General features: G+C 34.5%; 4 protein-coding genes and 1 non-coding gene across 6 annotated transcripts; 3 read left to right on the top strand and 2 right to left on the bottom strand.

Moving 5' to 3' along the window:
• Positions 1-15,054: 15,054 nt before the first annotated feature.
• Positions 15,055-17,522, bottom strand: LOC107888728 (kelch repeat-containing protein At3g27220). Its single transcript, XM_016812916.2, has 7 exons — positions 17,188-17,522; positions 16,931-17,095; positions 16,606-16,835; positions 16,343-16,513; positions 16,144-16,249; positions 15,475-15,684; positions 15,055-15,386 (listed from the first exon to the last, which is right to left on the bottom strand). The coding sequence occupies exons 1-7, from the start codon at positions 17,419-17,421 to the stop codon at positions 15,222-15,224; spliced, it is 1,281 nt and encodes a 426-aa protein (XP_016668405.1). The 5' UTR covers positions 17,422-17,522; the 3' UTR covers positions 15,055-15,221.
• Positions 17,523-18,466: 944 nt separating this feature from the next.
• LOC107888727 (cytochrome c1-2, heme protein, mitochondrial) lies at positions 18,467-21,755 on the top strand. 2 transcript variants are annotated; one of them, XM_016812914.2, is made up of 8 exons: positions 18,467-18,616; positions 19,019-19,102; positions 19,641-19,849; positions 20,080-20,359; positions 20,445-20,516; positions 20,975-21,091; positions 21,221-21,286; positions 21,372-21,755. In XM_016812914.2, exons 1-8 carry the CDS (start codon positions 18,494-18,496, stop codon positions 21,486-21,488), a joined length of 1,068 nt encoding a protein of 355 aa, XP_016668403.1. In that variant the 5' UTR covers positions 18,467-18,493; the 3' UTR covers positions 21,489-21,755. The 2 variants fall into 2 exon arrangements, with proteins under 2 accessions (XP_016668403.1, XP_016668404.1); XM_016812915.2 differs by having other exon boundaries at positions 18,469-18,616; positions 19,032-19,102.
• Positions 21,756-25,393: 3,638 nt separating this feature from the next.
• LOC107889917 (uncharacterized) lies at positions 25,394-25,999 on the top strand. Its single transcript, XM_016814455.1, has one exon. It carries the CDS (start codon positions 25,394-25,396, stop codon positions 25,997-25,999), a length of 606 nt encoding a protein of 201 aa, XP_016669944.1.
• A 24,216-nt stretch (positions 26,000-50,215) lies between these two features.
• On the bottom strand, positions 50,216-51,017 carry LOC107889916 (uncharacterized). The gene is made up of 2 exons (XM_016814453.1): positions 50,813-51,017; positions 50,216-50,721 (listed from the first exon to the last, which is right to left on the bottom strand). Exons 1-2 carry the CDS (start codon positions 51,015-51,017, stop codon positions 50,216-50,218), a joined length of 711 nt encoding a protein of 236 aa, XP_016669942.1.
• Positions 51,018-59,264: 8,247 nt separating this feature from the next.
• Positions 59,265-59,370, top strand: LOC121206783 (small nucleolar RNA R71). The gene has a single exon (XR_005901955.1). It is a non-coding gene; the product is annotated as a small nucleolar RNA R71 (small nucleolar RNA).
• Positions 59,371-72,089: the final 12,719 nt, after the last annotated feature.

Below are 72,089 nucleotides of genomic sequence, written 5' to 3'. Positions count from 1 at the left end.
ATTGTAAAGAAATGTATATGAACTTATATATTAAAATTTCCCTGATGAACTTAGTAAAGGTCTTGTACATATTGATACGGATTGATTACCAATGATTACCGAAACCCAACATTTGTTACAGACTTAAAGATACATGTGACATAGGTTTAGCTCGAACGAGTAACCTGATGTGGTTGTAAAGGTTTAGCCCAGATGAGTAACCTCAAATGTGTATATATATTCAGCTAGAACGAGCACCTGGGGTATCAAGATACCTATGTATGATATGAGTTTGATGTATAAATGGTAGAATGTTGAATTGAACTTGAATTTTGATTTGGAGTAATGGCATGAATATATATATGATTTCAATATCCCTTAATAGATTGAGATTGAAAATGTGATATTCAAAATGACATGAATTGGTTTGATATATGATTGAGATTGCTATATGGTTTGAATTCATGTTAAGCTCACATTATTTTTGTTGTTGTGATTTGTCATGTTCAGATAATCTGTGTCAAGCTAGTAGCTTATTGTGTTTGAATTGAAAGTTAAGGTAAGATTTTATTTAAATACCTATGAACTTACTAAGCATTTAATATACTTATCCTGTTGTTTTCCCTTTTCTTATAGGTTACCAACTTTCAGAATGTCTTTAGCGGATCAAAGAGAAGCTCACTCTATCCTGTTTTCAAATTGGTATCTTTTCAATTGTTTTAGTCCAGTTTTGTGGCATGTAAATAGGTGTTGTGTATTCAATAATCTTAAATGTTGAACATGGATAGAAATCTATCTTATACATGAATTTGGCAATACTAATGCCTATTAGAAATGGCATATGTTAAGTCACAAGTTTAAGGTTTATAATGATATGTGAATTTGTATGTTTCAATAATCTTTGAGATAGGTAAATGGTTGACATTTTGGAAAATGGTTTGGTTTGTATGCCATGGTAGGTTTTATTAGTTGGTAGAAGGTTGAATGTAGTTATTTGCACTTGAATTTATAGGTGTATAGAATGGTTTGATGCATGTAAGAATGGTTAAATGTGCACAAAATGTTAGAATTTTGTGGAAGCTTTGGAATAGGTACCGAATGACCAAAATTTTACCAAAAACAGACTCCACGTCTCGACGAGCAATCTTCATCGTCACAATATCAGCAGATAGTGAGTCAGTCATGACGTTGAGTGGCCTGAGGTCATGATGTGACATACTATTAGACGACATCACTGGGTGGATGAAGTGACATTATGACGTTGACCTTGAATTTTTAAAACTTTACAATTTGGTCATATTTCATGTTCGAGTCAACAAAAGAGCTTTCGTAAGCTCGATTAAGACTCGAATTTAATTGTGGACCATAATATGAGTGTCACACCCCAAAATTGGGTCGAGAAGTTTTAAGGGTAAAATGGGGATTTTAGCTTTAGTGAGCTCGAGAATTTTGTTAGCATGTTATTCGAAAATGTACAGTCTATGGCATTTTGAAAATAAATCAATTTTTGAAAAGATACTGAAAAGACTAGTTTGGGCTTTCAGAATTTCGGGTAAAGCGTATTTTGTGAGTGTTTAGAATAAGTGCTTGTGACATGATTCAATACATTAATTAGGAATTCAGAAGTGGCCTCAATCCCTACTCCAAATTCTGAGTGTAAGCTTTCTCATACTCATGAATTTATATGTGAAAATATGTTATGAATTTATGGATTATAATGCGACATTATGATATGTGTAATAAGCTTATGATGGCTATAGTGAAAAAGTTAATTATGGGCATGATATATGTGTCATATGAAAATGAATATGTTGTGCTTATAATGTGATTATGTAGAGATAAAGTGCAGTGAACGGTAAGTAAATGTGTGTGTTAATAACGAATATTTTGGCCTTGTAAATCTTGAGACCATTGGATATAGTTGGCATGCCATAGGATTATGAGTACTCACATATAAGTATTATGTGATTTAGGCGTTGAGGCACTGAGACATGTTGAAGAGATAAAGGAATGTGAGCTAAGCCCCATTCAACAGGACATGTTAGGTGTGATGGAGAGTGTTAACTATATGCTTCACTTTTTTGGGATATGTTCGACTCTATAAGTTTTTGGTGTGTTGGAGATCCGTGTTTTCTAATGAGTGATAATAGAACCCACTTTTACGTTTCATATATGAAGTGCCAAATTATCTATAAATGTGTTTATGAATATTTTGATATATGCTTAAATGTTATGTGATTATATTTGTAATTTGATATATGCTTAAAAGTGAACATGATTACTATGTAAATAAACTAGTAAATAATGTACGAGTGAAGTATAATATGACACTAGAGTTGAAACTGTTGAGGTTGTGCTATATGGTTGTTTCGTTAATTTTTGATGATTTGTTTGCATGGTAGTTGTTCTAGGCATTCACTGAGCTTGCTAAACTCACCCACTCCTTTTAATCCATTACAGATTAGTAACGTTTCAGTGTGAGCAATATGATTCCTAGGGGTGATCCAAGCAAGTATTTTACGTTAATATGTAGGTGTTTATTATCCGTTTATGATTTGGAAAATAAAGGAAATATGGTATAATTATTTCATAAATGTTGCCATGACATTTTGGTTATTTTCATAGCTTATTAATTCTTAGGATTTATGGATACTATTCTTATTATATCACTTGGTTACTCATACATGTTTTCGATGATTAAACTGTTATTGTGGTCATTCTGATGTTTATTTGACGAGGTATTAGTTACATGTTGAATGGTTTATGATTGGGATGGATTATTAGCCTTATTATGATGAATCTTTGGTGTCTAGAGCAAAGGTATCGATATTCGGGTTTTAAAAATGATACCTCTATGATATTTCGTTGTGCAAGAAGTCAGTATTGTAATTTGGTATCAATACCTTATCTTGAATATCGATTCTCGAGGTAGAATAATTGATACTTTAATAAATGTATTGGTATTTTTTGGGATTTGATTTTTAGATGAGAAACAGAATGTTTTTTTGGTATTGATTTTTCAATCAATATCGATGCAATTTAAAGGAAATACTAATACCTATGTTTCAGTATCGATACCTACGTGATTGTTTTGGGAAATTTTGTTATGTGGTCCCTATGCATGTCTAATTATATTTATAAGACCATTTGATGTCTGTTAACATGTATTAATGATAATTAGGAGTCTATTTGACTTCAAACTCATGTAAATGCTAAAATGAATATGTTTATTTAAGAATGAGCTTATTTGTACTGTGTGTGATGTGAGAAGGTGGTGTTGCATCCTGATATTCGGGCTCGGCGACCGGGCCAGGTATAGGGTGTTACAATAACTGTGTTTATGATATGATTGAATGTTTGAATGATTTATTTATGGTGTATTTGACGATAGTTTCTCTGGCAATGAATGTAGCATTCTTTAGCTCGGATCCAATGATTAGGTCAGGCAAAGGGTGTTACATAACTTTAAGATATAGTTACTCTGCCCGAAAATAGAGAAAAGTTTTATTATCTGAATGTTAAATCTATTTTTTGGAATAACAGTTCTGTTAGTTTCTATTGAGAAGAGTTTTTTTGTTTTCACACTAAAAGTTAAGAAAATTATTTCTGGTTCTGTGTTTGATTCAAATCATTTGAGTCCACAGTCAAAGTAATTCGTGGAACAAGAATAGCTAATAAGGTCGTTCTGTTGAAAGCTAGGAATGACAAGGATCTGTTTAGCCAAAAATACATGTGCAATTTTGGTAAAGGGTTTATTGCTATAAATATCACAAATCAACTCATTTTTCAAAAGTTTTATTTTCAGCTGTGCAAGAAAACTGTTTTTGAACCAGATCTTTTCCAACATTGTAATGGCACAACAATTTGTCGGCCCTAAGGTAGGTATTGTCATGTGGATTTCACTGATGAGATTCTTTAAAAGAGATAACTATCCTGTGATAGCATATAATAATTTGTTAGCCTTGAGGTAGGTATTATCATGTAGGATTTATTAAAAAAGCTTTGTTTTTTTTATAGAGGACGATTAGTCATACATGTTACTCATTGAGGTTGTCCCAAGATGACTCATTCATGGTACATGTTATGATAGATGTTAAGTTGATGGTTATACACTCAAGATCATTCTAGTTAAGCAACTTCCCACGAAGCTCTAGTTAAGTTAGAATAATGGCCAAACGTAAAACGATTATTAGTACGTGTGAATACCTAAGGAATTAGGTTCACCTATTAATTGGATGGAAATTCATGCTCTTACTAGTTGATTAAGATTTTTGACCTGCCACCAATTGCGGTGGTAGTTTTAGTACATTTTGGCTATTAAAGGGGATTTCTTGTCCAGTTATTTTATATTTAATTATCACATTTTTAGCTTTCATAGTTAGATTTAATTATTTGCAAAATAAGCTTTTTTACACAATTATCAATGTTAGTTGACCTATTAGGCCAATTACGAGCCTTAGGTAGTTTTAATATGTTTAATTGAGTGTGTAATATGTATATTTATGAACCCAACAACCTTATGGATGACATCTGAGGGTAGTACAAGTTTCTCGGGACGCAACACATAAAAATGAACTTTAAAGCTCAAGACCATAGTGTCATGTCACGATACACCCTTGGTTGTGTCGCGACACAAAGCTACACGCGAGGAACAAGAATTGACAATGATAAATTCGTCCGTATAATTGATATTTTTAGAGTTTATGGTCTGTAGTAGACCTAATTAGGGTTTCTAAAAATCTCAATAAATAGTAGGGTTATTGATAATTAATAAGCAAGCCTTTAGGATCCGTAGTTAATAGATATAAGGTTTAGTTAGTTTTATTTTTAGTTTTTAGACCATTTAGTTTTATTTGTTCTTTTGACTTGGTTCGATTTGGAACTAATTTTTTTTATTAAATACTTCAGTAGTTTCTTTTATTGTTCGTTTGCAAACATCAAGATCAGTTTCACTGTCAAGAGATTTAGCAACTCCGAGCGCATTTGATTCATCCAATGAATCAATTTCTTTACCTTTCTCTTATTCAATTTAATTGTGTTCTTTGGCATGTTTAAATTAATTCTAAGAGTTAAGACATTTATATCCATGAAATGCTAATTCTCAAGAGAGATTAACAAATGAATGTGGGAATAGTTAACAAAAGAATACAGGTTCCTATAAGGAATTAGCTGGTTTAAATTATGCATGCTTAAACCTTAGGATTGACAACCCTAGGAAGTAATCTAGGTTAAACGAGGTCGGGAGATAAGTTTACTGAAAAAATCATAATTTTTTCCAGTGGAAATAATGAGGTTGAGAGATAAGTGTGTACATGTCAATTAGTTAATTAGTAGAGGCCTAAAGGTAATACTAGTTAATTAATAGCTAATTTCATCTCAACTCAAATTTTGAAGTTAATTATAAAGAGTTAATATTATGATTTAGTTGTTTTTCAATTTTCTGTTTATTCAATTTAGTTTAATTTATTTTATGATTTTTATCTATTTTATTATTCATCGTAATATAGTTTCTGATTATTACTATTTAGACTTGTTATTGTAGAAGTAAATTTCATGTTTAATTCGTCCTCTTTTGGGTAGGATCCTCACAATACTTCCTTGTGTTCCATTATATACATCTATATTACAATTTGACCTGTATACTTGCGAACACTTGTATACTTCCTTGTGTTCGCATGTTTGGTGGCGGTCAATATCCCCAATTCAATGGGTGTAGGAATTATCAATGGAATGACTTACAAATATTTTCTAGGTTTAATGTAAGATGCACTCATCATCTTAATGCATATTGTTTGTTGCAAAAAGTTTTTCAAAAATTTGTTTAATACAAAGATATTAATGAGTGGATGTTTTATTTTCAATTCGAAAATAATACATATTCCCTTAGTAAACATACTCACTGAGAAAAAACTGAACATAAATAAGTATAAGGAATGAAAAAGGAACCTCATGATTGTCCTAAGTTGTGAGAAACTCAAGACAGTTCTTGATAATAAATGCTCTCCAGCCAACCAAGTTGAGGCTAGAAATTGCTGGGAGAAGTCTGATGAGATAACTTGTTGCTACATGCTGGCAAGCATTATGAGCACCCTTTATAAGCAACTAGAGAGTTGTAAGACTATTAAAGCAATTCTAGACAAACTAGAGGACGTGTTCTGAGGCCAAGTTGCATTGGCTAGATAGTCAGCTATAACTAGTTTGATGAATGCCCAACAAAAACCCAATACTCATATGATTACCTTATAGGATATTTTTTCAAGGCCATGGATAATAAGCCCAATCTAGACCAAAACACGCAAATTGAAATGGTGTTCAAAAGCTTGTCCAAGGACTTTGCAAGCTTTAAGGCTGCTTATAACCTTGGAAACAAGAAACTGACACTTACACAATTCATGAAGGAATTACAATCCTATGAATTGATGTTAAATGACGATCAATCAGTCTAAAAAGCAGAAGCAAACTTAACAGTTGCGTCTTCCTCTAAGGGGAAGGGAAATCATGCTAAGAGGAACAAGGCTAAGTTCTCTTAGCCATTTAAAGTGGAAACGAAGAGAACTAAGAGGTTTAAAGAGTTATCTAAGTCTAAGTGTTTCTTCTACAATAAGAAAGGACACTTCAAAAAGAAATTACGTGGAAAGGAAATAGAAACTTTATCTTTTACTCTCATTTGTGCCTTCCCAACCAAGAAGAAAAAAGAAAGAAAAACTTTATTTTTCAAGTCCAATTTTGGTTCAAGAATTGCTAAGGTAATCAAGTCTTTTTCTTGAATTTTTTATAATCTTCAATTGATAGATGTGTAACAAGTTGCTATTAGAGAGAAATTGATGAATTGGGCTTGAATATGAAGAGATCGGTAGTTAGAAAGCTTGAATTATGTTAAGGATTAAGTTAGAATTAAGTTAAACTTGTTAGAAGATCTTGTGACATTACAAACTAAATTGAATAAATTGAAAACTGTTGATAAGTCGTAATTTATACATATTTTTATCTTATGCTTAGCACATTTATGGATGAATTATCATTAGATTTGTGGAATTCGATGCTCCTAATCCTTTAATTTCATGTTTTATACTTAAGTGAGCATAGGAGAGTAAAAAGAGTGAGAAACGGGCCAAAAACGGAGAAAATAGGTCAACATGGAAAATCAACACGGCCTGGACTTCCTTACATCGGTAGACCACACGCCCGTGTATTTTTAACAGACTCTAACACGGCCTAAGCCACCTCACACGGACATGTCACACTACCGTGTCCCTGTCGAGCCCAAGTCTAGTTCTATTCAAAAAAGGCCACTTTTGAGGGTTTGGAAGCATTCTAAAGCCTATATAAACACCCTAGAAGGGCACCTAGAAGAGACACGGAGTAGGAGGCAAGGAATTACTCGAAGAAAGCCGATTGATCCATCTCAGAAGTCGGATTCTCCTTCAAGACTGAAGATCTCCCTTCAATTTCCTTCAGGGGTTTTTGGGTTTTCTTTATGTTTTGTTATCATTATTCTTCCGAGATGTTTTTTTTACACATATGAACTAAATCCCCTAAATACCTAAAGGGAGTGAAACCTAAGATGGATCTTGTTATTATTTTCTGAATTATATGATAAATACTTGATTTTTTCTTAATTATGTGTTCTTAATTTTTGCTTTAATATTATAGGATACTGATTCAAGTATTGATGTGCTTATTTAGAGGAGCAAAAGTCCCTGTCTAAGAGTAGATCTAGCATAATTAAGCGGAGTTGATTGCACCCCTAGACATAGGGCGACATAAATTTGCCGGATTAGGGTCAAACCTAATAAGGGAATCCATAGATCAAGTTAATGCAACACTAGGGGTTTTAATTAGAAAGAGATTTCAATTAATCAACCTAAGGTTTGACATTTTTAGTCTCGAGAGAGATAATAATATAAATTAGGGATTTCTACGGATCGAGTCAAGTGAATAAATCGTCTAATTTAGAGTCAAATAACATGTGAAGTCTAGGTGGATTTTCCCTTGGGTATTGTCCAAATCAATCAGTTTTCCCAAAAGTATTTCCCCAATTTACTTCTTGTGCATTCTTAGTTTAGTTAATTAGTTTAGATAAAGCAAATCCCCTTATTTTTAGGCTAGATAATAAAAAGAAGGTTAATACTAGTACTTTTAGTTCCTGTGGGTTCGACATTCCGGTCTTGCTATAAGTTATACTACTGTTCGATAGGTGCGCTTGCCTTTATCGTGATAATAGTTAGTTTTCAAGTACGATCAATCATAAATATAAAACTTATCACGCAAATCAACTGCCATGAATTATGCTATAGATGAAAAGTGCAAGGCCCCTAATGAAAGAATATGAAACTGAATTTTGATCTGAGGTTAGATATTGAAAAATATGAATATTTCGAATATAATGAATAAAATGGAAAATATGTTGATTGTGTTTGAATGTAATTTGGATGTGAACTAATGTCAATTTATAGTTGAATTATCAAATGTAGCTAAAGATGACGTCGGGTCATCTAGAGAGAAAGAAAAGACAAGAGTCGTAGACGAGTGACAAAAATACGGTTTGTACTTTTATGATTTGAATTCAATATATGTATATACATGATATGTTAAAAATTGGTTGTTTGAGGTAAGTAACTTTCTTGTCTCATGATTCAGTTGACATATAATGATTTAGAATGTCGGGAATTGAATTGAGTTGAGCATAGCATAAACGACAATTATATGAACTATGCTATATGAATATGAAAATATATGTATTGATTCAATAGTTACCATATTAACTGTCTCAAGAAGAGTTAAGTATAGTTCGTTTGCCATAGGATTAGTATACGAGATATACTTTGGTTTATACAGATGAGGCGCGAAGCGCATATTATGCTTCAGACATTCGATGAGGTGCAGAGCACATTTTACTTTTGTTATACCGTGCAATTTATACTTCGAATGTTCCAATGAGACACTAGGTGCCAGATTGGTGTAATGGTTGGATGATCCGTCTATCCGATTAATAGGGATTATAAAACATGAACTTTTTAAATGATAGTTGTTATAAAATGTTAATGAAAATGGCATACCATGTATATATATGAAACATGACAAATGAAAGCATGTGGAAGATCATGTGAACCGGTTAACACGAGCCCTAAGGATCGATATGGATATGGAATGAATCAATAGATTCGGAAATGAAATTAGATTGTGACATGTTGTGACATATATGAGAATATGATATGATGATAGAATGTATAAGATTGTATATATGAATGTGATATGTTAAATGAAGTTTGATAAAAGTTGTGATACATGAGACATGATATATTAGATGATGATGTTGAAAGCTAAATTTTGTTTTGAATGTATCTCTTGACATGTTACTTTGATTATAATATTGACTTGAATAATGAAGTACTATTGAGATTTATTGCTCAATGTACGATTTGTTTATTCCATGCACAGGTTCACTTAGATCTCTAGATTCGAAGGAGTAAATCAACATCTAGACCGCAACTCCCAACTCAGCAATGTTTGTATAGTTTCTTTATGTTTTGAATATAAGGCATGTACCTAAGGTTGAGTCAGTTTTATATCGTGAATGGTCATTTTGGTACTTTGAATAGTAAATAATAAATTGAATATAAGAAAATGATGTAGTACTTAAGGGATAAATGAGTTTTAGATATGCAATTGAACATATATGTTAAGTTGTTGTGAACTTATGCTCAATGGTTTTGTAATTCTAATAGGTGACATCGTGACGGTGGACCTACAACATCGTGACATGAGCGTAAGTGGCATCGTGACCATAGATTTCCGATGTCGCAAAGTGAGTTTGCCAGAATATAATGTCGTAACGTTCCCCTATTCCATAATCACAATGATACCCACTGTTTTCCCCAAAGTTGTGACATCCACTACTAAGGTCATGAAAACAAGATCCTATTTTCAATGTCACGATATGATTCCCTCGCAATCGCGACGCCAACCTAATATATTTGAAAATTTTACATTTTAATCTTCCATTATCCTCGATTCATCATAAGAGCTTTCGTAAGTTCATTTAAAATTTGTATTTGATTAAATATCATATTGTAATTAAAAATTGATCATAGTGGCTTGAATAAATTGTTCATTTGATATACAAATGAAATCATAGTTACTCTAACAATGAATGTGATATCTTGCATCTCGGGTTTAGTGATCAGTTCGGGTGTAGGGTGTTACATATCTATAATGGATGGATGTCAAATAATCTCTGCATTATCAAACCAAAGATGTAAACACTACTTGAATCTGAATTAACCAATAAAAGACTTAAGACTTCTTACTCTAACGAGGTGTACCTTTGACATTTGAGACTTGGTTATGTTAACCAAGAAAGAATCGCTAGACTTGTGAAAGATGGCACCTTAATTTCGCTTAAGGAAGTTGATATTCTATAATTTGAATCTTACTTGGAGGGTAAAATGACTAAGCGATCTTTTAATGCAAAAAGAACAAGGGTTATAAAACCCTTAAAACTTGTGTACACTGATGTATGTAGCCCTATGAATGTCAGTGCGTGAGGTGGTTACGGTTATTACGTGACCTCTATAAATGATTATTCTAGATATGAGTATGTTTACCTACTGCACCGCAAAAGTGAAATCTTTGATAAATTCAAAGAATTCTGAGTGGAAGTGGAGAAACAACTAGGTTTACCTATAAAGACACTTCGGCCTAATAAGGATAGGGAATATTTATTAGATGAGTTCTTAGGTTACCTTTTAGAGAATGGGATATTATCCCAATTAACTAAGCCACAAACTCCATAAAAAATGTCATGGAAAAAAGAAGGATTAGACATAGTTCGATCGATGTTAAGTTATTTTTTAGTTGCCAAATTCCTTTTAGGGATACACTTTAAAAACGGCTTGCAACATTTTTAATGATGTACCAACTAATGCTGCACCTAAAACTCCATATGAATTGTGGAACGATAGGAAGCCAAGCCTAAAGCATTTTAGGATTTAGGGATGCCTAGCCTACGTATTGGATAAAGATGCGAGGAAGTTGGATTCACGGATAGAATCATGCATGTTTTTAAGATATCCTAAAAGAACAAAGGGTGTTTTGTTTATAACCCGAAAGAGTAAACAATCATAATACCTACTCATACTACCTTTTTTAAGAAGATTTACACAAATGAATTTAAAACTCAAAGTAAAAAGGTACTTGAGGAACTTTTGGAAATACAAAAAACCCTATAGTAACAGTTCCGGAACCAACTCTTAATAGTAGACCTACAAATGATCAGCAACATAGAGGGCTTCGCTGTAGTGAGAGTGTTTCTCGTAAGCCTGAGTTCTCCTAGTCTGATGGAAGTGCTTTAAACACTGAGGCTGTCGAGTAGGAAGATGATGACCCACTCACATTTGATGAAATGATGGAGGGTACTGATTCCAAAGCTTTGAGAAATAACTATGAAAGCTTAAATGGATTCTATGAAATCCAACTCAGTTTGGGAACTTGTAGACTTACCAGATGGGATAAAACCTATAGGGTGTAAGTCTAAAAAGAAAAGAAATGCGGATGGAAAAGTGGAAATCTATTATGAAGAAACCTTCTCTCTATGCTCAAGTTGATTTACATATTGTTATCCATTATGGCGACTCTCGATTACGTGATCTGGCAAATAGATGCCAACACAACATTCTTGAATGGCTATCTCGAAGAAAACATCTATATGATGCAACCCACTGGATATATAGCTAAAGGAAATGAGCATAAAGTTTGCAAACTACTTAGATCCATATATGAACTTAAACAAACATTCCACTCATGGAATCAAAGATTAGATCAAGCGATTAAAATTTTTAGATTTGAGCAAAACGTAGATGAACCTTATGTTTATAAACGTATTAGGGTGGAAAGGTCTCGTTCTATATGTCGATGACATTATACTTATTGGAAATGATGTAGGGACATTTTCATCGGTTAAACTATTGTTAACTCAATAGTTTAGCATGAAGGACTTAGGAGAAGCTAACTTTGTTCTAGGTTTGGAACATTATGTAGACAACTTATTGGAACGTTATGTCATGATCAACTTAAAGAAGGGAACTAATCTTTCGTATCAGACTTTCATCTTTCTTTAGAGAACTGTCCTAAGATAGCACAAGAAAGAGAATAAATAAGAAAGATTCCTTATGTTTAGGCAGTAGGAAGTCTTATATATATTATGTTATTCACACATTCAGATATCTATTTCGCGGTAGGGCTAATGAGTCAACATCAAGCGAATCCCAATCTAAGACATTGGCAAACAATTAAACATATACTCAAGTATTTACGGAGAACGAGGGATTATATGCTTGTGTATTTTTGAGGAAATCTTACTCTTATCGGCTATATTGATTCTAACTTCCAAAATTGTTGGGATTCGATGAAATCGACATCGAGCTATATCTTTGTCTTAGGTAGCGAGTCCATGGTAGAGATGAGAAAAATTCAATTCAACTCGAAAAAATAAAAAAAAAATCGAATTTCAAATTTTTCGAATAGAGTTAATCGAATTAATCGATTCAACTTGATTTTTTTAATTTTGAATTTGAACCAAGTTAAGTTTTCGAATTTGAATAAATTGAATATTAAACTACCCCCGGTTTCTGCCCCCACCAACTCTTCTCTTCAATTTTTTTTAACTTCCCCTCCCCTTTTACCCCAAAAATCAAATCCCCTACAAATTTTTTATCCCTCTTACCTCCAAAAATTTTTACTTTCCCTCCCCCTTTTCTCCCAAAAATCAAAATCCCCCATAAATATTTTATTTCTCCCCCTTTACTCTTAAAAATCAAAATCCTCTTATTCTTTTTTAATCAGTTGTTTTTATTTGTTTACTTCAATTTTTCTTTGTATGATCATTTTTAAAAAACTTTAAAGAAAAAGATTACATAAAAATAAAAAAATACTAAAATCGTTTTTTAATTTAACTCGAACAAATATATTCGATTCGATTCGAATTCCATCTCACTCGACTCGATTCGAGAAAATTTTAAATTGTTAGGATGATAAAATATGATTCGTCAACTCGATTAACTCAAAATTTTTTCGTTCGATTTGATTGAACACTCACCCCTAGTCCATGGTATGGAAAAGTGTCAAGTAAAGATGTACTGCTGACTCCATTCTGGAAGCCGAATATGTGACTACTCATGTTCCAAAATAATATTTATTTTGGGAAATAAAAAACAAATATTAAGTTGAATTAAATTAAATAGTAGATCAAAAGTCTAGAAAACATATATAATTGGACCCAATTAGACCTGATTATGGGTCGTGCCACCCGGCCCAGCCCGAAGGCCCGCCCAAAATGTGGGAGGGTTTAGGCAAAAATATAGGCCCGAAAAATGGGCTTGGACAAAAAAATAAGGCTCGTTTTAAAAACAGGCGGGCCTCGGGTAATGTATTTTTGCTCGGGCCCTGCCCAGCCCAAAATCACTAAAAGACAAAAAAGAATTTGATCTTTTTTTTGTTTTTAAATGTTATTTTCTTGTTGTTTTCTCCCTATTTTGCTACAATTTTACTATTATGTTGATACTATTTTATTGTTATTGTTTGGATATTGTATAAATCTTATTTTATTGTTAATTTTTTTATTATTTTAAAGGCATTTGTTAATTTTATTATTATTTTAGAGGCATTTGCTTGTTAAATTGTACTTATGTTAATGTTATTTAGGTCTATATATTTTTTAAAATTTATTTTCAATTTGTTGGGAAATATTTATTTTGATGTTTTCAGTATTTTTAATGTATTATATATATTTATTATATAAAAATAATATAAAAAATTAATATGGGCGGGCTGGGTCGGGCCTGGGTTTTAACATTTTTATTTGGTCAGGCTTAGGCAAAATTTTAGGCTCATTTTTTTTGTTGGGCTGGGCCCGAGCCTAATAAATAGGCTTGAATTTTTAATTGAGTCGACCCAAACCTAGCCCGACCCTGCCCATAAGCACCTCTAGACCCAATACAGGAGACCCCCAAACCTCCTCATGTTACATTAGAGGGATGACAATACTAATGTTATTATATAGGGTGTGCTGCCCTTCTCTCTCCTAATTGGACTAAAAGAGTGTTTTTTGTTAAATAAATATTATTTTTATTATTTTTATTCAATCAATATTCTTCAATCTCCCTTTATAAATAGACAGTTTTATAGAGGAAAATATACTTGATTCATATATTGTTATTTTACAAAAAAAAATAGAGGGAGTTTATTTCTAAACATAAATTCTATTTTTTAGAGTAACAAACTTTTCGGTTTAGAGAGAAAGAAATTACTTTCTCACATAAAGTCATAATTTATTTTTTTATTCTGTGTTTAATTTATGTTGCTCAAGCCCACACTAAACACAAATTAAGATACAAAAATAATAGAGTTCATTTGGTTAAAAGACGAGAATAATTTAAATCCATCTCTCTCTAAGTACAAATATTTTTCAAAAAAAATTATTACTATAAATATCATAAACCGACTTGGGTTTCAAAATTTTTAAACTTCTATTATAACTGAAAACAATTTTTTTAACTGAATTTTTCAACACATAAAAGCTTATGCCAAGCAACTCTCCTACTTATGCCTTAGCAACATCATAACAGTGGTTGCTTTAAAATTTAGCTAACCCAATTCCATCTAAGAAAGCACTATGCGTATAGAGGGTGTGCAATTGAAATTTTCTCAATTTTTAATGATTATTATAAACTTGGGTGGTATATAATATTTTGCTGTTGATAAGTGAAACTTTAGGGTTTACTTTGTAAGGAGAAAAGAAATTTGAAGGAAATGAAAAATTAAAAGGATTATATATATATTTACTCCAAATGTTGCTTGATAAAAAAGATATAAATTTTAAAAAAAATTACTATTCTTTCCATCCATTATTTAATAGAGATGAAAAATAAAAAAGAAATAAAACAAAATATTTAAAAAATGAATAATTTTAAATTAAAATAAATCTCATATTTCATTTTAAAATAATTAATTTTTATGCATTAAAATAAAAAATAATTATTTAAAATTTATTTTCTTTCCTTCCTCCCATCTCTCTACTTTTCCACTCAACCAATACTCATTTTTATAAACTTATTATTCAGAGTGTAATGTGGTACACAGGACCCTAACAAAATTTCTGATCTATTTAAAACAGCTATGACACGTAAGCTTTGTATTCCTTGAAAGAAACAGAGACGTAAATAATGTACAAACATGGTTAAGAATTAGATATTCAGTTTGGTTCTCCACAACTCTCCAATCACCTTCTTCGGTTGCGGATTATCTGGTCCTCTGTCTCGTTGTCCCGATGTAAAATACAAATATCCGTCCCAAAAACCGGCTAAGGTTGTCTTCACACGGTAAGGAAGCTTTCCGATCACCGACCAAGTCTGCAATTAGCAAATTCATTTAGCATGTTTCAGTTGCTTCCATTGCCTTAAAAAAAAGGTCTCTTTTTCAGACAAAGCACACACATACCAGTGAATCTAAATGAAACTGGAAAACTTCCCCAACGAGAATCATCCTTTTGGTCTCTGGATGTTTTTCTGTTGTGCCGCCTGTAATTATGATCGAATTGTTGACAACTACCCAAGAACATTCTATGTGGGAGTTTGGTTTTGGCAATGGAGGTAACACTTCCCATTTCTTCATTTCAGCATCTAGCATGTCAACATCTCCATATACAACCTAAAATAATGATGAAGCATTTCAGGTTATATAAGAAACCAGAGAATCCAACATGAAAAAACATGACAGGTTAAAAAACATGTCTGAATAATGATCATCATGGCTTGCAATGTACTTATCCATTAACTAGCAATACTTTACCTCATGTCTGAACTATGAGCCAAAAGAATGGATAAAAAATGGTCAAAATGTCATCACTACATCCAACAACTTATCCTTACAAAGCAGACTAAAGAACATGTCTGCATAATGATCATCATGGCTTGCAATGAACTTATCCATTAAGTAAACTTATCCTTTCAAGGCAGACTAAATTTATCCTTAAAGGATAAAAAATGGTTAAAATGCCATCACTACAGCTAACTAAACTTATCCTTACATGGCAGACTCAAGAACATGTCTGAATAATGATCATCATGGCTTGCAATGAACATATCCATTAACGAGCTATTTATATACCTCATGTCTACGAGAACATTTGAAGATAGGTGATCCAGGTTTCGCCATAAAATCTCCCTCTTGACCGCCGATTACAAACAGTCGATCGTTTATCGCAACACAAGCCCTGTCAAAACGATTAGTCACCGCGTAAATTAGTCAATCTTTATAGGCTAGAATCCTCAAGGTATTAACATTTCCAAAAGAACAATAACAATACCTATGCGGTCCTCCACGAGGAATCGGGATCTCGGTCCGCCACTCTTTGTCCAATGCCTTGCCATCTTTTACTGCTATACTCCAATGCTCCAATCCCGGTGTGTGGCGATTCTCTTTGCTGCCTCCCATCACATGGAGTCTGCCTTTCCATAACTGAGTTGCTGGAGCATACCTGAAAATTTTTCAATGTTGAAAAAAGTTAGTTCATTCGACATTTATCCAAGTTATGTGTGGTTCATACAATCACATACCGGTGTCACATACCTTGGGGCTGGCAAAGGAGGCAAGCTTTGCCATTCCCTTGTTTGAGTATCAAGAACATAAGTACGAGATGTCGGGGCCCGACATTGGGGACCATATTGACCTGACACTACATATATGTATCTCCCATCACTTGCTACTCCTAGATGTGAATTCGCCATGTCTTTTGGTGTATCGAACTTGGCACACCATGTATTGTCAGTGAAATTAAACACATCAACATGAGAGTGCACCTGTTGTTGAAAAATCAAATACACATCAATTACATTCATCAATTCAATCTAATCAACAATTTAAAACCAAAGGGTTCATAGAATGATAAACTTACATGGTCAAGGGTACCATATCCTGAAAGAACATAGAAAAGGTTGTTAATTTGTATAGCTGAACCATCAAGGCGTGGAACTGGTGCTGATGGCATTTGTTCCCAAGCCAAATCTGGTGCTGGTAAATCCGCAAATGTTGCTGATAAAAATCTCTTCTTTTTCCCAATCTAAAATTTTACAAAAAAAAAAACTATCACCAAAAGAAGAAATTTTTAAAGAGAGGGAAAGACAAAAAAAAAGAAGAAAAAAAACACAAAACCTTGTCGTCAACGTTTTGTTGTTGTTGAGAAACAAAGATACGAGGTTTTTGAGACACCCAATTGGATGCAAACCTAAGATATGAAGAGCTAAAAGAAGAAGAAGATGCCCAGAAGAGATCTATAATGCAAGCCAATCCCAAAAGACAAAAGAAGAAGAGAACAAATATAAATTTTGTCTGACTGTTGTTGCTCTTGCTTTGATGTTGATGGTGGTGATGTAGATTTTTGCCCATTTTTCTTTTTGCAGGTTCATAAGAGTATTGCTCATCTCCATTTATTTATTAGAACGTAAAGGAAATACAGGGGTTGGAGGAGAAAAAAGAAAGACAGCTTGAGACAGCAGTAACTTTGAACTCTGCTAAAAATGTTGGGCGCCAATGGTTTTTCATTGCCTTTTGAAGTTCACTAGTTCTTGGGTAAATTACATCTCATGTCCTAAATTATGCTTCAAATTTTACATTAGTCCTAAACTATAATACTCAAAGTATCAGTTAGGTACTTTTAGCATTTGGATAGCTTGGGAATCGTATGCCACTAGTATTTTAAAAATTAGGATAGTGGTTGAACGGTTTAAACTATGTTCAACATTCGATTTGATCAATCATATAAAAATAAATAATAAAAATATTCATAAAACATAAAAAGAATATATAAAATCCGTTCAACTGATTCAAATTGTTGACTTTTTGTTTTGACTTCCGATTTTTTATTAGTTTTGAGCAGTTCATTTAGAGGTCGATTCAACTTCTATATTTGAACTAATGTATCAATCAATTCGATTCAAATAATACTAAATATTGCATAAAAATTATATTTTTTATTAGATTCATGCATATTTAGCATCCAAATTAATAATTAGATTGACGAAACAACCTAATTGATACGATACTTATATTTTAAAAACTCAATTCCAACATTTTAAAATTTAGAACTTGTTTAAAACATGAATCATAATTTGAGGATGTACTGTGAAATTAATCCTTTACATTTATGTGTCTTCCGAGGTTGGAAATTCAAGGGCAATCCTCAGCTGTTGTTTTCATGATCGGTCGGTGGATGAAATGGGCTGTCTCTGCAAGAAAAAAAGGGGCCTGTCTGTTTTCCTTTTATTTATTTGTGGAGTCTCTCCTTTATGGGCTGGTTTTATTGCTGTCCACTACTTGGGTCTCATGTAACTGAAAAGACCAAACACAAGACCTGGCAGTTTTCAAGGCCATCCTAAAAGCCCAAAACCTTACTGTCTGTTGGTGGACACGCGACTCGACTAAATATCAGTCACTGTATTTTTTTTTCCTAATATAATTTATGCTGTTTTCTCTTATACTTTTCGTTTTGTTCCTTTGGATCTGTGAGGCAGCCGCCGGTTCCTTTGACCACCACCACCACCACCACCACCTCTCTGTGATCAACCTTCACTCTCTTTTTCAAGTTAGTTCTCTGTCTTATGCTCTCTTCACATCCTCTTTTAATCTTTGGGTTTGTTATTTTTATTATTTTTTCCTCCATAGTTGTTGGATCTGCCCCCAGATCCTCTATGTTAGGGTTTTCAAGTTCCTCCTTTTTTTCATTTTAAACTTTAACCTTTTTTTGGCTTCTTTATGCTATTCCTTAGATTGGGTTTACTGTTCTTTTTGTATTGTATGTTTATCCTTTGATTTTATGATTACCCAATTGTTTCAACACTGTTAGAGCTTTTCCTTTTTGGAGAATTTAATGATTATTTGACTGAAAAAAAGGAACCTTTATATGAATTCTCTTTTTAATCTCATTTGGTCCTCTCTTTTTTTTAACATTTTATTTGTAAATATACATTTGCTTATTAAGTTTCAGCTGAACTTTTCAGGGAAATTAGCTGAAATGGCTGGAGGATTAATCCACCAGGTTTTAAGGAGGAAATTTCAATCACAGTCTGCTGTAAGATTCTTTCCTAGTTTTCCTTCATTGATGTTAAACTTATACTTACCTAGGGAATGAGGTTATGAAGACCATGCAATCTACATGGTTCTTACTGGATTTTCTTAGATAATCTTGAAATATTTTGCTACATGGATTCTAGTATTTGTTAAATTTTAGCAAGTTTTCATTCATTGATCCTAGTTTTCTACTTTCCTCGAGATGAATTCTAACTTTTAAGGCAAGCTTTGTCCAATTGCGGTATATTTTCATCCTATATTCCTCTTACTTGGGTGCTAATGTCTGATATGCAAGTGTGCATTGACATGGGTATGATCGGATTTTTTAAATTTTTTCCATGTATTTGGAGTATATCCTTGGAGGTTTATCTTCATACTCAAGTGTCGGATATGAGTCTTGGACATGTGCACTTCATGAACAATGAAGAGTCAGAGCAAAAAAAGTTTTCATCTCTGAATAATAATGAAAAGTTTCTATAGGATCTAACCTGGAATGGTTTTCTCCCAGTTACCAATACTTGTTCTGTATTATTGCTCAGGTTCAAGCTTTATCATGGTTTTCATCAAGGAAAGTTAATGACGATGCGGGTTCTGCTGGTATGAGGACCGTTGCACTCCTTGGAGCTGGTGTTTCAGGTTTACTAGGTTTTGCAACAGTAGCATCTGCTGATGAGGCAGAACACGGTTTAGGAGTTCCAAATTATCCTTGGCCTCACGCAGGCATCCTCAGTTCATATGACCATGCTTCGTGAGTTTTATGCCTTTCCTTGCTCTTTTTTGTTATGTGCACAAAAACGAATAAACCTTACTTGAAAAGGAAAAAAGTTGTATATCAGTCTCAACATCCAATTGGAGAATTGGAGAAATCTATTTAGAATCTTGCAATATGGTTGTAATATTAGGTTAGCCATTGCCATACATATATTTTTACTTTTTGCTGCCAGTGTTAATGATGTGATATCAATCTTGCATGATCAGGATTCGTCGCGGTCACCAGGTTTACCAGCAAGTGTGTGCATCCTGCCACTCTATGTCCCTAATATCATACCGTGATTTGGTTGGTGTTGCGTATACGGAAGAGGAGACGAAGGCTATGGCAGCTGAGATTGAGGTGGTTGACGGTCCTAATGATGAGGGTGAGATGTTTACTCGTCCGGGTAAACTTAGTGACCGCTTTCCTCAGCCATATGCAAACGAACAAGCAGCTAGGTTTGCAAATGGAGGAGCTTATCCTCCAGATCTAAGTCTCATCACCAAAGTAATTCTCGCCTTGCTTTTTAGACCACTGTGGAAGTTATTGGTTATATATAAACTTAAGATATCATACTTGTTTATTTTTTCAGGCTCGTCATAATGGCCAGAACTATGTGTTTGCGCTTCTAACTGGTTACCGTGACCCTCCTGCTGGTGTTATGGTAAGTTCTGCTTTACACTATCTTCTGTGACATGAAATTTTGTTCTAATGTCCAATGTTGGAAACATTTAGCTTCTTCCAAAGATACTTTGTATTTATATATATTTTGCAATTGGGAGTATACAACGGAAGAGAGAATGTGGGTCTGAAGTTAGGATTAAGTTCTATAGCTCTTCGATTTGATCCATTTTAACTGCTGCTTTTCAATGTCTGTATTATGAAAACATACGTTTTAAATGCAAGGCCAATGCCTTCCTTTTGCTGTAACAGTTCAGAATTTAACCCTTCATTTCCCCTGATCCGCAGTTCTTTTCATTGTATAGCTTTTGTATGCATGCTTGTAGCACGTGCATGTACACTTTGTTGTTAATAGCTGGCTACAATTATCTAATATCAACTGAATATTTTTGGTTGAGGCTCAAGAATAATACCTAAAGTCTTCATTTTTCAATCGTGTAGATTCGTGAGGGGCTACACTATAACCCATACTTTCCAGGAGGAGCAATTGCCATGCCTAAAATGCTTATTGATGGTGCTGTAGAGTATGAAGATGGCACCCCTGCAACTGAAGCTCAGGTCTGTTTCTGCCCTTTCATTTCATTCATATTACCTTGCCTATGTGTTTGAGAACCCCCTTATGTATTTGCATTTCATATGGGATACATTTCTCACTCTTCTGTATTATTATTGTCATATGGTGCACAGATGGGGAAAGATGTGGTGACATTTTTGTCATGGGCGGCAGAACCAGAAATGGAAGAAAGGAAGCTGGTATGTATCATATCATAAATGATTCTTTAGTCTAAAGACCTTGTTTTAACAATTAGAGTTCTGATATTTCCATCATCGAATGCAGATGGGTTTTAAATGGATATTTGTATTGTCATTGGCTTTGCTTCAAGCTGCTTACTACCGACGCTTGAGGTGGTCGGTTCTCAAATCTCGCAGGCTGGTACTTGATGTTGTGAACTAGCCTCCTCCCCCTCAAGTTTCTCGCTTTTTGTGGATTTGATTCGGCAATAATTGCTTATCAGGATGTTCTAGGTTCTGCCATGACCAAAGTGGTGAGTAAGTCTTTTTTTTCAGAGTTGAGAAGAAATAAGCTGCTCGACACACATGCATTAAATATTTTTTTGGTTTAAGACTTGAATTTCATTTAGTTATCTTTTTGGATATGTTTGAATACTTGAATCACCGTTCTCAGTGCCGAGTAAGATGAATGGAATCGGTTAAACACAAAGCATTTGCAACCCTCTTCTTTTACTATATTTCTTTTGCTGAACTAGTTAATCATTGGAGTTTCTTTGCTGAAATAGTTTCTTTTACTATATTATTTATTCGAGTTGACTTGAAATTCGATTCTTTTTTTTTTAATTTTTTGAATTGATTCAAGTTTTGCTCACCCTTAACCTGTTTCTTGTTGTCGTGAGATACGAATTTCATTGCTTACAAAAGGTTTTTGATGCAAGTGAAGCATGCAAAATGCTTTCTTTTCCTTTTATTCCCCTTGTAGTGTCATCGTGGTGATTTCGTTATCACTTACGTACTGTATATTGTAAGTAATATTTTGGTAAGAGTCAATATTTTACAAAGAATCAAGTACTTTTGAGTCTAAGAATCCATATTATTGTATAAATTGAATTGGATCAATTTACGTTTGGGAATTTTTTGTGCGTGAATTTATTTAATGATGTTTTAATACAGAGAATAAGGTATCAAAAATAACAAAGATATATTTAAGTAGCATTTGTATTAAGAATTGTTTCAAATATTGTTAAATATTAATCATTATAATATTCTTAAATTTAGATTATGAGCCATATAATTTGATAATAAAAATAAATGCTTTATTTTACTAACAATTAACAAACGAAAAAAAGTAATTTTACTTGATTCGTAAGTACCCAATCTTCAAATTTTCAATTTTAATTCAATTAGTCTTCATGTTTTGGACTTTAACTCGTCTAAATATCTCCAAATAGTTAGTCTAATACTTTTGTTCTAAAACTTGTCAAATATAAAAATAGACAAGTAAAATAATGAAATAGTGTCTTAAGTTGTGGCCATTGTTTCGGCCATCGAAACAGCCACATAATTTTCCCTTATCTCCAAATGCGTCAACAATCTCCCCTTTAGTAAATTTTGAACAAACCATATATAGAGAAAAATAAAGTCATCATACAAATTCTCCCCCCTAAAGATCTCTCCTTTAAACAAATTATCTCAACTATCTCATCTCAAAGTAATATAACTATTAATGTAGGTATTAGCATAGTAAAGACAAAAATATAAACTTGTTAACGTGATCCAAAACATGCAAGGGTAGGAGTATAAAGTTACTGGATTGAGTGGACATTTGCACACAGAGTAGAAGAATTACCATACTAAATTGATGAGAATCGGAACCCTAAGTTTGTGGTTATTGTTGCCAAAAAAAAAACATACTTCACTACTTTTTTTTGTTCAATGATTGCAAATGGATCACTGAAGCTATTTGGCCATGATATCAAACTTCATGACCAATAGTTTACTGTTGTGTGTTTTGAGGTTATTGATCTACCTTTCATTGGTAGGAATTCCATTAAAAAGAAACTTTAGGAGTCTCTGATCAACAATTGATGTGCTTGAGGATTTAGAAATTGTGCTAGAATCCTTGCTAACAGTTTTAGGAACTGTTATGTCTTCAGTAGGGGCTTCTCTTGTACGTTACCAGGGTTTAGAGGAGCATGCCTGCCTTCTAACCACTTGTGAGAAAACTTTAATTCTGGAGTAATATTCTTATACTTTTTAGTAGTTTTAACAATTTTGTCGTTTTGCAAAAACATGACTTGAAATATGAAAGACGGATAGGAGAGACTAAGCTTACTGTAAACCTTTTTAGCATGATGATAGGTCTCAGAACTTCACTTATTAGCCCTATAATTTGAAATATGAAAGTCTTAAGTATCAAATTGGATTCCTACTCCCACCTTCCTTAGCAAAGCAACCATCTTCTTGATCACATTGTGCCTTTGACTATTGGGAAGCCAATTCCCCGTGGCTATGGCATAAAGTGCAACATAAGTTAGTTATAGGGCTAATAAGTGAAGTCCTGAACCAACTGGCCATGTGAGGTGAACTCCATTGGTAATTTGGGCAGCAGTAGTGTCTTTAGATTCCCCAATTTCACATTCTTGGTGCAAGGATGGTGTAGGAAGTGTCTAATTTGTAAAGGCCTGAACTGTTGGATATGGTGTCCTACTTGTAGTATATTCATTTGTATACTTGTAGCTTTTTCGAACAGATTGATTAATAAAAATATTCATGAATTACATTAATATTCTTTGTCTAATGTCCTCATGTGGTTTTGCATGTAAATTAAAATAGAAGCAAATATTAGTTCACTGGTTGTCTATTGTTTAACTAATACTAAGCAACATTACTTTTGTCAGATCGTAATATAGAAAGACAATTTATATTAGTAAATGAACCTAAATATGTCCTTAGTCAAATCAAAAATGAGAAAATCGATTGAGAGACTAATATGTCATCTATCAAGTTCAACTAAGGAGATGTTTTGTCTTGGGCATCGGAGCAGATGACTCATAAAAGATAGAGACATAGATGTAATTGATTGGACTGACAGTACATCGAACATGACCCAAGTAAAATGAATAGTTTCTAAATTTGTTTATGGATTTATTCACTTGTGATGATCATAGTGTGACATATATTTATCCTGAGTGGATGATGGATTATGTATGTGTGACTTGTTTACTTTGATGTAAGTAAAGCATGAGTTCAAAAAGATAAGGAATTAAAAGCTGCTGCGTTGAATATATGACTTTTGTAGTATATAGCATCATTCACAATAATGAAGTTCATAGCCCAAGGCATGGGTAAATGATATCCTCTCATTGGCATTACATGATAGATCAAAAGTAAATGTGGTTACGGGTCGTTCGTCTTTGTGATGAATGGCTTAATTATTATTTGATAGTAATTGGATTTTCATGAAGAAGTATGTAATTGTTACCATGAGATAAAATAGGATCATATTGGAAGAGTTGAATTATCCCAAAGAGATTAAGGATATCCTATGAGGGTAACACAATTATGAAAAGGTCACCAGACAAGCACAGATCGAGTAGCTTTCGTAATGGTATGTTATTAGGGAGAGCTCAATAATGATACTATAGTGAAATGACTTCGTGACTAAATGAGTTTATAATTAATAGGCGAAAAGGTGGAACTTAATTATAAATCATTTGAGCCCTAATCACATATGTCCATTTGGTCCCTCTACTAGCTCATTGAAACCGAAATGAATTGCACGATGAATCAAATAACAAAAATGAATAGAAATGGATATCTAAAAAAAATAGAATGGCTGACGGAATTTTGGCTGCTCGTGGTTCGTTAGGAAGAGCTATAAAGAAAACCAGAATGAGGTCAGATGAACCTCCGGATCCAGACAATCCTATTGTGGATGAACAGGGAAGATCAGTACCGACGGGGGAAAATCTCACTGCTTCATGGAAGGACAAGTTACTAGGTTCCTTTGTGAACAAAGGCTGTTCTCATGATGAGGAAGATTTTAAATTAAATGATGGTGATGTTTCAAAGGAGATGATCGATGGTGTTCCTTCAATTACCTTCTCTGAACGCGTTCATAACTTTATTGCCCAGCGCCTGGCCAGGACAGTGATTGTGAAGCTACTGGGTCGCAAGATCTCCTACCACGCCATGTCGAATAAACTTCAAGCGATATGAAAAACTAATAAAAAATTACAAGTTCTCGATCTGAAGAATGATTATTTCTCGGTCCATTTTCAAGACGAGAATGAGTACATTACTACGATATCAGGAGGTCCATGGATAATTTTTGGTCATTACTTAATGGTTAGGCCATGGACAAGAAGCTTCTCAACGGATCAAGCATATCCCAATAATCTGCTGGTTTGGGTTAGGTTACCCGGGTTACTGGAAGGGATGTACAACACAAGCCTATTGAAATTTATTGGTGGAGTGATCGAGCCGGTTGCCAGAATAGATCAAAATACTGATAACAAAGCTAGAGGACAATTTGCCCGAATTACGGTTTTTGTTGATCTAGACCAACCTCTAGTGTCTAAGATTGTGATCGATGGTAGGATCCAACGGGTGGAGCATGAGTCTTTACCGGTGGTATGTTTCGACTGTCGGCGGTATGGACACAATCGGGAGATTTGTCCTTACAGATCGGATAAAGAGAATGAACCATTTACGGTGGAGAATCCCTTACCAAGGAATGTGCCTGAAATCCCAAAATACGTTGAGGAGGACAGATATAGTCCTTGGATGCTTGTTGAACGGAAACAGAAGAGAAGAAACCGACCGGCACCAGAAAAACCAGTTAAAGACATGAAGGCCGGCGAGAGTAAAGGGTCTAGATTTGAATCTTTAAGCGAAATTCGGGGCGATAATTTAGGGGGTCAGATTCAAGATATTAATGGGGGGATGTGATCCGAGTTAACCAAGTGCACATGGAGGGAGATAAGACGCAATTTGAGGAAGGTAAGAAGAAGAAAACAATAAAACGAGCTTCTGTCATTAATTCCAGTGGGAGGATCAGAAGCAAGAATAAGTCTTTTAACGAGAGGAAGGGCCTAATGTTAGATGGTGGACTGAAAGTTGGTCGGAAGATTTTGAAATAGTCAAACCCACTTAGTGGGTCGTCTTCTAGCTTTGCTAAGAACCCATTTGATGATGGATCTAAGATGAGACCCATTTTACTTAGAGAGAGTGTGGGGAATTTTCACTTTCAAGCAGCAGGCCCGAAACTGGATGGAGGGAAGCATTTGGCAGTGGTTTTTCCTTCTAATGAAAAGACGATCGTAGTTGGTAAGAGTGGTCAGGAAAACATGTCCCCTTCTCTGTTAAGTCGCACTGGGGAAAATTCTGGCCAACGACCAAATCGACGAGTTGGGAAAGAGGTGGGGGAAAATACTGGGCAAGAACCTTTAATTTTGTCTTTGAATAAAGAATTATCGGTATCAGTTGTGGAAGCAGTAGAAGAAATCATCCATGGGTTGCACAGCCACGCGGGTGAAAACTCTAAAGGAATGGCTGAGGTGGTGGTGGGTGATGGCTCAGAAGATGAGCTGTTGGAAGATGCTGATGGAGTCTGATTTTGGGGTAAGGGCCCTTCTCTAATCTATTTTTTTTAGATTTTTTATGGAAGCAGACTTTCGTTTTTTGTTTTGGAATTGCCAAGGTTGTGGTCATCCACGTTTTCATAAAATATTGAAAGAGTATAGTAGAGAATGTAGTTTAGATTTTGTTGCCCTTTTTGAGGTCAAGATTAGTGGTCCCAGGGCTGAGTCTGTGATTGCTAAGTTGGGGTTTGAATACTAAATTTAGGGTAGAAGCAACAGGCTTTGCTGGTGGAATATGGCTGTTGTGGAATGAGAGCTCGAGTGTGGAGCTTCCGAAGGTACACCCACAATTTATTCATGCACGAATCCATAATTGGAAATGTCGCAGACCCTTTCTTTGTACAGTAGTATATGCGAGCCCCCAACCAGGGTTAAGGTCTCAGCTCTGGAGTCAACTTGATCTTATAGCTTCGAAAGTAAATGAACCGTGGCTTCTGTCGGGCGATTTCAATGTGATTATGTGTGCTGATGAACGTCAAGGAGGAGCCGTTACTAGTAAAATTGGGTGCTCTTTATTCAAGAATTTTTTCTTTCAGAATGGCTTTCTAGATTTGGGTTTTCAAGGGCCGAAGTTCACATGGAGCAGGGGCCAGCTGTTTCAGAGACTTGATCAGTCCTTTTGTAATGGTGAATGGCAGAATTTTGCTCCAAATACTTTGGTACGACATCTTTACAAGTTTAAGTTTGATCATCGCCCTTTGATGGTCTTCATGAATCCAGAAAGGATTGATAGAGGCACTTGACCATTTCGTCTTCTTGCTAGTTGGTTAGCCCATCCTGAGTTTCAAGATGTAGTTGCGAAGGTGTGGAATTCTGAAAATGGCATTTCGCAAAATCTTGAGGAGTCCTCGAAGGCAGTACAGGTTTGGAATAGGACTGTGTTTGGTAATATTTTTTATAGGAAAAAGAGGAAGTTGAGAGAACTTGAGCAAGTGCAGAAGGTGTTAGAAAGAAGATACAGTGCTAAGCTTAGAATCAGAGAGTCTGAAATTCGGCTTGAGTTAGAGCACATCCTTCATCAGGAAGAACTGTTTTGGTTCTAAAAATCTCGAAGCGAATGGCTTTTGAATGCGGATCGAAATACGGCTTTCTTTCACAATCGTACGATGAAGCGAAGGAGACGTAATAAATAGAAGTGCTACTGATAAAATGGGTCGAGTGGTGTTTCGAGAATGATATGTTACAAAGACATGCGACGGAGTATTTCTCAAAGTTATATACTGTAGATAACTATTTGACATAAAGTTTTCCTGTGCGTGGGCGCTTCCCGAAGCTTGAGACTAATGTTATAACAAACTTGTTGTCAGAAGTCACTGAAGAAGAGGTTCGTCGAGCTGTTTTTAGTATGAGTCCTCTTAAGGCACCTGGGGCGGATGGGTTTCACACCAAATTTTATCAAGCCAATTGGGAGGTTGTGGGGGATAGTGTGTTTAATCTTGTCAAACGTGTTTTTTCGGGAGAAGGGTTGGATCCCAAGATTAATAAAACTCTCTTAGTGCTTATTCCTAAATTTCTTAGAGTTGAAACAATAAACCAATTTCGTCCCATTAGCTTGTGCAATGTTTTGTACAAGATAATTACCAAGACGATCGTAATCCGTCTTCGTCAAACTATGCAAACGTTGGTTAAACAAAATCAATCAAGTTTTATCGCTTCACAGAATATATCTGACAACATAATCATAGCTCAGGAAGTTATTCATACTATAAAGACCATAAAAAGTAAAAAATGGTGGATGGTCGTTAAAGTGGATCTTGAGAAGGCTTATGACAGGATTTGATGGGATTTTCTTAAGGATACTTTGTATGACGCTGGGTTATCAGCAACGCTTGTGCGATCTATCATGCATTGTATTTCTTCTTCTTCCTTTCAACTTCTCTAGAATGGTACTCTTTCGGAAAATTTTATCCCATCTAGGGGTGTGCGTTAAGGGGATCCTTTATCTCTATATTTGTTTGTTCTTGGCATGGAATGTCTGGGACATCTTATTGAAAATTCGGTGGAAGAAGGGGCATGGGAACCAATTAGACTTTCACGACGTGGGCTGGGAATTTCCCATCTCTTCTTTGCTGATGACCTCTTACTCTTTGGTAGAGCTACGAGTCAAGGGGCAGATTGTCTTAGAAATGTGTTGGAGAGTTTCTATTAGTTCTCTGGTCATAAAGTCAATAGACAAAAAACGCAGGTATTTTTCTCAAGTAATGTGTCAGATTTAGCAGCTAATGAAATAAGTGCAAAGTTAGGTTTCACTAGAGTGGAGGACTTGGGAGTTTACCTTGGTATGCTTTTCTTTCATCATAGGGTTGGGAGGAATACTTTCTCTTTTGTGTTAGATAAAGTTTGAAACCGTTTAGAATTGTGTTGGAGAGTTTCTGTTGGTTCTCTGGTCATAAAGTCAATAGACAAAAGACGCAGGTATTTTTCTCAAACAATGTGTCAGATTTAGCAGCTAATGAAATAAGTGCAAAGTTGGGTTTCACTAGAGTGGAGGACTTGGGAGTTTACCTTGGTATGCTTCTCTTTCATCATAGGGTTGGGAGGAATACTTTCTCCTTTGTGTTAGATAAAGTTTGAAACCGTTTAAATGGATGGGATGCTCAAAAGTTATCTTTTGCTGGAAGGCTAACTTTGGTGAAGTCGGCCTTACTGTCGATTCCAAATTATTTTATGACAACAGCCCGAACCCAGTTACGATTTGTAAGGAAATTGAAAAGGTGGCTCGTTCTTTCCTCTGGGGATCTAATAGTGAAAGGAGAAAGGTGGCTCTTGTAAGTTGGAATGATGTATGCAGACCAATGGATAAAGGCGATCTTGGTGTTCGGCGTTTACATGATCAAAATATGCTCTTCCTTTTAAAATTAGCTTTAATTTAGTGACAAACACGGATGCGCTATGGGTAAGGATTCTTAGGAGTAAATATAATATCCATGGAATTATTCCTAATGATCTAAATCGGAGTAATTGTTCCTATATTTGGAGATCCATTGCGAAGGTCTGGGGTGAAGTGAAAAAAGGTTTTGTTTGGATAATTCAGGATGGGCGAATTACTAACTTTTGGAATGATGTCTGGATTCATGATCTGGGACCTCTAAAATCTCATTTCATTGGGAGAGGTAATCTTGACGAAACCATTTGCGTCTGTGACGTATTAACTGCAGAAGGGGATTGGAATACCACTTGGCTCTCAACAGTCCTTCCTAGAGAGATTGTTAGCCGAGTACAAGCTTGCAATTCTCCAGTAGGGGGATCGGGAGTGGATCATCTTTCTTGGAGGTGGATGACTGCTGGAAAATTTTCTATACGCGAGTCGTACAAATATATTTGTTGCACCTCCACATTAGATCAGCTCAAGGACAATGAAACCATTTGGAAAATGAAAGTTCCTCAAAGAGTTAAAACGTTCTTGTGGATGCCTGTTCGGAATAAGATTCTAACAAACGCGGAGCACGTACGAAGAGGTATGTCCTTTAGCCCTTTTTGTGAACAGTGTGGTAAGTTGCATGAGTTTGCCATACATGTTGTGAGAGATTGTGTTTTTCTCAATTTGTGTGGAAACAAGTGTTACCTAGGAATGTTTGGAATGTTTTTTTTAATCTTGATATTAGGGAATGGGTACATTGGAATGTCTTGAATAAAGGGCAGATTATTGTTGATGGTGGGGATTGGGAGGCTCTCTTCTCGATAGTAACTTGGTTCATTTAGAAGAACCGTAATGAGTTTATTTTTACAAGTGCTAGTAGGAGCAGCCATGAACTCATCACATTGGCATTTGCTTGGACAAAATCGTATGGGTATTGTACTAAGTTGACCCAATTAGTTTGCTCATCCAGAACTGATAAAAAATGGCAGTGTCCCAAGGTAGGTTGGGTTAAGATTAATGTTGATGGCTCTGTTATGACAAATTATACCAAAGCAGCGGTTGGAGGTGTTGTTCGAGATTGGAATGGGAAGTGGCTGATAGGGTTTAATATGGTAACAGGGATGGATAAAATATTCAGGATTGAGGCACGAGCGATTGTTGAAGGAATGAAACTGGCTTGGTTGAATGGGTACAAACAGGTGGAGATTAATTGTGATAATGCGATGCTTACTGAGACTATTTGTAATAGGTTCGCATCAATTAGCAATATTGAAGAAGTCTGGTTAATTCATGAATGGTGTAAGAAGGATTGGAAAGTGAAGTTTCGGCATGTAGGGCGAGAGAGTAATAAGGTCGCTGATTGGCTGGCAAAAGCGGCAATAGGGAGAATTAACTAGCTGGCCCTATTTCCAAATCCACCAAATTTCGTAATTCATCTACTTGAAGAGGATAGTAATGTTCACTCATATGAAGAAAGCTCATCCGTTGTTTCTTCCTAGTTAATAGGAATGTCTTCTTTTTTACCAAAAAAAATGAATATAAATGATAAAGCTAGATGTTAAGATTTTAACCCGATTAAGTAACGAACAAGAAAATAGCAGAATAAATTGAGAAATTAAACACACAAATTTAACGTGGAAAAATCCCTCTAAAGAGGATAAAAAACCACGGGCAAAGATAATTTTACTATAATGACAAAAGAACGAAGAGTACAAAAGATGGAGATAAAAACTAAATCCCGAAAACCCGAAAACAAAGAATCCACAAAACGTAAACACAAAATTCTCTAAATGTGTTATGAGTTCTAATCTCTAATGGGTATATATTTTCTAAGGTTGTAAAAGAGCCTATTTATAGGCTAAATTCATAGATCAAATAATAATAAAATAATCTAAACTAATCAGTGTTTGATTGAAACAAGTAAACAGAGTTTAACTGAAAGACTATTTTTCATATTTGACTGAAAATAGGAGTCATATTTAACAAATCTCCACCTTGACTCATATTTCCACAATGTCATCGTTGCCAAAGCCCGCCACAAGCTTATCTTGAACTATGCAGGGAATTAACTGAGTCGAATTTGTGCTTAGAAACTGGAAGACTTCTAGCCTTCGATTTGTACACTGCCAAATCAAAACTAACTCGGGTCTGATTTTCACGAACACAGTGCCCTAACTTTTCAAAACCTGCATCCAAAAGAGAACCTCTCTTCAACGAAACAGTCATACCTTTTTCCCTTCTATGACCAAGTTGCCTCCTCTCTAAACAAGTTGACTTCAACTTCGTAACGGACGAGGGACGTCCGATTTCACCGGTCACTGTATAACCTTCCAGAATATAAAGACTGCCGGTTCTTTTACCTTTTAACAAAACGAGAGCTCCACGAGATACTTTAATACCGCTCGACTCGATGTTGATTTTGCATCCTTTCAAGTCTAAAATACTTAAGGAGATGAGATTCTTTCGTAAATCAGGTACATACCTGACATCTGAGAGTATCCTAATCGTCCCATCGTGCATCTAAATTTTAAAAGTACCAATACCAATTACCTTACTAGATGAATCGTTTCCCATGCGCACAACTCCACCTTCAATCGAACTGTATGTGGAGAACCATTCTCTATTGGGACACATGTGGAAAGAACATCCTGAATCTAGGATCCACTCGGACGTGAGCTTGGTGTTATCACTTGTTGACACTAACAAGAAATCATCCTCATTTTCATCGGCCAAATTAGCACCAGCTACATCTTCCTCGTTACTCTCAACAGCTTTTTTATTTCGCAGTTTATAATAATCTGCTTTGACGTGACCTAACTTTTTACAATAGCGGCACCTTTTATCTCGTTTCTTTGATGCTACCAAAACGGAAGCTTGCCTATCTGTCTTGCTATCCAAATGAAGCTCATTTTCGAGTTTGTCTCTACTTAATAAATGACCCTTCACATCTTCGAACGAGAGTTTGTCTCTGCCATAAATCAGGGTCTCCCTGAAAGACTTGTATGAAGGGGGTAAAGAGCACAATAATAGCATAGCCTGATCTTCATCGTCAATATGAACCTCAACATTCTTTAAATCATTTAAAAGAGTAATGAATTGACTAATGTGATCTCTAAGAAGCTCACCTTCGTTCATGCGAAACGTAAATAGACTTTGTTTCAACACTAAACGGTTAGCTAGAGACTTAGTCGTATAAAGAGTTTCTAACCTTTTCCACAAGGCAGATGAGGTCTTCTCCATCAATACCTCCTGCAATATCGTATTCGTGAGGCACAACTGGATTGCAGATAAAGCCTTTTCATCAAGCTCTTCCCATTCTGTTTTATTTAGATTCTCATGCTTTTTTCCAATAACAACCTTTTTCAAGCCTGATTGAACTAGAATTGCCATCATCCGAACTTGCCACAGATTAAAATTTGTCTCACCATCGAACTTCTCAATTTCAAACATTGTTGTTTCCATCTCTGAACGGGCTGATCTATGAAAATTGAACTAGCTCTGATACCACTTGTTAGGATTTTAACCCGATTAAGTAACGAACAAGAAAATAGCAGAATAAATTGAGAAACTGAACACACAAATTTAACGTGGAAAAACCCCTCTAAAGAGGATAAAAAACCACGGGCAAAGATAATTTTACTATAATGACAAAAGAACGAAGAGTACAAAAGATGGAGATAAAAACTAAACCCCGAAAACCCAAAAACAAAGAACCCACAAAACGTAAATACAAAATTCTCTAAATGTGTTATGAGTTCTAATCTCTAATGGGTATATATTTTCTAAGGTTGTAAAAGATCCTATTTATAGGCTAAATTCATAGATCAAATAATAATAAAATAATCTAAACTAATCAGTGTTTAATTGAAACAAGTAAACAGAGTTTAACTGAAAGACTATTTTTCAAATTTGACTGAAAATAGGAGTTATATTTAACACTAGATAAATGATTTGTATAGTATTCTAGCACTTATGGCATTTCAATTGCCTTTTGACATGTTCCGTATAATTATTAAGCTATTCATTCTCATTTTGTGCATGTAAAAAAAATCACATTCTTTACAATTTCAATTCTATGACCAATACACCAGTTGTTATATATATAAATATATATATCATAATATATCTTAATTTATTTTCTTGCCAATTGTCTAATATCAATCAAATTCAAATTTTCTACTCTATTCAAATCAATCTTTGCCTTGACATTCAATCGTTAATACGCCAAATCAATTCAAGTCATCGATAATAACTTACTTCAACTATGTACATGGTAAAATAACATGAAAACATGGAACTTAAATAGATATGATGTCATAGAAATACATATCGTTAATTCCGAACTATTTGTAGACTACTTTGAATTTTCCCTTCCTTATTGAGGAGTCCAGATTGACGTTAGCTGCGGATTAACATAAACATATAGCACAATCAATAATTAGTCAATTTACAATCAATTGTTATTTTATACAAACTTTACAATTTATTCAATTTAGTCCTTAAAACCGGAACTGACATAACTTTCAATCTAAAGCTTCAAATTGAAACTGATTTTCGCTATTAACCATTAGAGACCTCCTCTTTCTCATTTATAATGTCAATTTTATAATTTATTCAATTTAGTCCCTAATGTATGATACTATCAATTAACTTCACAATTTAGTCATTTTCACCTCTAAACTTAAAATCTATCAATTTAACACCCAAAACTTCAAGAAATCAACACGAATAACTCCTTAAAACTTTAACAATTTTACAAATTGATACATAGGCTAGCAAAATTAAACTACCATGATCTCAAAAACATTAAAATTATAAAAAAGAAAAAACTAAATTGAGCTAACCAATTTGTTGCCAATGTTTGAAACCCTTAAGCCGTTCCTCTTTTTTCTTCTTGAGCTATTTGGTGTTGAAGGATGGATAAAACCATTTTCTCCTTCCTTCCACCATGTTATATTTCTATTTTATTTTATCAATTTTACTTATTTTAATTTTAATTATAATATAAAAATAAATTAATAGTTTCTACCGTCCACTTAACAAATTAAGGTGGGTTATTTTCCAAATTAGATCTTAAGTTAATTGCAATTTAAGTCCTAAATTTATTTCCTAATTAAAAATCTATAACGATTAAACTTTACAAGTTAGTCCCTATACCTTAATTAATCACTATTTCGTCAAAATTACCTATCCAAAATTTAATTCAACCTCTTAATACCTCTATAAATATTTAATAAAAATATTTATAGACTCAATTTATGGAAATAGGATCTTGAAACCGCATTTTCTAACACTATTGACTTTCAGATCATTACAATCCCTATTAACCTGACAGATACACTTTGACTCGAGACAGATACACGGATCGTCTAACCAACACCAAGATCATAATTTTGTACCATAAAGTTGAAAAGAAATATTTTATTTTAATATTGAAATTTATTTTAATTAAATATGCATACCTTGCTATAATATGTATTAGATAGATTAGATGTGTCACATTTTTGTATTTCAAAAGTTTTTTTTAAATATATATTTTAAAAAAAGGTTTATTTACTTAAAATAATAAAAAAATCATATATCCTATATTTACAAAATTAAATATTCATATTTTAAAATTAGATTTTCGACATATTTGAAAAAATACCCTCTATGGAAAAAAAAAGAAAAGAATATATTTAATTTTAGGAACTTAATTTTTATTAAAAATGTTATTTGTATATTCATTTTTATTAAAAACTTAATTGATAAACATATAGATAATTGTATTTATTTTTATTAAAAAACTTAATTAAAAAAATATTTTTTGTGATCTTTATTTTTTAAACTGTAATTTTCATGTTAGTTTCATTAAAATCTACAAAAAAAAAACATGTTCATAAGTTCTTTTTTCATTGCACATAATTTTTTTTTAAATTAAATAATTCATTAAAGTATCAAATCTCAATTATGGATACAAATATTAACCACATTAATTATTTCTATGGATAATTTATTTACAGTCTCCGTTTTGCAATGAATAAAATTTAGTACTAATTGGTAACTTTTAACACTAATTTAATAAAATTTATATTAAAAAACAATAAACTACCGTTGTAAGAGGTGAAAGGTAAGCTCCATCAACACAACAAAGATTTCAAACTCAACATCAAATGAACATTATAACATGTTGATAATTGACTGTCACAACTCAAACACGACATATTTGAAGTGATTGTAAGCACTTAATACCTTAAGGAAATCAACCTTAGATGGTCTAAAACGGCGGGTAAAAATCGACAAAAGATTCGAGCTTCCACCAAACCAAAGAGGACGAGACAAAACCATCCCTAAAATCACTTGTAAAAGCAAGACTACATGCATATGTAAAACTAAAAAACGTGTTAGAAGACTAGACAAAAACTTCTAAAAGTGAAGACTTATTAAACTATAGAAGATAAACAATATATATATATACATAAAACTTAAGTCAACACAAGTTTAAACCAACTCATGAAATTATTTATTATTCTAAAATACACTCAAAATAGAAACGGATTGTTCAATACATAATGACTGAAGCTAACTTTGGTTGCTTAATCCGATCAGTTCATTGATGGTCGGCAAGTAAGACTCCGCCCCTATCACTTAAACTTAAAGGCAGGCCTGCCCAAGGAAGAAAGAACAACCAGGGCTATATTCGTGCAACAGTGCTTACAGCAGCTCGTAGTTATTGTATGCATGGGACTGTCATTTGTCCATCACAACTTGTAAAGATAACAAAAATACTCACAAAATATATATGCAAATTGAAAAGAGAGAATGCACATGAAGAGAATAAAGAGAGAAATAAATAGATGATTAGTGAGAGGGAGAAAAAGGCGCGCGGTAATTAGCTTGGAAGTAGGCACCGCTATTGTGCAAAACAAAAGAAGTAAACAACTTAGAGAAAAAGAAAAAAAATTTAAAGTTCTTTTAAATGTCCATATATTTTTTTAATGTTAAGATGTATGAGATTGAAGTGAAAATTATATATATATATAGATAAGTAAGCATTAATGTATACAATATAGTATTCATGAATTTAAAATATAAAAAGTATGCTCATTGTTATATTAATTATAATTATGTTAAATATAATTAAAAAATAAAAACTGATGTATATTATTTGCTTTAGTCAAAACTTTCCCATAATTGTTAGCAAATAATATAATGTTATTATGGTCCAGTCAAATTATAAATATATATATATAAAATGAATAATTTATAGTAGGATGATTCTGAAAATTAAGAATTTTAGGCGTTAATAAAATTTCATTACATCGGCATGAAATTATTATTATATACCTATTCATATTCAATTTACTCTCCAACTTTATTTGAAACAAAAAAAAACCGTAATTAAAATAAAAAAATCAAATAACGTAGAAACTTTAAATTTTACAAAATTCTTATTATTGAAGATTCAATACAATATAATTTTTACTTTTACAAAATGTATAACATGAAATAGAAAACAATTTAAAATAGAAAAAAAGAAAAAATTCACAGTTTAGCAACTGATTTTTTTTAGTTACACAAAAATAAAAAATATTAACTTAAAAAAATAAAATGATTAAAAATTGTAAAAGAAGAAAAGATGTTTGTTATCTTTATAAAAAAAATATATATAAATGAGTGTATAATAATAATTTATTATCTTTAAAATTTAATGATGTGACATTCTTTTATTGGTTCATTTTTTTATTTAATAGTTCAAAAAACTTTAAATGGAGTTGAAAATAACAAATAAGACATTAGAAACATTACATAAATATTGAAAGATAACAACCAAACACTACATAAGTTTTGATAACAACAAATATTTCGGTTAATTACCTGTTTCAAATTGAATTAACTAATAACCAAAAATCTAAAAAATCATTCATCGATCTTCAACCAAACTAAATTTGATCACCAACTAATTAACCGAATTAGATTAATTTGATTTTAATTGTAGAAAATTGTCATTACTTTGTTTCTTATTGATTGATGATTCACAAATGTCATTATTTTCTTTCATAGCTTTAAATTACTTGAAGATTGGGCCTAATTCTTAAGCCCATTTTTGTACATACTTATCTCAGCGGAGATTACAACTTTTAAAAAAGCCCAATTTTCAATTATTAATACAAAATTCAACCCCAAAAGAAGAATCTCAAACACAATTTCCACATATTCATCATCCAAGTAGACAACTCTACTAGCTTATTTGTTTTATGCACCCACCATAAAATTTAGCTAATCTTTATAAAAAAGCATGAGAATATTAAATTTCAAATTTAATTCCAATTGAAAGTGCTAAGATACATTTTTAAATAATAAAAAACAACTATAATAATAAATTTTCAAGTAGTGTGTTTAGCATTATTTCTAAGAAGTATTTTTGGGACAAAAATATTTTTAAACAAGTTACTTTTTGAGAGAAAGTGCTTCTACCAAATCAAAAATTTATCCAAAAGTACTTTTTTCAAAAGTTGAAAATTTTAGCTTCTTCCTAAAAGTATTTTTTTTTCTTTCCTAAAAGCACTTTTAAGAAACAATACTAAGCTAAGCCTTGGTCAAATGACTTTGTATTGGATAAAAAAACAGGTTATGTACTAATCTACATGTTCACTTCATTACAACTTAGATAATTTAAAAGAAATTATGAATTTTTATCTAAAGAGGATAATTTAATTAAAATTTGAAAATTAAGAAATAAAGTGATAAAAATTAAAATTAAAAACAAAATGAGAAAAAAAAAGTAGATATTAAAGAATAAATGGATAAAAAGTATTGATCCACCGAATACCGGTTAGATTTGAGGCCATTGAAATCCTATGATTGCATAAGAAATGAAGTGAGATATTTTAATTTTAAATATTGGATATCATTTGATATGTTTAGATTTGGTAGCATCTTAGGGTAACACTAATGATGGTGACACTCATTCAATACCATATAGGTATAACCATAATGGAAATATTTATTTATAAATATCACACATCTTTAATAATAATAAAAAGAATACTAGACATTGTTTTTTTCTATATATACTTTTTTAGTAGTGAAATGTTTGGTGACGAAAAGCAATCTATTTTAGATTATCAGATTATGTACACCTATTGGTACAACACAATTTTATATTAATAATTAAATCATAAGTGGTGTAATAAAGTAATTATGTAGCTTCATATTTACACATATGGATTTTTATATGAAAATTATAAAAATATTTTATTATTAATTTCTTTTTTACATTTATTAGGATATTGAAATTTGAAGAGGTTGTATATTCACTTATGTTAACATCAGTTTAGTTTATAGTTTTTGGTTAAGAGTTGGTTTATCATTGAAGTTGAAAAGCATTATGAAAAAATGCTTTTCAAAGGTCATTTTAAAAATTTGATAATATTAATTGTTACTGTCAAAAAGTCTTTTTTAAAACATAAACGGTTTGTTTTAGATATGATATTGTAAAATAAAATATTTAATGGGAGATAAAAAAAGTAATTTTATTGAAAAATACTTTTCTATAAGTCAAAAGGTAAAAATTTTTACTTTTTGACTTGGTTAAAATCTCGGTTTAAAGTCAATATTTGATTTGAAAAGCTACATGCCCCCCTCCCCCCTCTTTTTTTGTTTGAAATCAAGGTTTAAGTTAAAAAGTGTTTTCCAACTTCATGGTAAATAAACCATTTAAAATGAAAGTTTTCAACTTTTTAATTGTGTGTAATATACATATTAATTTTTTACTTAAAATAAAAATTTCGAATAAAAAGTGTTGAATATGATAGGTAGATAGCTATCTATGTGAAAAATATTAAATTATTTTTTTTTCAAAATCTTGATTTTAAAGTAAATTATTTTATTAAAAATTAAAATATTCGAATTTTATCTTTTATCTTTTATCCAAAACTACTCAAAATAAAATATATAATACCATATTAATAAGATTAATATTATTAAAAACGATTTTTTTAAAAATCATGATATACAGTTATGACAAAATAATTATATTTAATACTTAATTTTTATTAATATATTTAAAAAAATTATAATATAAATTTAGTACACTAAAATTTAATATTTAATTTTTTAGTTTATCAAACAGATTAAATTATTATATTATCAATTTTATTTAAACACAACAAAAATGAGGTAGTGCTTGAATATTTTAAATAGGTTTTGAATTACTTAACTTGTAAAAAGACAGCCGAGCAAGATGATAAGATAATTTGGGAGAATGCTTATTAATTATTTTAGTTGGCTATTTAATTATATGTGTTAACAATTTAAGTACTAGCTTTTTCTACTAAGATATTCAGCATAGGAATTACTTTTGTGAGTGTTTATCATCTTTCAATGACTGAGTTTATTTATTGGCTTTTGAGATAGTTATGAGAGCTACAATTACATGTGGAAGTGGTAGTTTATATGTATTAGGGTTGGGCTTAAATCATTATTTTTTTCTTTTACCATGATTTTTTGAGAAGGTTACGACAAACTCAAGTTAAGTTTGAATTGCATTAAAAATCTTTGTGTGCAAATTTTAGTATTGGTGTTTTATACTACTTTCATCATAACATAATCAGACATACATTCAAAGTCATTTCCCTAACCGAATAGATGTTGAGTTAACTTATAACACCAAATTCAATAAAAGATTTTATTATAGTAAGTATAGATACAACTTAATATTTAATCCAACCCAATCAACCTCTTTGTGTTTATGAAGAGCAAGTGATATATATACACCTATACAATATTCAGTTAAAAAATTACCAAAATAAATTCATTTTACAAAATAATAAATATTATTATAAGAACATTTTTTAATATATTTCTACATAAAATCTAAAAAAATATACACTGCCATTTCAACCCAACCCTCATATATTTTTTATATCAATTTTTTTATAAATATATCTATTACATATAATTTTTTCCCCTACATTATGAGTGATCCATGATCTGGTATTATTTAGGATTAAATGCTAACAATTCCCTTGAAAAATAATTAAAAACAATTAAGTTCCTAATTGAAAACTGCAATCTATTGAGCTCTTGATTGAAAGTTAGCAATTAATTGAGCCCTAAAAATATAAATTTCTGTCGAAGTCTCCATATGGGCCGTTAAGTGATGACATAGCACTTGACGTGACAGTTGACATGATAATTAATGTAGAAATTTGATGATGTGGCGGATGAATTAGAAAAATGTTGGTATGGAGGGCTTAATTGACTTTTTAATTATTTTATGAGGGCTTAATTAATTTTTAATTACTTTACAAGAACTTAATTGAATTTTCAATTATTTAAGCCTAAAAATATTAAAATATTATAACAAATCTAGAAAATTATAAAACTGATAAAAAACTATAAATATTATAAATTAAATTAAGACAATATATTATAAAATATAAAAAATATAAACTATTATAATTTATTGAAAATATGGAAAAATGATAAAAGCTTACAAAATACTTTTAATATAGTATGAAAAATATGAACGTATTATAAAAATTTTAGAAATTAAAGAAAAATTATTAAAAATTATAAAAACTATAAAAAAAAGTTATACATAATCATATAAAAATTATTAAAATGATAAAAAATTAAAAATTACAAAAAAAAAACTATTATAATAATTGTAGACAATTTTTGTTATTTTGAAAGATTTGGAGATTTTTTATTTTGATAAAAATGAAATGAGGAGTTTGAAGTGTGATAGTGTTTGGTCTTGTATGGGTGCCGATTAAGGTGTTTGAGTGGCGATGAGTCTAATATTTGGTGGTTTAAGGTAAAAATTGAATAATACTTTTGATTGAGAAGAGGTGATATAAGAAAAGTTGATAAGCATGGACTAAGATATGATATAGAGCAGTGATGGAAAAAAAATGAATATTAATTTTTATTAAAAAATTACTAAAATATTTTAAAAATATTACTCTTTTTATAAATACATAGATTTTGTTATGAGTATGTTATTGAGTGGATGTCCATCAAGATCAAGATAAGTTTTGATGTACTTTAAATTCTAATAGTCATTACAAGTAGATCTCTACTTCATTTTTATTTCTTATGCCTATATATAGAGTTTTTGGAGAAGCATTGTAAATATTCAGATTGATCAATAAAATACGCTCTCTCTTTGCTCTCCAATTCTCTTTGTTCTTTATTCTTTGTTTTTTATTTTATAACACGTTATTAGCACGATTCTCTTTTATTTTATATTACGGTCACTCTAAATTTGTTGCTTAAGCTATTATTGATTGCCTTCTAGAGCTATTACTATTTCAGTCTTCAATTGGGGCCTACACACTATGGATAATCATGATGAAAAGAAATTTATATAATCCTTAGATGGTATGTTTCTCTCCTTTTTTGATTGATTTTTCATAAAATAATTTTATAAAAAATATTATTACTTTAAGATTTCTTTTAAAATAAGACTGTTTTATTGAATTATAGTATGTATGATATTTGGATGATTAAAATTTTTCATAATTAAATTATTGTTATTAAATATGCTTGAAATTATTGTATTATATCTTTCAAATTGAATTTATAATTATTTGATTAGAGCATCATAAGATTTTATAACATATATGTGGTGTTGAAATTTAGTACAACGTGTATCGGATAATTTTCGAGTATCATACACGAAAATTTTGATTTTGTTTATTAAATGAATTTTTACTATTAGATTATTACGAAAACATAGTTGTTTTACTACTTGTAATAGTGCTCGTGATAATAGCTAGGGTGATAACAATGATGTTAAAGAATCTCAGGTATATTTTACTATAATTTATTTATTATATCATATTTATTATAATTATAGACTAATCATGACAACATGAATAGATAGATTTTGATTTGAAATTCACGTGTGTTTGCGATGGTGATTATGAAATAAAGAATCTATTAGGACATTTATAAGTTCATCCTAGAAAATCTATTGCATTCCTCGAAGTGAATGTAAGCATAAAAGAAAATAACAACCAATATTATTCCAATATTTTGTAGTACAAAATTAGTCGACGTATGGTTCAATTTGTGTGCTGACGTCATAAATAGAGAGTTACATGGCCTGAGGACGCGGGCGTGTCAAAGACACACTGGCGTGTGACTCTGTTTTAATGGTAAAATATTCTATGTTTTTCCATAACTTTTCAAAGTTCTCAATTTAGTCCCGAAACCTTTCTAAAGTATGTTTTGGGCTTCGTAGACCCAAATAAGAGACCATGTGCATGTGAATGAATGTTTTGAAATAAAAATAAAATTTTATAACCCGTATTTTAGTTGGATGTTTGTATGTTTGTCCGGTAATGCCTCGTACCCTATCCCGATCTCGGGTACGGATAAGGGGTGTTACATTAATACGCATCAGGGCTAGCGTATATGCAGTACAGTGTAATGCAGTAATTTACTGTATAGACATGTTGCAGTTTAAATTGCCAGATCAGATAATGGTAAGCAGTAAAGCTAACGTACATGCGATACAGTGCGGTAAACCGTTGTACAAATAGGTTGTAGTAAAACTGCCATATCAGAACAGAATCAGTCTTCCTTATCATCACAACCAACCCCAAAATACTTTATGCAAGTTCATGTATGCTTACAATCTCATAGAAATAATGAACACATTGACAGATAGTCAGACAGAAATAAATATGCATACACACCTAGCTAACCGGGTTCAGGATCAGTCATCTCACACTGTAGTCATAAACAACACATAAGCAGATCACATGGTCACAGATACAGAGACTTAAATGCTCTCACTAAAGTCTAGCCAAGGGTCGGAATACACAGACACATTTTCAAATCAAAACATACACAAACTAAAATTTGGTGTGCTCCGGCCGTGTAGAAAAACCTAGGTTGTGTGGGGGTCAGAATGCCCGTGTGGAGGGAGGCACACAGCCGTGTGAACAGGCTGTATAACTCATTTTCCAATTGTGCTAAAATAGCGAACATGCTAACACGGCCGTATGAGGGTCTCATATGCCTGTGTGCCCACCAGATATGGCATTGTAGGATCCCTAAATCCCGAAATTAGCCACACAACCGTGTGGCACCAACTCACCCAAACCCTAATTCCCAAACACACACACCCATGTGCTCAAGGGATACTGCCGTGTGGAAATTGACAAAAATCCCCAAATCGGCCACATGATTGTGTGGCCAGGCCGTGTGGCAGCAAATCTTACTCGAAAATTCTAATTCCTAATTTCACATGGCCGTGTGAACCGGCACACGCCCGCGTGGCCATAAAAAACCTGCAAATAGCCTAATAATCAAGTTTTTCAGTCATTAAATCGACCTCCAATCATGACATCTCGTAAACCAACCATAACACATGAAATTTCAAGAGATTATAGACGACACGAGCCTTAATTTCTCATTTACCAAAACACAGAAAAAGTTTGTTGAATTCCTCAATATGTCAATAATTTGCAAATATATAAAAAGAGGTTCGAATCCCACATCTGATTCGTAATCGGAGACGCTAGACACTGACTCGACAACAAAGGAGCGAAATTCTTGAAATCAGCCGGCAAAACCATTTTTGAAAACTTCTTAAAAAAATAAAGAAGAACAAAAGGAAAAGAAATAGAGAGAAAGAAAAAATCATATATTTTAAATTAAAACAAAACAAACAAAATGAAATAAAAATATTCCTCCAAAACGAACACACAAGGACTCGAACCCGGAACCTAGAGAAAAATTAACTCACAACAAACTACCAGACCAACAGGCCCATTCTGCCACTTAAACGCGCAACTAAACACAATAGCACACCTCTCATTGTAACCCTTATCACAAAACTCAAAACTTCTAGCCCCAAAATTCAGGGAGTTACATGAATCCTCAAAGAAAGTCGAGAATATATATTAATTACAAGTTTTTTTTTGTACTATTAGATGTTTTGAATGTATTAGAGATTCAATTATGACATGATTTGTGATTACACTTTTGATTTGATAGTTTTCCCGACATTAAGGGGAGAGAAATAATAACTTGTAATGAGTTACGGGGAGAGTAATTTGAACTAGAAGTTCAACAAGGATAACTCATTACAAGTTAACTGTTAGATGTATTTACAAACTTAATGAGAATAACCAAGTCTTATATACCATCTAATATTTTAATTTGAATTAAAGTCCCAGTAGTACAATCAATTAGAATAAATAATAAATTAGTTGGTTCCAAAGATGAAAATTCTTCTAGATGGTCATATAGTGGAGGCGGGTGCTCCAGAAGAGACTTAAGACATAACTAATAAGTAAAACTCCAAAAGAGATTCAGGTACCTGAAATTAAAGAATAAAATAATAAAAATAAGATATCTCGATAAGTTATGTCAATTGGAGAAAATGTGGAACCGAATAATAAAAGTGGCCGACAATGATTTTGTGTAATAACCCAAACTTGGCCTGGACGTTATGGCCGAATCTGGTGATATCAAATGAGAGTGTTTTTGAAACCATATTGACCTTAAACTCATTCCAATTATTAACTTGTACTTAGTCCAGGAAAACGCGTTCTAATTGATTTGATTTAAAACATTGCTTTTACGCGGAAGCTTGTAAACCATTTTCGTATGCGTGGTAGTTTTGTAAGACATTCGGTCCTTTTGAAAACCCAAGTTTTCCTACTACTAGTAGTAAAAATCGTAAGACATTTCACAATCCCAATTTAAGTAAAAATCCGTAAAGGCTTTAATTACATCAAATTTTCCCCAAATATAAATTTAATCATAAGTAAACAAAAAATAGTCCAAGGGGAAAAACCGTGTGGCCACTCTTGAGTCCTCCGTTGCGCCGACCCGTCAAGTCTGGGGATTACCTACATAGATTAAACAGAAAAAGGGTGAGTTTTCACAAACTCAGTGTGTAATACCCACAAAAAATATACACAACAGCAAAAACCAATCATATATCCAAATATCGGGTAATTTGGGCCGAACCCTTTACAGAACCAGAGTGAACATTAGTCCTCTCAGATACAAAATCAGATACGAACTGGGACTTAGCCTATCTCAGATAAATCATGCATAATAGAGCAGAATAATGGAGTCCTACCCATCAGCCTCTGCACACCAACTCCATCCAACCCTACACACCTTGTCGGGATAAAATCGACCAACCCATCCCTACACACCATGCTGTACCGAAATGCGGTACATAATAAGATAATTACAGCTGTGCTGCCAGATATCAGGCTTAGAAGCCTTTCAAAACACTTCCTCCATATACATTAACCCAACCCCGATGCAATGCAGCATACAATACATGACATGCAAGTATGCAATTAACAGATCATACATACAAATCGGTTTACATGCTAAGAGTAGCATGCTAGCGCACAAATATCACATAGTCAGATCACGTAATCAGGGGTCAAGTAACTCTTACCGACCTTACAGTAGGTCCCAGTCGACTTGGGCGACCCAAGTAACCTTTCAGAGTATTTCAGAAAAATGGGCTCACACGACCATGTGGCTTGCTTGTGTGGGCCCACAAGTCCATGTGGCCCATACGGCCCAAATTGGCCTTGGCTGTGTGGATCACACGGCTTGGCCCAAGATCCCACACTTTCGTGTGGTTCACTCGTGTGGGCCCACATGCTCGTGTAGCCCACAGGGCCTAATAGATCGAGCCTGTGTGTAGCACACGGCCTCACTGGCCATCACATGGCCATGTCATGCACCCGTGTCTGACGCGTACTGCCTGGCTCATCGATCACACGCCCATGTATTGCCACATGGCCTACCACACAGGCGACCACACCCCCGTGTAGCGTTGACAGTTTCATTTTTCAGCTTTTGCCGATTCTAATTTTTTGTGTTTTTAGGTACACACCTGGTTCAACTTCGATGCGTAAACACTTTCGAGCAAACCCAAACCTATAATTAAACACATTTTACTTAGTTAATCCCTTAAACCATTGAGTTGAATGAAAACCTCAAAACGGATTAGACACTTTTCGAGCATAAAACCTTTACCTTGTGAACCACGAACGCTTCCTACTACAATTTGGCATTAGAACAGCCTTTCACACCAGATTTTTGGCTGTCAGAACAATTAACAAAACAAAACCCAATTATCATCTTAAAAATCATAACTTCAAGGCACCAAAACCACTTACCGAAACTGCATCAACGCACTCCTCGATGCAAGAGAAAATCAATACTCAAGAATGGGAAAAGGACAAAAAGAAAAAGGGAGAAATTTTGGACAATATTGATAGAGAAAGATGGAGGAAGGAAACTTAAAAAATTTTTGGAGAAATAAAAATGAAAACTGATAACTTTCTCCCCAAATCCCTTGATTATCTCCACTACTCAGAATTTTGGTCCAATTGAAATTCTGACAGGTTATCGAACAAAAATAAACTCTCTTACTCGCACAGGGATTTGAACTCTAGACCCCCAATACACCAACACACATCCTAACCTCCAGACAAGCAGACCTATTCTGATTTGAAATTACAAATAGTTTAATACAAGTCGGCTGACTAGAAGTTAAGGCTTAATTCAGGAAAAAGCTAAAATTTGCCAAATAAAAGGCTTGAGCTTGGGACCTCTCACACACACCCAAAATACTGAACCACTGAAGCAGATACATTGTTTTCACAAACTTATAGAAACAAATTTATCAAATTTGGGGAGTTACAACTCTACCCCCTAAAAGAAAATTTCAGCCTTGAAATTTACCTGATCAGAACAGATGAGGATACTACTGATGCATCATATCCTTAGGCGCCCACGTAGCCTCCTCAGTGCTATGATTCTACCACAGCACCTTTACTAAGGGAATAGATTTCCTTCGTAGTACCTTAATGTCGTGATCTAAAATCTGAACCGGCTCTTCTTCAAACGTTAGATCTGGCCTAACTACAATCTCCTCCATAGGATCAATATATGTAGGATCAGAGTGGCAGCATTTCAGCATCGAGACGTGGAACACATCGTGAATACGGTCTAACTTTGGAGGTAGCTCCAACTGATAGGACACCGATTCCACACGTTTCAAAATGCGATAAGGTCCTATAAACTGAGGGCTCAGCTTGCCCTTGCGACCGAACTTCAGAGCTTTTTTCCATGGTGAGGCCTTGAGAAAAACTAAGTCCCCCACAAAGAACTCTATATCCTTCCTCTTCAAATCCTCATAGGACTTCTACCTGTAAGAAGCCGCCTTCAGGCGATCCCTGATTAATCTAACCTTATCTTCTGTTTTAGAAACCAATTCGGGACCCAGAACACATCGCTCACCCAATTCAGTACAAAATTAAAGGAGTGTGACATTTACGGCCATACAGTGCTTCGTAAGGTGCCATCTGTATACTAGATTGGTAGCTGTTATTGTAAGCAAACTCTGCTAATGGCAAGTACTCCTTCCAATTGCCTCGGAAGTCAATACTACAGCCCCTCAAAATGTCCTCCAGTATTTGAATCGCCCTCTCTGACTGACCATCTGTCTGAGGATGGAAAGCAATACTGAAGTCTAATATTGAACCTAGAGCCTCATGAATTTTCTTCCAAAACGAGACGTGAAACGCTGATCCCTATCAGAGATGATCGAGACAGGTACCTCGTGCAACCTCACTATTTCAGAAATATAGAGCTTGGCCAACTTTTATAGAGAAAAATCTGTCCTGACCAGAATGAAGTACGCAGATTTGGTCAATTGATCCATGATGACCCAGACAGAATCCTTCTTAGTGGGTGTTAGAGGCAACCCACTAACGAAATCCATCGTTACTCACTCTTATTTTCATAACGGTATATTAACCGGCTGCAACAAACTCGAAGGTAACTGATGCTCAGCCTTAACCTACTGACAAGTCAAGCAGCGAGCCACAAAGTCAGTAACTTCACGCTTCAAACCTGGCCACCAGTACAACTCTTGCAGATCTCGGTATATTGTATTCCCGCTGGGATACATAGCATAAGGACTAGTATGCTCTTCCCTCAGAACCGACTGTCTCAAGTCCTCATCATTTGGAACACAAATCTAACCACGAAAACACAATACCCATCCTTATTAATCACAAAATCCATAGTAACACACTCTCCACTTGACGAAAACGTAATTCAAGAGACTTATCCCCATCTGTTTATCTCTGATCTGATCAATCCATGTCGGTTTCACTTGAAGTTTAGCTAGCAGACTCCCATAATAGAAAAGATTCAGTCGAGAGAGCCTTCAGATCGGTCATAGCCCTACGGCTTAACGCATCGTCCACCACATTGGCCTTACCAAGATGGTACTCGATAGTGCAGTCGCAATCCTTAAGTAGTTCAACCCATCTATACTGCCTAAGATTTAACTCCTTCTGGGTGATGAGATATTTGAGGCTCTTATTATCAGTGTAAATAGTACACTTCTTACCATACAGGTAGTACCTCCAAATTTTCAGAGTGAAGACTACCGCTGCAAACTCCAGATCATGCGTCAAGTAGTTAGCCTCATGAGTTTTAAGTTGTCGAGACACATAAGAAACTACTTTCCATCTTGCATCAGAATAGAACCCAAACCTACATGTAATTCATCACTATAAACCACGAAGTCCCTACCAGGCTCAAGCTGTATCAGAATAGGAGCCTGAGTTAAAAAAGTCTTGAGCTTATCAAAGCTCTCCCGCTATACATCAGTCCAAACGAAAGGAACTCCCTTACATAGAAGCTTAGTCAATGGAGCTACGATCAAGGAGAACCCCTCTACGAATCATCGATAATATCCTGCTAGCCCCAAAAAGCTGCGAATTTTAGACACATTCTTCGGTTGTTTCCAACTCAACACAGCCTCAATCTTACGAGGATCAACACGAATCCCTTCAACCGAAACCGCATGTCCGAAAAATGTCACTTCCCAAAGCCAGAACTCTCAATTCCTGAACTTCGTATACAACTATTTCTCACGAAGAATCTGTAAAACCACTCTGAGATGCTCATCGTACTCGTCCTCAGACTTAGAATACACCTTAGAATACACCAAAATGTCATTGATAAAAACCACCACAAGTTGGTCCAGATAAGGCTGAAACACATGGTTCATCAAGTCCATAAATGCTGCTGGTGCATTAGTTAACCCAAAGGGCATAACTAGGAACTCGTAATGTCCATATCGAGTCCTAAATGCTATTTTATACAAGTCAGCCTCCTTTACCCTCAACTGATGATACCCAGAACACAAGTCAATCTTGGAGAACACAAAAACCCCTCTAAACTGGTCGAATAAATCGTCAATCCTTGGAAGTGAGTACTTATTCTTAATTTTTAGCTTGTTCAACTGCCGATAGTCGATACATATCCGCATTGTCTCATCTTTCTTTTTTACAAATAGAACAGGTGCTCCCCACATAGACATACTAGGACAAATGAACCCACGGTCTAATAGCTCCTGAATCTGAGCCTTAGGTTCCGTCAGCTCTTTCGGTGCCATTCGATAAGGGGTGATAGACACCGGAGCTGTGCCAAGAATCAAATCAATCCAAACTCTACCTCACGGGTCGGAGGCAACCCTGATAGTTCCTCAGGAAACACATCTAGAAAATCCCTTACAGTATGGATATCCTTTACCATAGAGTCCTCAGAAGTGAAAATACTCACATAGGCCAAGAACCCCCCACACCCTTTTCTCACTAACCTTTATGCTGCCAAAACAGAAATCACATTTGTCAGATAGTCACGTTGTTCCCCAATCATCACTACCTCACTGTCCTCCTCAGTCTTTAAGACAATCCTTTTTGTCACACAATCCAGACTCACCCGGTGTTTAACCAGCCAGTGCATTCCCAAAATCAAATCAAACTTCCCAAACGGAAGCTCCATTAGATCAACCAGAAATATTGTCCTCTGGACCTCTAACGGAACGTCTCTAAACAATTTACTTACTTGAATGAACTGTCCCAACAAACTCACAATAGTTACCTCGCTAGAAGTACTCTCAACCAGAATGCTTAAGGTTTTAGACGCAGTACTAGCTATGTATAAGTGTGTAGATCCTATGTCTATTAGTGCAAGATGAGGTACATCAAATATTAGAAATGTACCCGTAATGATGTTCGGAGCATCTCGGTCCTCTAGGTAACGAGCAGCATAAACCAAAGCGGACTGCCTCGCCTCAGAGGACCAGCACCTTTGCCTGATACTCTCTGTCCTTGGCTCATGCCGTTACCATGCTGACCTGACCTCAGCCCCTAGATGGTTACTGAACTACTCTCGGCGGTTGTATAGTACTAGAACCCAGAGCTTGCACTTGATCAGTTCTCAATAGGCAATCCCGAACACAGTGCTCAGTCGACCTGTATCTCAAGTATGCCCCAGTAGTCTTCCAACACTTGCCCGGATGGCGTCTACCATAGTGCCCACACAGCGTCACCCCAATAGGTGCAACAGAAGGTTCAACTCTCACTGGCCCATCAGATCTGGCCTTTTTCTTAGGCCTCATTCCAGAACTCGAAGGCTCCAAATACCTCTTGTTCTTACCCCTCTCGCGATCTCTATTCTAGCGCTCCATGTGCTTAACATCTTCAGCAATCTTGGCCTTCTTGACCAAAACAACAAACTCATGCTCCCTCCGCGGAGCTATCAGCACCCTCAAGTTATCCCTAAGGCCATCCTTAAAATGGACACATCTCTTATATTCAGACGCCACCATGCCTCGCGCATAACGGCTCAGTCTCAGAAATTTAGCCTCATATTCGGCCACTGATCAATCTCCCTATGTCAGATTCAGAAACTCTCATCTCCTAGCATCAATATAACTGGCCCCCATGTAGTTGCCCTGGAAGTCTGTCTTAAAGAGATCCCACGTCAATCAGTCGGGCTGGATGCCCTCCTTAACCGTCAACCACCACTAGTATGCTTCATCGTGAAGCAGAGAAACATCCCCCTTAAACTTCTACTCAGCAGTAAAATCCAGGTCATCCATAATTCTTTCTGTAGCCTCCATCCAATACTTGGCCACGTTAAGGGCGACTCCAATGACACCCTTGAATAACTTAGCCCCATTGGACCCAAGTCGTTCTGTAACCGACCTACGACCCTTAGATCTAGTGTTGGGCCCAGCAACCCTCTCTATAATCCATAGTATGGCCTGGGACAGTGGGTCGTCCCTAGTCGCATGATCATGAGACCCAGACCTAATCTCTGTTGCAGGTGATATCGGCATCTCACTAGTATCCAGATTCAGAATAGTATCAAATGCCAAGGACTTAGTTTGAGCCCCTCCATGGCCTTTACCTCGGCCTCTAGTACCCTACCCATGAATACCACGTGTGCTCATCGTAAATGATTGCAATTTTCGTGATACGTAAGTTTTAAATATTTATAATTATTCGTTCTTGAAACTAACTATTATCGCGATGTAGGCAAGTGTACCTATCGAACAGTAGTATAGTTTTAGCAAGATTGGATTGTCGAACCCAAAGGAACTAAAAGTACTAGTAATGACTGTCTTTTTATTAACTAGCCTAAGAATAAGGTGGTTTTGTTTTAACTAACTAATTATCTAAACTAAGAATTCACAGAAAGTAGAATTGGAGGATTACTTTTGGGAAACAATTGAATTAAGACAATACCTAAAGAAAAATCCACCTAGACTTTACTTGTTATTTTGGCTCCGAATCGGACGATTTATTCATTTAACTTGTCCCGTAGAGATCCCTAAGTTATGTTATTATCCCTATTCAGGACTAATAACGTCTAATCCCTAGATTGAATAAGACTTTTCTCTAATTAACACCCTAGGGTTGCATTAACTTGATTTATGGATCCCCTTATTAGGTTTCACGCTAATCCGAAAAAATCTTGTCACCCTATGTCTAGGTGCGCAATCAACTCCGCTTAATTATGACAAATGTACTCTTAGACAGGGTCTATTCCTCCTCTGAATAAGAGCTTATCTTGAATCAGTATCCTGGGATATCAAAACAAGAATTAAGAACACATAATTAAGAACAAGTTAAATATTTATCATACAATTCAGAAAATAATAACAAGATTCGTCTTAGGTTTCATTCCCCTTAGGTATTTAGGGGATTTAGTTCATAACTAAAAAGGAAAACATCTCAGAAGAATAATGAATACAAAACATAAAGAAAACCCAAAACTCCTAAAGGGAAATTGAGGGGAGATCTTCAGTGTTGATGGTGACTCCGGCTTCTGAGATGGATCAATCAGCTTCCCTTGCACTGTTCCCTACCTCCTTGTCTCTGTGTCCCCTTACTTTCCTCCTCTAGGGTGTATTTATAGGCTTTAGAATGCCTAGAAGCCCTCAAAATTGGCCTTTTTTGAATTGGACTCAACTTGGGCTCGGCAGGGACACGCCTGTGTGAGTCGTGCTTTAAATCTGCCAAATTGACAGGGCCGTGTGGTCTGCCCATGTGAGGAGGTCCAAGCCGTGTTGAATTCATACTTTGGCCCATTTTTCTCTATTTTTGGCTCGTTTCTCGTTCCTTTCGCTCTCCTATGCTCTCCTAAGTATAAAACATGAAATTAAAACATTAGGAGCATCGAATTCACCAATTCTAATGGAAAATCATCCATAAAATGCATTAAGCATAGAGTAAAAATATGTATAAATTACGATTTATCAAATACCCCCACACTTGAGCATTTGCTTGTCCTCAAGCAAAATTCTCAACTCATATTCAAAATAAATTCTTCTCAACCTATAATTTCTATCGATAATATCTCAAAATAATCCATAGGTAATCATACATTGAGAATTCAATTAAAAGAACATCAAAGTTTCAATCATTCCAAGTTGAGCATTTTATCCTGAAAACATAGGTGTCTCCCCTCGTCTAAGTAATTACGTTGTATTCAAAATCTCACAGAGTTTTACATCCTCACTAAAGATTCACTCAAATCACTCGAGGTGTTTAAGGATAATAAATGAAGCACTCAATAGTCAATAATGGAAAGTCATTACCATAGGCTTGCATGAAAATCAAATCTCCACCACTATAATTTGAGATGATACATCAATCAAAAGGTCTTTAGGGGGTTGTAATGAGGCTTGGTTAGGGGGTGTGGTCACAAGCTGAAAGAAAAGGTTAGAATCGAGATTGACTTGAAAAATTTCCTAACTAGAAAAATAGCTAGTCATCAATTGCATACAACAGAGCTTTTCTCAAAATATGGTATTTAACTTCTTTAGCTCAGAAGATTACTACTATTAAGATGTATACATTTTTTTAAGAGCAAGTTAAATACAAAGTAGAATAAAACTTAGCTAAGCAACTATTTCAATTCCAATCTCGACAAAAAATATGGATCAAATTAATTTAGGGGATTTCAACAATAATGGGTTTAAGGGTAATACAAGAAATGGCTTGTTAGCTCAACGGGGTTCACTAAAGTTTAATCGTGGAGATAGGCTTTTCATGGCATGAGTGGGTTAATCCTAAGTGCCTTTCTCATTTTGACATATCAAATCAAATAGTGTGGTCTTGACATGCATAATTAAGCAAGTTCTAGAATAAAAATTCAATACTGACGCACTCAAAGCAATAATAACAGTGAGCATGAAAGAATTAATAGATGCTCAAAAGGCTCAAAAATCTCACAAAAATTATGGCTTTTTGATGTTTAGAACTTGTGAATTCCCACTCAAAGTAATACCTAAACTTTGGGGAAACAACCTAAAATTTTAAATTCTTAAAAATCAACTTAACATGCTTGATTCTCTAATGTCTTAAGGTTTAAACAATCAATGCATAAATGCCTATGTTTTAATTCAAGATATATCAATCAAAATCATAAATCAATCAAAATTTATCCTAAATACGATATGAAAGCTTTTCAAGAGAACAAGGCAGTCATTTAGGGATTTTTCTGATAGTGAAATAAATACCCCCCACACTTAAGATGTACATTGCCCTCAATGTACAAAGATATATATAAAAATATAAAAATAAGATAGGGAGAGAAGTGAAAATTCCTATATGATGAATTCCTCGAACTGGAGTTTTGGAGAGTAATCGGTGCGAGAGTGGAGGAGGATACTCCGACGGTGGTAGAGGTTCATTACTCCATAAGTCCTGTGCCAAAAGAATATTATATCTAGTGGTAGCTATGGTCGTGGTCAATCAGGATATGGTAGTCATGGAGAACCGTTCCTGGAGGAGTTTTTAGTTCCTATGCGATGATCAGCTTAGGAGCTCTATATAACTGTGATAAAATAATGAACTTTTTAGGGGATATTAGGAAGAATAATTACTTATAAAGAAATAAACAAAATTGATGATTAAAGAAAATAAAATTCTAACGTCTAATAAAAAATAAAAAGTAGTTTTAATAAAAATTGAAAACATAAAATAATAAACAAATGTTTTTAAACATCTTCATCGCTGGATGGTTCACGAGGTGGGACTGGCGATGAGATGTGGAGGTGTTGAAAAATCTGCTGTAGAGTAGAATCAATGTTGTCAAATCGTTGAAAACACTGCTGCTCGAATCGAGTGAGGCGCTCAGAGATGTCAGTATATGAAGCCGCCACATGTACTTGACGAGAGGGTGGTGGTGGCTGAGTTGGTGGGTCCTCGTGCTGTGGAGGGACATCATTAGGAATGTCCTCGTAGGCCTCCTCCTCGGTAGATTGGGCGAGACGATATTGAGAAGGGTAGGTTCCTCAGCGCTTTTCGATCATCCTCATTCTAAGCATGCTCGAGATGCCTTGTGGAGACATCTGGCCAATGAGGGTTACGGATTGTTCTTGGGCTGCGGTGCTGAGGAGCCCGAAGTGTCGAGCCAACCGAGTAACATAGAGGCCAATGGAGATGACCTCCTTCCTATGCCGCTCGTCTGGAGTTGAATCGCGAGGGCGATGAAATAGGAAAGGTTGATGACGTGCCCGTGCGACATACACCATAAAAATTAGGCATCGTGAGTGTTGACGACGCCAGTGCTCTCTCGCCTTCCTGTAATCGTGTGAGCCAAAATGGCTGTAGGTACCTCAGAGATGGAGGGAGAGCCGATGCCTTGAAGCGACTAGGATTGTAGGTGGCCTCACTTGGTACTAGTGTGTCCCAGCATCGTGAAGGAAAACGATGGATGTGGCGGTTGAGAGCATGTAAGTCATTCTCCTCCTTGAATTCCTCCGTATATAAACCTAGTGCAGTACCGAATTTTGGGATGCTGAGCTAGCGGATTAATCCACCTAGGTGAAATTGCATCGTGCCGGGATCATTTTAGTTCGTCATCACGCTCTGAAGATGAAATGTGGAGCATAATTCCATCGTAAGCTCGAGATACGTCAGCTCGATGATCCCAAAGAAAAGCTCCCAAGGGTATGTGGTTAGGAGGGCCCGAATCGCATTAGCCAACTGAACTTGTTCTATTGCAGCCCAGTTGATGCAGCGGCCCGCAATTAAAGGTCGGGCCCAGAGTATTTGGAAGAGTTCTTCTTGGGGCCCAATGGGGATCCTCAGGAAAGGGTGACGAACTTTCGCGGTAGGACCCGAGGAAGATGACGTTCCCTTCTTTTTCTTTGAAGTAGGGATAGCGGCCTTTTTACGCCGTGAAGACGACATTGTATACCTGCAAGTGGAAACATCAATTCGTCTTGATGAGTAGACAAGGAAAAAAATGTGACTAAATTCGAAAAGAAAAATGCATAAATATGTTCAGCCACAACTACTAAGTTTAACTAAAACAATAAGTTCAATGACCTATTTTTGTGACATTAGCATGGTGATAAACGTAAAAATGGCAAAGAATGGAATGCAACATACTATATGAATGAATAGAAATGTCAACACAAAAGGCATGATTATTTCAACTATCCTAACCATGAATATTCACTTCTAACTATTTAAATAGAGTAGAGAAATCATGTAATGAGTAAGAATTTGGACATGAAAAAGATGATAACTTGTTCTATAAATGAAATTTGTGTGATAGAAAGATGAAAATAACATGAAAAATAAAGATTACTATGATAAATAACTTTATAAATCAGTGAAATAAAAGAGAAAGGAGTAAACAAAAGCTAAAGGAAAGAGATTGGGCGTTAAGAATGAAGTTGGGAGCGGCGCACGGGCGTGGCAGGAAGGGCGTGTGGACTTGCAGCGGCTAGGGTTAGGGTTTTTTGGGTGAAGAAGACAATGAATAGTGCAACCTATTTATAGATTTTGGGGCACACGGCCAGGGAACACGCTCGTGTTCCTCAATTTCAGCCCTTGTGATTTACGAACTTTGAATTTGGGCGCGTCTGACAATTTCTCCACGCCCGTGTACCTTGGGCGTGTTGGTTCACACGGTCGTGTCGCATGGTTATGTCTGGTGTTGTTCACTTCTCCCACGCCCGTGTATGTAGGCCCATGCCCGTGTTAGTTTAACAGGTTCGGCCACGGGTACTAGACACGGGCGTGTCAAACGCCTGTGTTAATTTGACAGGTTCGGCCATGGTTTCAAGGCATAGGCGTGTTGCATGCCCGTGTTATTTTGGCAGGTTCGCCCACGACCATGTTGCACAGTCGTGGTAATTTATCGTAGCCCGTGTTGGGGAAATCTTTGTTCTGTTTTCACACGGCCCTCAGCACGCCCGTGTGCTTTGCCGTGTCTATGTGGTAAACCTATATTTAAGAGCTTCGTTAGTGAGTTAGGTGTTAAACACTAAAATTTAAAGAAGTTAATGCAGTTAGTGCTCGGGTTGCCTCCCGAGAAGCACTTATTTATGGTCTAAGCTCGACTTACCTCTCCATTGAATGGTCATGGGGGTTCGAGGAGTTTATACTCCTCATTCCTGCTATCATTCTCATCAAAATAAGGTTTTAGACGGGTGTTGTTTACTTTAAAAGTGCCGAACTTGGGATGACTTACCTCGACTGTACCAAATGGGAAAATGCTAAGTGCCGGAAGAGGAATTTCTTCATTCAGTGTGGTAGTGACAATGTGAGGATCTGCGGCATCTAATAAGACTTTAACTCCAGCCTTAAGTTGATGTGGGAATGTGTTGAGCTCGTTCTGGCGTAGTTCTGGTTTATCGTGTGTTCTTGGTTTATGTGTCCGCCATTCATCTAGCTCCTCGATTTGTAGCCTTCAATCTCCATGAACAGGTCCTCTGCTACTGCTTGAGAATGACTCATGTGCTTCCTTCAGACTCATTTCCTACAAAGTAGGTTGTACGATATTGTCAGTTTTAGTAGAATGGGTTAAACGATCACCTTCAATTTCTGATGTGTTGCCAGAATTGCGAGCTTGAATGGTGATTATTTCGTCTCCCACATGGAGTGTGAGTTGACCTGTGCCAACATCAAAAATCATTTTAGCAGTTGCTAAAAAGGGCCTTCTTAAAATCGAAGGAGTGTTGCTATCTTCCTCTATGTCTAAAACAATGAAGTCAACGGGAAATATAAATTTATCAATTTTAACTAGCACATCTTCAATAATACCCCTAGAAAATCTTATAGTTTTGTCTGCTAATTGAATACTCATCCTAGTCTGTTTGGGTTTCCCGAGACTTAATTGTTTGAACATTTTGTAGGGCATGACGTTAATACTAGCCCCCAAATAAGCTAATGCATTATTAACATCTAAACTACCAATTAAGCAAGGAATCGTAAAACTCTCTGGATCTTTTAGTTTGTTGGGTAGTTTATTTTGGAGAATAGCTGAGCAAACTGCGTTTAGCTCCACATGCAATGCCTCGTCCAACTTCCGCTTATTTGCTAAAAGCTCCTTTAAAAATTTCATTGCATTTGGCATCTATGATAGAGCTTCAATAAACGGTAAATTAATATGTAATTTTTTTAAGAGTTTAAGGAATTTACCAAATTGTTCATCTGAGCGGTCTTTCCTTGTCACGTTGGGGTATGGCACATGATGTTTATATTCGACATTCAATGATTTGTTTTTATTATGACCTACCTCACCTTGACCTCAGCTTACCACAGTTTCTTGCGTCGGTTTTGGCTCAGGCTCAACGAATCCTTCTTCATCTTGAACATTAATCGAGTTGAGCTGTTCCCTTGGGTTGGGTTCAGTATTACTTGGTAAGCTACCTTGTGGTCGTTCAGAGATTAGTTTAGAAAGCTGGCCTATCTGAGTTTCGAGCCCTTGGATTGACGCTTGTTGATTTTTAAGTGCTGTTTTGGTGTTCTGAAAACGGGTTTCTGACACCGAGATAAACTTTGTGAGCATCTCTTCAAGGTTCAATTTCTTTTTCTGTTAATAGGGTGGCTGTTGAAAACCCGGAGGATGTTGTGGTCTTTGATTTCCTTGACCGCCCCACGAGAAATTTAGGTGGTTCCTCCAACCTGCATTGTAAGTGTTACTATATGAATTGTTTTGAGATTGAGGATTATTACCCATGTAATTTAACTGCTCGTTATCCATGTTGTGGCCATAAGGTTGGTATTCTGCATGGCTTGTTCCACCTCCACTTGCTTCGAACTGCATTATTGGGTGAACCTGTGAAGAACTAAGAAAACCAACAATCTTTTTATTTAGAAGTTATACCTGGTTTGACAGCATAGTAATAGAATCGACATTATAAACGCCTGCTGTTTTAGTTGGATTAGTCCTCATGACTTGCCAATGATAGTTATTCAGTGACATCTCCTCTATAAACTCATAAGCATCTTCAGGTGTTTTATTATTGATGGTTCCCCCAGCAGCTGCGTCAATCATTTGTCGAGTCAAAGGATTCAAGCCATTATGGAATGTTTGAACCTGAAGCCAAAGCGGTAACCCATGGTGAGGGCACCTTCTCAAAAGGTCCTTGTATCTCTCCCATGCATCGTAGAGTGTTTCTAAGTCCATCTGCACAAATGAAGAGATATCATTATGTAATTTAGCCGTTTTAGCCGGCGAAAAATATTTTAGTAAAAATTTTTCGGTCATTTATTCCCAAATAGTAATTGACCCTCGTGGTAACGAGTTCAACCACTGTTTAGCTTTGTTCCTCAATGAAAAAGGAATAACCGAAGACGAATGGCATCATCAGAAACACCATTAATTTTAAATGTATCGCATAGTTCCAAAAAGTTTGCTAAGTGAGCATTGGGATCCTCTGCAACACCCTTTACTCGTATCTGTCGCTGGAACAGGGTACGAGGTATTAACAAATCATAGTACATACTATTTAATAAAACCGAGACAAAAATATGGCATGCAATTAGATCATGAATCATTATAACATATGCCTTTAACAATACTAGCCAATTTCAAAGGCTTCGTACAAAATAATCGGTCAGATACTATAATTAATATTTTAAACCTAGACAATTATGACACGTAACAAAATAACTAAGTCTACTATACATGCCATAATTCAAAATGTTCAGTTCAAATACCCAAAAGTATTGATAGCGTAGGCAGATCTTCAACGATCCTTGACTCCTGTGCAAGCTGGACGACACTATAAGACAAAAGAGAGAAAAGAAAGTAAGCTTATAGCTTAGTAAGCAAGTATATAAATAATGAATAAAGAATTTAATATGTTTACACAATAACTCAAGTGTATCTACTTTTTAATTTTACTATTTACTCCACTTTGGCCAAGCTATCTCTCCTGCGTCATATTCACTAAATAAATCATAAATTGAGTTAAAAAACTTGAAATTTAAATCCGTAAAATTTTTTTGAAACTAGACTCATATTACTTCTTACTAAAATTTTTCTAGAATTTTTGGTCCAGCCAATTAGTACAGTTTATTAGTTAAATTTTCCCTTGTTATACAGCTCGACTGATCTAACCTCTGTTCACTTCGAATTGAATTTCTCCTAGTAAACAATTCAAATATCCATGAAATCTATTTCATTTAAAACTAGAATCAATAAGGAATCTAGAAATATAAACTATATTTCTTAATTTGTTTTGTACAATTTTTACTTATTTTTCAAAGTTAGAACAGGGGATCACATAGTCATTCTGAGCGAGTCACACACAAATATAAATATCTAAAAATATAGAGTTCCTTTACTTGCTCTGTTTCTTTTACATGGGAATAGACTAATTAAGATTTAATTTCATATCTCATTCAGCCTCTAATTAAATTTCTACTATTTTTGGTGATTTTTCAAATTCACATTACTGTGACTATCCAAAACAGTATTATTGTTAATTCACTCTTTCACACTTTCTTTGTATTAACCTCATTTTAACATGCATATCACAATTCATTTTCACCACATTTCATACATCACAAGTATAGGTCCATGATTACAATGTCACCTTAAAACCATCCCGTTGAACAATTCGGATCAATCCTCGATACTTGATGGTTTCAGCACACAGCCCCGCCATCATATTTCATATAATTCGGCTCTCTTGTACACATGGTGAACACTTAGTAGCACCCACGTGACCTAGCCAATTTATCTCATAGCTCTCTTGTCTACATGGTGTCCTTCACTTGGAATCACACATGCGACCTAGCTACATTTATCTCTCTCGTAGCTCTCTTGTCTACATGGGAAACATCCTGTATCACACATGTGACCTAGCTACTACATAGTATCTCGTAGCTCTCTTGTACCCATGATGTGCACTCAGCACCATATATGTGACCTAGCTACGCTCCATCTATATTATTCAATCTTTCCGAATGTTCAACCGGGATTTTTCTCTCTATTACTTATTTCCATTCTTCCAATAGTCGATTTATGCTTCAAAATCAGCTAAAATATATATAATAGGCTGAAATATAAAAATGTAAATAAAGTTAATGTATTATTTACATACAAACTTACCTCGGTGCAAAATATGGAAATTTTGCAATTTAGTCCAAAACCTTTTCCTTCCCCCATTCGAGGTCGATTCCACGCCTTTCTTGATCTATAACAACACATTTAGCTCATTTAATACTCATACTATTTATTTCAATCCAAAAATCACATTATGGAAAAATTACATTTATGCCCCCTAACTTTTACGAAATTACAATTTTGCCCCTAGGCTCGGAAATTTAATTTCAGCCCTTATTCTTATGTTTTATGACATGATGATCATTTTTCTCTTCTATGACAACATCAAATTCTCACTCTAACATGCACTTATGAGCATTAGGTATTTTTACCAATTATACCGTTTTGCTCGTTTTCGCTAAAAATCGCTTAGAAAAGATCGTTCTCCTAACCTCAAACATTCATATTCTACCATAAAACATCAAAATACATGCATATCATTCATGGGTAAATTTTTAAACATAAACCCTAACTCGAAATAATGGTAGAAATAGGTAAACCAAGCTACGAAGATTTCAAAAATGTAAAGAACATTAAAAACGGGGCTGGAATGCACTTACTATTGAGCTTGAAAGCTTGAAACAAACCCTAGGTATGGAGAACATGCAAGTTTCGACCAAGCTAAATGAAGATGAACACATTTTTGTGTTATTTTTCCCATTTTATTTTATTTATTATGCAAATGACCAAAATGCCCTTACTACTAAACTTTCTAAAAATTCCATCCATGTCCAAATTTTTGTCCATATAAAGTATAATGGTATAATTTCCATTTAAGGACCTCTACTTAAAACCCCCATTTCAATCAAGTACTTTATGAACAAGAACACACATTTTTCACCTATTTCAATTTAGTCCTAAATGTCAAATTAAGCACCCAATCGATAAAATTTCGCAACGAAATTTTCACACGATTATGAAATCATAATATAAACACTAAAAATTAATCAAAATAATTTTTTTAACCTCAGATTCGTGGTTTGGAAACCACTGTTCCGTTTTGGCCCTAAATCGGGCTGTTACATCCTCATCTTGCAAACCATCAAACTGAACAAATTGCTGTATCATTTGAATAGTGTTAGGTTTTAGTTCAAAAGTATTTGCAGCTACAGCAGGTCTAACTATGCTCGATTCAGTTCCTATTAAAGAAGGTTTAGCGTAATCATACATAGTGTGTGGAGCAGGATTTTGATTAACTGCAATTACAGGAGGTAGCTGATTGTCTTGGTTTTCAGCCATCTCTTCGGTTGGGGGTTGAGTATCGTCCTCTTGCTCGTTCTCTGTGTATCTTAAGCTTCGCCTTATTTCTCTTTGGTTTCTGCGAACTATGTGATCGATTTCTTCGTCAAAGAGTAGTGGTCCTGACGGTTTCTTCTAGTCATAAACTATAAAAACCTGCCAAGAGAAATAAAAAGTAAATTAATAAATAATAAAAAATTAAATTAAATTAAATTGAAAGAAAAATAAATGGCTAAAGTAATAAAAATTGAGCGTTCCTAATATCTTAATTCCCAGGCAACAGCGCCAAAAACTTGATCGTGATTTTCGTGACAGGTAAGTTTTAAATATTTAGAAGTTTAGAGTCTATTATCGCGATTCGTAGTCTCATTACAGTTTTCAGTTTACACTTCCTAGAGTGTTTTCCATGTAATATACTATCCAAAGTAGTTTCAGTATATTCTAATCATACTTTCAGACAATTCTAAATAGAGGTTTAGAAAACTTACAGGATCTGCGCTGGAGACTCGGTATACCACATACTTATTCAAAAATATATCAAATTATTTACAAATCATTTATTTAAAACCAATTTTTAAAACCTAAATCCACAACTGAGTTTAGCAACCTGGCTCTGATACCACTAAATGTTACACCCCAAACTCGGCCTGAACGTTATGGTCGAATCTGGCAATGTCACATGAGAGTGTTTTTGAAACCGCATCGACCTTAAAATGTTCTAATTACTAGTCCGAGAAAATGCGTTCTAATTGATTTGATTTAAAATATTGCTTTTTCACGGAAGCTTTTAAATCATTTTCTTATGCGTGGTAGTTTTGTAAGGCATTCAGTCATTTTGAAAACCCGAGTTTTTTGACTACTAGCAGTAAAAACCATAAAATATTTCAAAATCCCAATTTAAGCAAAAATCCGTAAAGGCCTTAATTACATCAAATTTTCATCAAATATAAATTTAATTATAAGTACACAAAAAATAGTCCAAAGGGAAAAATCGTGTGGCCACCGCAGAGTCCTCCTTAGCGCCGACCTATCAAGTCTGTGGATTACCTACATAGATTAAATAGAAAAATGGTGAGTTTTCACAAACTCAGTGTGTAATTCCCACAGAAAATATACACAACCGAAAAAACCAGTTATATATCCAAATATCAGATAATTCGGGCCTGAACCCTTTACAAAACCAAAGTGAAAATTAGTCTTCTCAGATACAGAATCAGATACGAACTCGGCCTTAGCCCATCTCAGATAAATCATACATAACAAAGTAGAATAATAGAGTCCTACCCACCAGCCTCTACACACCAATTTCGTCCAACCCTACACATCATGTGGGGATAAAATCGACCCACCCATCTCTACACACCATGCTATACCGAAATGCGGTACATAATTAGATAATTGCACCTGTGCTGCCAGATATCAGGCTTAGGAGCTTTTCAGAACACTTCCTCCATATACATTAACCCAAACCCCATGCAATGCAACATACAATACATGACATGCAAGTATGCAATTAACAGATCATACATACAAATCAATCTACATACTAGGAGTAACATACTAGCGCACAAATATCACATAGTCAGATCACGTAATCAGGGGTCAAGTAACTCTTACCGACCTTACAGTAGGTCCCAGTAGACTTAGGTGACCCGAACAATCTTTCAGAGTATTTCAGAAAAATGGGCTCACACGCCTATGTGGCTCATCGTGTAGGCCCACACGCTCATGTGGCCCACATGACCCAAATTGGCTTGGCCATATAGATCACATGGCCTGGCCCAATATCTCACACGCCTACGTGGGCCCACATACCCGTGTGGCCCACACGACCTAATAAATCGAGTTCGTGTGTTGAACACGGCCTTACCGGCCGTCACACGGTCGTGTCATGCGCCCGTGTCTTGTGTGCACAGCCTGGCTCGTCGATTACACGCCCGTGTACTGCCATATGGCCTACCACACGGGCGACTACACGCCCGTGTGGCGTTGACAGTTTGGTTTTTCGGCTTTTGTCGATTCTTGTTTTCTGTGTTTTCAGGTACACACCTGGTTCAACTTCAATGTATAAACACTCTCGAGCAAACCCAAACCTCTAATCAAACATGTTTTACTCAGTTAATCCCTTAAACGATCAAGTTGAACCAAAACCCCAAAATGGATTAGACACTTTCTGAGCATAAAACCTTTACCTTGTGAACCACGAATGCTTCCCACTTCAATTCAGCACTAGAACAACCTCTCACACCAGATTTTCGGCTGTCAAAACAGTTAACTAAACAAAACCCAATTATCATATTAAAAACCATAACTTCAAGGCACCAAAACTACTCACCAAAATCGTACCAATGCACTCCTCGACGCAAGAGAATCAAAACTCAAGAATGGGAAAAAGGACAAAAAGAAAAAAGGCAAAATTTAAGAGAATTTTGGAAGAGAAAGATGGAGGAAGGGCACGTAAAATTTTTTTGGAGAAAAAAAAATGAAAACTAATAACTCCCCCCCAAATCCCTTGATTATCTCTTCTACTCAAAATTTCGGTCCAATTGAAATTCTGACAGGCCATCGAACAAAAATAAACTCTCTTACTCGCACAGGGATTCGAACTCCAGACCCCAAACACACCAATACACACCCTAACATCCAAACCAGCAGGCCCATTCTGATATGAAATTACAAATAGTTTGATACAATTCGGCTGACTAGAAGTTAAGGCTTAGTTCAAGAAAAAGCCAAAATTTGCCAAATGAAAGGCTTGAACTTGGGACCTCACACACACGCCCAGAACACTTAACCACTGAAGCAGATACACTGTTATCAAAAACTCATAGAAACAAATTTATCAAAATTGGGGCGTTACATTTTGCATGTAATATTATTATTGAAATAATGAAATAAAAGGAGAATCTCGAATAAATCTATTGAGAAATATAAATATGGAATAAATTGATTAAAATAGAAACACACACAACTCAAGTACAATTAAATTCGTGGAGTTTTTGGACTAGTAGTCCAAATATCTAAAGGTATAAAGCCAGTGAGGGAGCAAATGAAATAGTTTTGCAAAAGTGGAATCAAAATATTAAGTTTTTCGCTAAGTCTTGGAATTGATTATGAAAAGATATAATATTTTTTTACACTGGATGCAATAACCTTTAGGTATATTATTTTGACAATTCATAAAAGATTTAACTTGCATCTAATGGTTGTTGTTACAACCTTTTATGAACCACTATATAGTAAAATTTATATTAAAATCCTTGAAGGATTTAGGATGCTAGAAGCATATTGAAATTATTGGGAAATTGTTCATTTATATGAATTGAATTAATTTGAACATATGTTGTAAATAGTAGTTGAAGGAAGATTATAAAATGATCCAAAATACCTATTTGTGTTTTTATAGAAGAATCATGATTAAAGTTTGCTATGATTATTGTTGAAACTCCTGAAGAGATCAAAATATATTTCTCCCAAAATTTCTCTCACTTATGAATTTCAAAAGAATGGTGATATAAATTCTTAGCAAATACATTCAAATAGTCATTTGAAAAACTAGTATTCCAGATTAAATACATAGAATATGAGAAAGTATGTGATGTTTTCATGAGGGAGAGTAAATATGTACTGTACTCTTTTTCCCTTAACCGAGATTTTGTCCCGTTAGGTTTTTTTTGGTAAGGTTTTTAATGAGAAATCATATTATGTGTATTATAGATATGTGTACTCTTTTTGCTTCACAAAGATTTTTTTTCTGCGGGGTTTTTATCTTAGTAAGGTTTTAACGAGACACATTACCTACCAATGGACATCCAAGGGGGAGTGTTATGACTATCTTATTAAGTGGATGTCCATCAGGATTAAGATAAGGTTTGATGTACTTTAAATTCTAATAGACATTAGAAGTAGATCTCTACTTCATTTATACTTCTTATGCTTATAAATAGAAACTTTGGATAAGCTTTGTAAATATTTTGATTGATCAATAAAATACGCTCTCTCTTTGCCTCTCACATTCTCTTTGTTCTTTATTCTCTGTCTTTTATGTTATAACAGATTTTAATAGTTTTAAAATTTTATTATCATTTTAATAATTTTTAAATAATTATGTATAATTTTTTATATTTTTTATAAAATTTTTAATAAATTTCAAAAACCAATTAAGCCTTCAAAAAATAATTAAAAAATCAATTAAGTCCTTAATGGTCAGCACATTTTCATGTCAAATGTTACATCAGCTGCCTGACCGCCTATAAACGAGTTATCATTTATAGAATCAATATTACACAAAATATTAGAATTAAAAACAACGATGTTCACAAGTGCACGTGTCAAATTGTAATATAGATTGTACAATGAAATACTTGAAAATACTCTAAGTATCGTACCCAAGGGAGGATGGAACAAATAATGAAAATACTTTTTACAATACTAAGTCTAGATAGTAATAGTTAATTCCTATATTATGATGGATCATAAAATAGATTTAGAGGAATAAAAATAAATAAATAACAAAAATAAATAAATAAATAAATGAAATAAATCGGTAAACCAATCAAGAAGATTAACTCACTTCCGGGTTTGTAACTAACTTCAGGTTAGGGGTTTAGAGTAGATTAACCACTGAACAAGCAATTATTACCTCCCAGCTCTAATTAACTTAATTGATTGGTTGACGGTCATTTATCTTTCGACCTCACTTTCTCAACCAGGGAAAATTATGATTTACTCGGTTCGACTTATCTTTCAATTTAGTCTAGCCTATGATCACTTATTAGGGTTGTCAAGCCTAACCGTTTAAGAACACATAATTTATACCAACTAATCCATCCCGAGAAATCCCAAATCCTCCGTTAATCACATACCCATCCACTCATTCATCTCCCCTAAGGGATTTAGCCACTCATGTTATTCATAATCTCAACTTCGATTGAACAAACCATGTGAGAAACACAATCGATTCGGAGAAGAACAGAGATTTGAATAATTGTGGTGTAACATCCCAAATTAGGGCCTAGTCGGAACAGTGGTTTTGAGACGACAAATATGAAGTAGAAATAATTATTTTATGATTATTATAAGGTCTATGATATGTTTACATGCTTGTGTGAAAATTTCATGAAGAAATTTATGTCTAACGTGCTCGATTAGACTTTAAGGACTAAATTGAATAAATTAAAAAAAATATGAGTTCTAGAAGTTTTTAGTATGAAATTGAATTGGATTTTTAATTAGAGGGTCTTAAATTGAAATTTGACCAAGTTCTACAATTTTGGACAAAAAATGGGCTTGGATGGATAAAATTTCAAAGAAAGACTAAAAGGGCATTTTGGTCATTAAATGGACTAAAAGACAAAATAAAAGCCAAATTTCTTGTCCATCTTCTACCTATGGCCGAATATTGCATGGGAGAAGACATGGTTAGGGTTTTCAAGCTTCCAATCTCAATAGTAAGTGCATTCAAGCCCCGTTTTTGATGTTCTTTACATTTTTGAAATCCCGGTAACATTCTCTACTCATTTCTACCATTATTTTGAGCTAGGGTTTATATTTAAAAATTTACCCATGAATGATATGCATGTATTTTGATGTTTAATGGTAGCATATGAAGGCTCGGTGTGTAATAAACGACTTTTGCTAAGTGATTTTTGGTAAAAATGCTTAGAAAGGACTAAATCGTAAAAGTTATAAATTAGTCATAAAAAGGTGATTTGGTGAAATTGAGGCTGCCATAGTTATAAAAATGATTCAGCTTATAGTTATAAAAATGATTCAGCTTGGCTTGAAATGCAAGGAAATTGAATAAAAATCATTTTATGAGCATTGGGGCAAAAGTGCAAATATGTGAAAGTTTAGGGGTCAAAATGTAAATTTGTAAAAATATGATTTTTGGACCCATATGAATAATGTGACTAATTAGTAGGTTAAATGTGATATTATAGATCAATGAAAACACGATTCGGGCTTAGAACGAGGTTGAACACTCAAAATAAATAGTTGTACTCGAAACCGAGGTAAGTTCATATGTCAATGATAGTGCAACGATATTATTGTTCATACTTAAACTTAAATTGATGTGTTAGCGTAGTTTGATGGATATTTATTTAGTTGATATAAAGATTATATATTGTAACAAATGCCTAAATAGAATTATATGCAATACCATGTTTATTTCATGGACTAATGTCTAAATAAACATGGAAATGTGTTGAATTGGATGTACATTGCATGATTAGCTATGCATAATGAGATACTTGATGAAAATAGAAAATCTTGGTTGAATAAAAACGGAAATTCTATGGATAACCCATGTCTTACATGACTTGAGATCCTGCATGTGTTGCAGAAAAGGATTTAGCCCGGACGGTTAATCTGTTGATCTCAAATATAGAAAAGGATCTAGCCCGGACGGGTGTTCCTTGAGTGATCGAGCCTCCTGAAGAATATGTGTGCATTAAGGATTTAGCTCGAACGGGTAATCCGATTAGGATTTGAATTTAGCCTAGATTGGTAATTCAGATCCAATCTCATTTGAGTATATGTCGTTGTAGGGGATTTAGCCTGGACTGGTAATCCCAACAATACTCTATGAGTTTATATTATGGGGGGATTTAGCCTAGACTAGTAATCCAGCCGTAAGATGTGAGGTTCGCTGGAGTGCGTACTTGAGATGATCACTTGTATGACTTGTCGGTAAATGGATTATCCATCGAGATTTCTGAGAAATTCAACGGGTATTATAATGAATAATACGATAAAAGTCCTGAGATGGGCGCGATGGTAAAGGTAAAGTTAATTGATATGCTACGGATATGTACAGGTATGTACATTATACTTATAAGTGATGCCTTATTGAAATGTGATAAATGATGAGTAAGCAAATTCATGCATATGTATGTGTATACATGATAAACAAGTAAAAAGGTTTGAAAGATGAACCATCCTTATGCTTATGATTATGAATTGTGTTGTAATATCATGTTAACTTAAATTGTGTAATGAGATATGGGTTTCATGAAATGATGAGTCCATGATCAATGAGCTTATGATAGTTACTATGAATTTTCACTGAAACAGTTTTGGACAGCAGCAATAGTCCAATTTTGAAAATCCACCAAAAATAGTGGAAATTGAGTTAGAGACTGAATAAAATATGAAATTAAAGCTTATTGGGTATAGCTTCAGATAAAGAAAATTTTGCTAGTAAAGGAATCTCATATGATTAGATATTTGAATTCTTGTAAGACAGTGTCAGAATGAGTTTGGAATCCCCTATTCTAAATTGGAAAAATCACTATAAATTGTACAAAAATAATTATGAGTTAAGAATCATATGAATGAAATCCTTAATGATTCTACTTTCAGGAGAAAGAGAGGGAACATTATCTGAGTCTTGTACTATGAGATAAATAAATTTTAGTGAAGAAAGGTCAAAGCTATCAAAAAGCAAAATAGAGGAGATTTGAATAATAAACTGTACTTATTGGCTAGACCAAAAATTCTGAAAATTCAATTGTAAGAAGATAAATGAGTCTAGTTTTAGGGAAAATGAACAGATCTTAATTTAGATTTCCTTAGCTCTAGATATAAATAAATTAATAACTATGACTCGAGAAAATAGCTTAACCAGAATGTGAGTAAAAGTGTCATTATGGTTGATTGCCAAAGGAAACATATTGTTATAATGATTATTATTTTCATATGGACTTACTAAGCTTTAAGCTTACTCCTTCCTCTCCATTTCCTCAGTGTTCTCAGGTCAGCTCGGGGTTGGAGATCGTCGGAGGCAGCATCACACTATCAAGCTATCAACTCCAGAGTATTGTCATACGTGTATTAAACACTTTCAAGTGAGTGGCATGTATAAGGACTAGTTTTTATATTAGATGTTGTTATGATTAGCCAAATGTACCGGCTTATATTGATCTATTGTATATAACCATGAGATGTGGCTTATTATGGTTATGGCTTGTAAGCCTAATTATTCCTGCTATGGGTTAATGCATGTCGTGTGATTATAATTGGTTGCTATGAATAATTAGTATGACACATGTATTCATTGAATGCCCTAGAACCATTCGAGGTGGTCGTGGCCATGGAATGAATATGTGGCCTGGTAGTAAGTTGATAATGATTAAACATGGACAATTATAGAATGTGTAGAGATTAAATGCTGGGTAATAAACACATGTAAGACAACATGCAAATTATTTATTTGAATCTTTCTTAAGGTCGATTAACCGTTAAATAGATGTTATAATTTGGGTTCATGATGTGTAAAGTATGGGAAAGAATTAAGGACAATATAAGGCTTGGAAAATAGCCTTAAGGACAATATAAGGCTTGGAAAATAGCCTAAGTGTTGGCCACATGGGCAGAGACACGACCATGTGTCGCAGCCGTGTGGAGGACACAGTCTAGCACACAGACGTGTGGCTTAACCGCGTGGATCAATTTGTTTGGCTGACGTCATAAACAAAGAGTTACACGACCTGAGGATACGGGCGTTTCCCAAGCCACACGGGCGTGTGTGACCACACGGCCCAACCCACATGGGCGTGTGACTTTCCAAAGCAAGAAAATTAGTTAAGTTGTCAAAAGTTTATTGAAAGTTCTCGGTTTAGTCCCGAACCACCGTGATGCATTTTATAGGCTTCGAAGGCATGTATAAAGGACGATATGCATGTATTTGAGATGTTTTAATTTTGGGAAAAAATTTTGTGGCCTGATTTTGCATGTTGTGAATATTTAAGTCCGGTAATGCCTCGAACCCTATCCCGGCGTCGGATACGGGTAAGGGGTGCTACATGTAGATTGAGTATCAAATGAGAAATGAAGTAGAAAATCTCTCAATTGGAATAACAATATAAAAAAATGAAAAGGAAAATATAAACTGAATACTTTAATTTAATAAACAAGTCATTGAATCAAAATTGATTGAAGAAGAAGAACAAGAAAATATTTAAAAAGTCAAAAAGAAAATAAACTAAAACTAATTATAAACTATGAGGGTTTTTTGAAGGCATCTAGGACGACTTGATTACATCCAACCCCACATGTCTTATTTATAGAGGTGTTGGCAACCCAAATTAGGTCTTCGACATGTCCTAGGTCTTCTTATAAGTTTGATTGCATAGACAAAAATAATCCTGATGAACTTGGGCAGCACGTCGATGTGTGTCGCACCACACCCCTTGCGTGGCGTGACATGACACCAAAGATATGCCTTGTGTCATTCGTTTGGTGCTTTGATGTCCCAGGAAGCTTGTGCATTACTCGACCTTTACTTCCACGTCAATTAGGCCTTTATATCTCCATTATACAGACTCAATTAAACCAATTAGTACAACCTAAGACCCATGTCAGCCTATTGCGTCACAACACCTACAAAATGTATTAAAAACACGCATTTTTATTAACTTTTAATCCTAAGGCCTAAATACTAAAAATGTAAATTAAAATTCTAAATTGCTTAGAAAACAGACTCCTTAAGTGTGGAATTGACCCGAATTGACTACTACATTTGACGGCAAGTCACTGCCACATCATCATTTTTTCACATGTTAGCCTCAAAATAGACCAAGAG

Source organism: Gossypium hirsutum, chromosome A09 (genome assembly GCF_007990345.1).
Source record: "Gossypium hirsutum isolate 1008001.06 chromosome A09, Gossypium_hirsutum_v2.1, whole genome shotgun sequence".
NCBI classification, from domain to species: Eukaryota; Viridiplantae; Streptophyta; class Magnoliopsida; order Malvales; family Malvaceae; genus Gossypium; species Gossypium hirsutum.
This window is presented reverse-complemented; position numbering and strand designations above follow the sequence as displayed.

Bases quoted from the DNA above. Each gene is read 5' to 3' on its own strand.
- LOC107888728 (XM_016812916.2), bottom strand. From the start codon at position 17,421: ATGGGCAAAAATCTACATCACCACCATCAACATCAAAGCAAGAGCAAC. The intron at 17,096-17,187 runs GTTTTGTGTTTT...GTAAAATTTTAG, and splicing joins AACAAAACGTTGACGACAAG to ATTGGGAAAAAGAAGAGATT. The intron at 16,250-16,342 runs GTATTGTTATTG...TCGTTTTGACAG, and splicing joins CCTCGTGGAGGACCGCATAG to GGCTTGTGTTGCGATAAACG.
- LOC107888727 (XM_016812914.2), top strand. From the start codon at position 18,494: ATGCTGTTTTCTCTTATACTTTTCGTTTTGTTCCTTTGGATCTGTGAG. The intron at 18,617-19,018 runs GTTAGTTCTCTG...ATTAAGTTTCAG, and splicing joins ACCTTCACTCTCTTTTTCAA to CTGAACTTTTCAGGGAAATT. The intron at 20,360-20,444 runs GTAATTCTCGCC...TTATTTTTTCAG, and splicing joins ATCTAAGTCTCATCACCAAA to GCTCGTCATAATGGCCAGAA.
- LOC107889917 (XM_016814455.1), top strand. From the start codon at position 25,394: ATGGTTAGGCCATGGACAAGAAGCTTCTCAACGGATCAAGCATATCCC.
- LOC107889916 (XM_016814453.1), bottom strand. From the start codon at position 51,017: ATGAGGCCTAAGAAAAAGGCCAGATCTGATGGGCCAGTGAGAGTTGAA. The intron at 50,722-50,812 runs GTTCTAGTACTA...AGCCAAGGACAG, and splicing joins TGATCAAGTGCAAGCTCTGG to AGAGTATCAGGCAAAGGTGC.